We start from the raw sequence: 72,089 nt of genomic DNA, 5'->3' as shown, positions 1-72,089 counted from the left end.
TCCTCCCAGATCCCTTAGAACGAAGAGAACAATAACAAAAGATGAATTGTCCAGCAAAACTAACCAACATGTTAAAAAAAAAAAAGTCCTGATGTTACTTGCTATGTTTGTTCCACACTCAAACTTCCCCGTATCTGCCAACAAATCCGGGGAGGTGTCTTCTCTTATCTTCTATATAATCAGCTAAGTGTAGGAGTGGATAAACTAGACCCAGAGGTGAGAAGACCTGAGTGCAAATGCTCCCTCAGAGACTTACTGGTCATGTAACCCGGGGCAAGTCACCTACTGTCTTTCAGACTCTGTTTTATCATCTATAGAATGGGTATCATAATCTTTATAGACTAATAACACCAGAGGCAGCTGGTCCCGGAGTCAAGAAGACCTGAGTCCATATTCTGACTCATACGTAGACTAGTCGTGTGTCCCTCGTGTGGAACCTCTCTAAGCCTCTGTTTTCTCACCTCTGTAAACTGAGAATAATAATAGCACTTACCTTGAAGAGCTGTAGTGAGGAATAAACAGAATAATATAGGTAAGCACTCGTAGACCTTAGGTATTACTATTATTATTTCATCTTCATTTTATAGATAGAATGAGGCCCAGAAATACATGAGACAACACGCAAACAACTCTGCATGTGAGATATAACTGGTGTCTCAAAAGAGAGTGAAATTTTAAGTTATTAAAACCTTTTCTGTTGGTTTTGGCAAGGCAATGGAGTTAGGTGACTTGTCCAAGGTCACACAGCTAGTAACTATCAAGTGTCCAAGGTCGAATTTGAACTCAGGTCTTCCTGATTCCAGGGCTGGTGGAGTGTGTGCCACCTAGCTGCCCCCAGCCATTAAGTTTTTTTTAATCCTTTTTTTTTAGGTTTTTTGCAAGGCAAATGGGGTTAAGTGGCTTGCCCAAGGCCACACAGCTAGGTAATTATTAAGTGTCTGAGACAAGATTTGAACCCAGGTACTCCTGACTCCAGGGCTGGTGCTTTATCCACTGCGCCACCTAGCCACCCCTTAGCCATTAAGTTTGAATGATAATTTAAAAATAGTATTAGCCATTAAAGCTTAAAATTACTCAGACCTTGAAGATGTCCCTATTTACATTGTAAATAGAAGTTGATATCAGAGGTCTATAAGGCCAGCCTTGGGGGGAAGAGTTTAAAAGAATCAATAAACTGACTTTACATTTTCTTATATCTCCCATTCTTGTCTTTGGTTCCCCCTTAGCAAATCTTTTTTTATTTATGAGTCTTTATTTCTCTGGATCACCAAGACCACAGATTTCAAGTTAGAGGATCACTTAGAAATCTAGTCCTTGTGTAAAAGCCATTTAATTCAAGCCCCTCACCATAAAGACAAGGAACTTGAGACCTAGAGGGGTCAAGAGACTTACTTAAAGTTCCCCAGGGAACAAGTAGTACATCCGAACCCCTATACTTCAAATCCCAATCCAGTGCTCCACCTATTGTACCATATTGTCTCTCTTGCCATGGTGTGTGTGTGTGTGTGTGTGTGTGTGTGTGTGTGTGAGAGAGAGAGAGAGAGAGAGAGAGAGAGAGAGAGAGAGAGAGAGATTCCCAAAAGACCTCTTACAGCATTCATCCTTTACTCTCCTTTGCTTTGTTCACCATAGTTTTTCAGCCTCCCCATGACCCAGGAGGCACCTGGTCTCCTTACCTCCAAACTGTATTTTGCAAATCATAATATACAATTCTCTAAGATTATCTGATTCATATCTGGCCACTGGACCCAGGTGGCTCCTGAGGAGAAAGTGAGATTGTGACTTTGCACAGCCCTCCTCCACTCACTTAAATACAATTCACTTGCTTGTCATGGCATCACCTCCCTGATGTCATAGTCCTCCTTGAGAATGAAGGAAAACCACATCTTCCTAGAGGACCATTCTGATTGTAGCAGAGTGATAACTAGAACAGATTGCCTGGAAAGCCAAAATTTAGAGGACAGTGAGTGACCAGTGAGAACAGATATCATTCTCCAGCCTGGGCACATGACCAATAGACCAAATCTACTCAACTGTCCCTTCTTGAAATCAAAATGAAGCTCAAAGTTATGAAGGCTTTCTTGATTGCTTGTATTGATTTTCTTTATATTTGCTCTGTTTATAATTACATATGAATGTCTTATATCCTTGGAGAGAATAGAAACTCATTGAGACTGGGAGCTATTTCATTTTTGCCTTGGTAATCCTGCCACTCATCAAAGTGCCCTGCCCATAGGAAAGTGCTTCATAAATGTTTGTTAGTTGGTTTGGGATTATTTTTAGTATTTTGGAGTGCCTTCTAGTATAGGGTACAGGTTTCCAGATCACTTCCTATTCAAGCTGCCTCTCTTTGCAACATCCATCACCTCCACTTCTAGCACTGACCTTGGAGTCAGGAGGATGGGAGTTTGAATTCAACCTCAGACACTTGGCGCTTACTAGCTGTGTGACATTGGGCAAGTCACTTAACCCTGACTGCCTCGCATCCAGAAGCATCTCCAGTCAACCGATTCCTATCTGGCCCAGTTGGCTCTGGAGGAGAAAGTGAGACTGGTGACTTAGCACAGCCTCCCCTCACTCAAATCCAATTCAAGTGCTTGTCATGTTATCACCTCTCTGATGCTGAGGTCTTCTTCAAGAATGAGGCACAATCATTATCAGTAAACTGGCCTCTGCCCCATGGTTCTTCACTTCTTATAAATGTCTTCTCAAAGTCAGGTCTCCATAGCCTGTCTTCCATAATATGTCTCAGATTACTCTATCAACCTTTCTTCTTCAATTGCTTAATAAATGTTCTCTGTCTTCATCTCTGTCTGTCTTTTCTGTCTGTCTCCCTCTGCTAGGGGTGAGAAATAACAGGAAAACAATAAAATGGGCCTACCCTCAAAAAACTTACATTCTACAATGGGGGAGGAAAGAACAAATAAATACAAAATATATACAATTATGAATTATAACATCAAACCTTTTTGATATTTGAAATCAGACTTTTTTTAGAAAAATTTTATTTATTTTGAATTTTACAATTTTCCCCCTAATTTTGCTTCCCTCTCCCCACCCCCCACAGAAGACAGTCTGTTAGTCTTTACATTGTTTCCATAGTATACGTTGATCTAAGTTGAATGTGATGAGAGAGAAATCATATCCTTAAGGAAGAAAAAATAAAGTATAAGAGATAGCAAAATTACATAATAAGATAACTTTTTTTTTTGAAATCAGACTTTTTGATAGGAGGTAGCTAGGTGGCACAATAGAGTGTTGAGCCTGGAGTCAGGAAGACTTGACTTCAAATGTAATTGGAAAATATTTAACAAAATAAATAAAAATACAAGAAAATATTACATTTTAAAACTCAGTCAATATACATTCTACAAGAATCGTAATATACAGATTAGTGGCCCTGATTTTTATTTGAATTGAACATGACTGCTTTGGGCAGTTCTTTAAGACTGCATATTAAAAGGAAGATGGCAACCTGCATTGGTGGAGGGACATTCTGAAGCTTGGAAGTTTCTTCTGTCAATGAGGATAACAGATTCCATTCCTATCCCCTCCAAGAGATGATTCTTAGGGGTAGGAGACAGAGATCTGTCTCTTAGGGTAGGGGATGCGTTAGGGGAAAAATACAATGACAACTATATTAAAACTAAAACTATCAATGACAACTTATTTTAAAATTAAAAATAAAATAAATACAGAGTCATTTCAGGATGGGGAGAGAACTAACAGCTGGGGGATCAGATAAGTTCTTGCTGATAACATCCTGCAGCCTCCTTACACCCACCATGTTTCTTTCTGTTTCTGAGTCACCTACAATTTTGATTATTCAGAGATGATGGTTTTCCATGATTCACAGACATGTGGCATCACTGAGAGAATTTAGAGGATTGGTTTTGAGGTCAGGGAGCAGTTTAGGATAATTGGATACCCTAAACAGTTTCCTGAATTTTATCCCCCTCCCTTTCTTCCTCCTCTCCAGCTCAGGGACCAGCCTATGCATGATCTTTCTGTATACTACACCAAAGCTACACCTCCAGGTGGATTAGTTCAACGGACCAATTGCATGCTGTAGTCTGGACAACAGGTATTAATCTTCATCTGTTTATATCTTCTAATGTGGATGGTTCATAGGGTCATACATTTAGAAAGGAAGAGACCTTAGAAGGTACTGAATCCAACCTCTCCTTTTTGCAGTTGAGGAAACTGAGGTTGAGAGAATAAATTGGCCTACCTGGGATTACGCAATTAGCAAAGTGTCTGAGGTAAGATATGAATTTAGGTCTTCCCAATTCCAAATCCAGAATTCTATTCACTACAGTGTGCTTTATGCTGCCTCTCTTTTGAGTGTGCAGTTCTTTGAGTGACCCTATAATCAATCAGTTAGGTAACATGTAGTTATTAGGCTCTTACTGAATTCCAAGCAGGTATTCTGCTAAGTGCTAGGGATGCCAAAAAAAGGAATATGCATGTGTAAATATATATATATATATATATATATATATATATATATATATATTCCCTTGCCTTCAAGGAACTTATATTCTAATGCACGAGACATCATGTATATAACTAGGTACATACAAGATACATACAGAGTAGATGGAAAGAAATCTCAGAAGGAAAGGTACTAGTAGCTGGGGGTGGGTGGGGAGGGAAAGGTTTACTTGTTACAATCAACACATCATCTGAAAAAAAAGAGACAGCAAACCAACCTCACCATCCATGAAAGAATAAAATAATGAAAGAATCCCTCTTTCATTCTGACTGAATATTATCCTGACAGAGTCTGTGATAGAGTTAAACCCTTGGATGAACATCAGTCTCCCAGATTTGTTTCATTTGATATTCCTTACATCCTTAGGGATTATTTCTTTTCTTTTCTTTACTTATATACCTAGGGCCTAATGGAATTCCTGGCACATAGAAGGTGCTTAATCAGTACTCTATTGATTGCTAATCAGTGTGTCATCAATCAACTTATCTCTGTGTTTGTATCTTGTATACTCTTAATACACTTAACAGAACTAACTTGCTGAAGGAAAGCTTTTGAGCTTGCATTTTATTCTTTGCAGCCAAATTTTGTTTTGTTTTATTAATGTTTTATTAGTTTTATTATTATTCTTCATTTCAAAATATAGTTTCCCCTTGTAACAAGGATTAAAGATAAAAGGGGGAAAAGTCTCTGTAAAGTCAACCCTGATTATGCCTGATAGCATATATAATAATCTAAACTCAGTCCTCCAACTCTTCAATGAAACAAGTAGTCAATTTTTAAAAAGATTAATCAGGGGCAGCTAGATGGAGTAGATACCAAAGCACCAGCCCTTGAATAAGGAGGACTGAGGTCAAATTTGACCTTAGATGCTTATTAGTTGTGTGATCCTGGGCAAGTCACTTAATTCCAAATACCATGGAAAGAAAAAAAACATTAACCAACAAATGAGAAACACAACAGAATCTTATCCTCTCTCTTCCTGTGACTGAAAATACAGTCTGACATATAAAACTTGTCTGTTTCTCAAGTGTTCAACGCCTATCCTTGATAAGTGTACAGATTGTTCTGATAACTAAAAGTGATCATTTATGTAGCATTTCCTAAGTGCTAGATTAAGCACTTTACAATCATTACCTTATTTGATTGATATCATAAAGATTTTATAGTGAAAAGAAATCAAGCGAGCAGGTTGGAAGTTACTGGTAACTGGTAACTGGAAGTAACTGCTAATTTTTAGAAGAAATTATATAATAAGTTTTTTGGGAGGAGAGGGGACACAGCTTATATAATATTGGTGTCTTCTACTTTGAAGTTTCTTTTAAAAATTAGTCTTTTGTGGTGGCAAAGAATTGGAAATTAATAGGGGAATGACTTAGCAAACTGTGGTATATGTATGTCATGGAACACTGTTCTATTAGAAACCAGGAGGGACAGGAATTCAGGGAAGTCTGGAGGGAATTGTATGAACTGATGCTGAGTGAGATGAGCAGAACCAGAAAAACACTGTACACCCTAACAGCAACATGGGGGTGATGATCAACCTTGATGGACTTGCTCATTCCATCAGTGCAACAACCAGGGACAATTTGGGACTGTCTGAGATGGAGAATACCATCTGTGTCCAGAGAAAGAATTGTGGAGTTTGAACAAAGACCAAGGACTATTACTTAAATTGAAAAAAAAAACTGATATCTTATTGTCTGATCTTGCCATCTGTTATACTTTATGTTTCTTCTTTAAGGATATGATTTCTCTCATCACACTCAATTTGGATCAATGTACAATATGGAAACAATGTCAAGACTGTCAAATTGCCTTCTGTGGGGGGGGGGGAAGTAAGATTAGGGGAAAAATTGTAAAATTCAAAATAAATAAAATCTTTAATTCAAAAAGATAAATAAAAATTAGTCTTTTAGTTCTTTTCAAAATTATATTTCTTCCTGAACAGATTTGTTCTCAACGCACTTGTCCCAATTTACCCTCTCTTCCTAACTTTTGTATCTTATGTTCTCCTTATACATTAGTTTCTAGGATATTAAAGTTTGAATATGTTATTTCCATTATCACTAATGATAAGGATAGACTTCTATAGAAATATTGGCAATCTGTTCCATTTTTCATTGTCCTCCCTTTTTAGTTTCTCCTTCCAATTTTATCTGAAAATGCTTTTAGTTGGGTCTGATGGCAAGCTTTCCATAGACTTGTCTTGCTTTCTCCATATTTGCATTATTTTATGTGATAATATTCCTTGTAATATTATGTCATTCTCCTCCAAGTTTGCAAGTGGTTTTTAAGTTAAACTAAACTATCTCAATGGCAAAGAGATCAAACATGCTTGCAGGTGTAGGGTTTGGACTCCCTTGTCATTCTTGATGTGTTGATTGCTTTACATTAGTTAACTTCCTAGGAGATACTGACAATCAGGAAATTAGTCTTTCTCTCTTTCCACTTTCCATTTTTCAAAATCAGCAGTTTATTTAACTACTTTGGATTGGAGCTATCATAGTCACGACCAATGTCTCTTCATCTTATTCCTGTCTTCTGATTTGATACCATTCTTAACTATTCAATGGTCTGGCTACACCATTTGGAAATAACTCCCACATCAGTAGCTAGTCATTTCCTGCCTATTATAATGTAGTTGATTTCTTTTCTTCCTGCTGTCCTTTTCTTTTCTTTTTTATTTTATTGTGACATTGCTTGATGCTTATCATGTTCAGTGGCTTCCAACTCTCCTCTTGAAGAAAGAATTCATGAAAAAAGTCAAGAGACTTCTGAGTAATCTATATTTTTGTGCTGTATTTCCTTTAAAAATCCTAAACAATATTATCTTTTAAAAATTTTAATTTATGAACTAAAAAAAATCTTTCCTCAACATAATATAAAAAAGATGATTGCACATGAAACTACAAATCTACTATGCACAACTTGCTATTCCTTTCAAATATATAACAAAATCATCATGTAAATTTCTTTTTTTTCCCTATAAACCATCTTTTTTTCCCTCCCCAATCTGTATCCTCCTGTCTTTGTAATGAAGTTACTAAGTGTGTTTGGTAAGTTTGGAGGATCCTATCAAGTCTTTATAGACTTTGTCTTCTTTTTCATCCTCTGTAACAAATCATAGCTTTTCATCCTCTATAACAAATTAGAGTTGTCAAGGATTTTATAGGATATAGAATCCAATCCTTTCTTTTTTCCAGAAGAGGAAACTAAGGCAGAAAGAGGTTAAGGACTTACGAAGCTAGCAAGTGACTGAGGCAGGAGTCCTTTATTAACTATTAACTCTTATTTTTATATTTAAATCTTTTTTTTCAGCCAACTAAAACCTATTCCTTCCTTCTTGTCTCCCCTTCCCCCCTCCCCTGATCCTTTATTGAGCAAGAAAGAAAAACAAAAATCCTATTACAAACATGTACAGTCAAGAAAAACAAATGTCCACATTGGACATGTCCAGAAAACTATATGTCTCAATCCACCCTCTGAGTTTAGCAGGATTTGACCCCAGGTCCTCCTGGCTCCAAGCCTAGCATTCTATTCCTGGTCCATTCACTGGCCCCAGATGTTGGTGTATAAGTCATAGCCGTCTTCATGGTGGTCTCTTTACTTTGATTCACAGTGAGTAGCCTCTGAGGTTCCTTCTAGCTTCAGACCTTTGATTTCATGATAATATATATTGCAACAAGGCGATCAAGCAAACCATCAAATGACAATTCATGTTGCCCTTGGGTGTGTGATGAAACCAGCTCTGTCTACTCCTGTCCTTGTTTCTCCAAGGAGGGAACCTGTGAGCTATGCTTTCTCACCTGTAAAATTTCCTCATCTGAGGAATCTGACACCACCCCCTCACCAGCTGTTACTACTCTCTCCTTCCTTGGGTTTACCTTTGTAATTACAGTGTGGTACAGAGGAAAACAGGCTGGATCTGACATCAGGAAAGACTTGGGTTGGAATCCCACCTTGAACATTTCCCAGCTGTATGACCCCCCAGCAAATCGCATCACCTCTATTACTTTTGGTTTCCTCATCTGTGAAATGAGAACAATAATATCTCTTTATCTTTGGTCTATTTCACAGGACAATTATGAGGATCAAATGAGAGAATGCATGTAACTCTTAAAGTGCTAAACTAATGCCAATGAACGCATGCTATATTTCTCCAGAATATTATGTAGTTGAGGACCAGGATCGTCCCATGTTTATCCATCTATCACAAGCACCTAGTACAGCTATTTGTACTTTTTCCTCATCTACTCTATATTTCATATGAACTGATTTATACATGCCATCTCCCCCATGGAGTATAAGCTCTTTGAGAATAGGGATTGATTTTTGGTTTTTCTTTATATTTCTAGGGCATATCACCGTGGCTGGCAAATAGGGAATGCTCAATAATATTGATTGATTGATTGATTGATTATAAATGTTGAATTGATCTTCAGTTTTATAGCTTTTTTCTTTTGAAATGAGAATATCCACATAAGTTTTAAATTAATCCCTTTAGGAGTCTTTCAGCTCATTGGCTACTGGACATAATTCTCATATTTACAATACCACCAGGTATTGGTCTTAAAAAATCCAGGACTGTGATTTTATTGATTTAATAAATTCTCTTGAACAATTCTGCAATTTATAACTGGGGAGAACTCTGAGATTAAATGACTTGCCCATGACCACACAGCTAATTTCTTTCAGAGAATCTATAGTTAATTCTCTGTCTTATGCCACACTGTCTCTTTGTTGAGAGATGGTCTTTAAACTGATTCAGAGGAGGCTCTGCCCACCATCCCTTTTTCACTATCTTTGAAGAAAGGAGAGGGTGTTGCACAGGATTAAAGATCATTTGGGGTTTTTCTTATTCATCATCAAATGACCATCCTCTAAGCCTTGGTCAAAAACAATAAATGAAATACACAGAGAGAGAGAGAGAGAGAGTGTTAGACTTGGATCAGGAGAACCTGAATTCAAATCTTAACTCTGAAATTTCTTTGTGATGTGACCCAGGGTAAGTCAAATTCCCTCTCTGTTTCCTTCCCTGCCAAATGAGGGGAACTGGGCTACATGGCCTCAAGGGTCCCTTTTAGATCTAGAATTTATGACCCTGAATAATTATACTAGGCTCCTTTGACTGCAGATACACAGCCTGTTTCTAGGACTGTTATTGAAGCCTATGGAGTTTATGCTCCAGGAAAAGAGCTTATAAGAATTCAGGCAAAAAAAAATTGCATCAAATATCTCTATTAAAGATTTCATAGTATCCAAGATAAATGGACAACTATTAAAGATGTAGGTAGGACCAAAGACATTGCCCAATGGAGTAGTCACATGTTATGAATAAAACATTCTCAAAGGAAGAATGGAATTAACAACTATATGAAAGAATACTCCAAATCACAAATAACAAGAGAAATGAAAGTCAAAACAACTCTGTTTAACCTTTGCCCAGAATAGAAAAGATGAGAAAAAGATGAGAATAATCAATATTGAAGGAACCTATAGAAAGATGAGCACATTGATGCACTTTTGTTTGCTGTTAATTGTTTCAAAGTGTTTCAAAAAGTCATTTGAGATTACGCAAATGAAGTGATTAAAAAGTCCATATCCTTTGGGCTATTCCATAACTAAGAGCATTTCTGAAGGAAATTTTACATAAAAAGAAAGGTTTTATATACATCAAAATATTTATTATAGTAGCACTCTGGTAGCAAAGAGCTGGTAAGAAAGCAGACTGAGGAATAGCTTGACAAAATGAAGTATATATTGGTGTAATGAAATATTACTTTGCTGTGATAAACAATGAATGTGGTGGATGAAGAGAAGTCTGAAACAAACTACATAAATTGATGCAATGTGAAATAAGTGGGATCAGGAAAACAATGTATATATAATGACTGAAACATTGTAAATAGGAAGATCAACAATGACTGAATACTGTGAATTTATAATGACCAAGGGAAGAAATCTAAGACACCTCTCCTTGCTTCTTTGTGGAGATGGAGGGGGTCCATGATTGTGGAATATGATATAGAACATCAGATGTGATCAATGGATTGAGTTTTCTTTTCTTCATATTCAAAAAAATTATTTGTTTTAAGGGATAACTTTTTGAGATGGGAGAGGGACATATAAAGGAGGAATTAGGTGGGGCAAGAACAAAATACAATCAATAAAATATTGTTTAAAAACTTAGATAATAAATGAACCCAGTTTCACCTCTATTTCATGAAAAGGCATTGAAGTGGAGTTTCTGTGGTGGGCTTTGAATATGATGAGTATTTAATCAGTAATCCACAAATATTTACGAAACACCTACTATGTGTCAGGTCCAGAATTAGGCATAAGAATACAAAGAAAGAGAGAAAAAGGCTTAATAAGTATTTAGTGAATAAGATACTCTAAGAATAAGAAAGTTTGCGTGATACTGATTTCCACTTTTCCAAAGAAGAAGATACTGCTTAACGTCATGGGAGTATTGGCAATGAAGAATTGTGAGTTCAATCAAAATCAGAAGCATATTATGTGTTTTGGTAATCATTACGAAAGGCAGTAAGAAGGCCCTATGACAAGTCAGGACGAATAAAGTCATTTTTACTAGTTATCATTATTTTTTTTTTGCAAGGCAATGGAGTTAAGTGACTTGCCCAAGATCACACAGCTAAATAATTATTGTCTTATGTCACATTTGAACCCAGGTCCTCCTGTCTCCGATGCTGGTATTCTATCCACTGTGCCATCTAGCCACCCCTTACCAGTTATTAATACAAAAGAATTTTATATAGGAATTTCCTGTTCAAAAAACTCTTTATTTGCCTTATCAATTTTGATTTTTATAATCCCATGACTCCAGGGAGTAGTACACAGAGAACCAATTTTGGGTCAGGAAACCTGAATTCTGCTTCCAAAACATACTGGTTCTGTTACCTTGGGCATGTTACTGAATTTCTGTTGCCTCAGTTTCCTCAACTGTAAAATGGAAGTGACAGAAGCACCTCCCTTCCAGGGTTATTGTGAGGACAAATGAGATAACATTTATAAAGTGCTTAGCATAGTCGCTGGCTTGTAAAGTTACACAGAAATCAGGACAGGTCTAATTGTTAGGGAGTTGTTTTTTACCTATATTCCCTTCATTTTCCATCCTAACTTACACAGGATAATGATATTATTCAATCAATTGGTCCATCAATAAAGATTTATAAATCTTTATGTTTCTACTGTATTGGTAATAGAAAAAAAAACACAATCCCTACCTCCAAGAAGTTTACATTCTAATTATCTAAGGAAACAATAAGGCCATAGCTCTGGTACTGTCACTTGGAGGTGTTCATTCATTTCATTGGAAGAAGGAAGTTTCTCTGGAGGAATTCCCAAAACCAATAATAACAGAACAGTACTCCCTTACAATAAAACTAACTAAAAAGCACAAAGAAAGAGGGTATTACTAATAGGGTGGTACCATTTTACCAAAAAGAAAATCGAAAGTCTAAGGGAGTTGTTAATTCTTTCAATTTCTCAAGTATCTACAGAAAGGCTATCTTCTGCCATCAAGAACCTTACACTGTAATGGGGGAGCTCCCACAGCTAAGTGGCTGAGTCACACATTCAACCCCAATTATCTGACTCCAGACTCAGAGCTCTGTTCACTAACCCCAGAGCATCCACATCAAGGGAGGTCAATGACCCTTTTGCAAGTAAGTCTGGTACCATGGCTGGAGACCTGAACTTGGAGTCAGGAAAACTTGGGTTCAGCCCTTGTCTCCGATATTAACTAGCCCCATGACCAGTTGCTTCACCTGTTTGTATCTCAGTTTTCCCACTTACATAATGAGGAGGTTAGACTTAATAATCTCTAAATTTCCTTTGTGCTCTGATCTTGTGATCCCTCTTAATGTCTCCAGTAATGGCTGCTCCAATAAGGGGGAAACTTCCCTACAAGAGTTAATAGTAAGCATTATGATAATGCTTTAGGGTTGGGAGATAGGTATCATTATTATCCCCATTTTACATAGAAGGAATCTGAGGCAGATAGGAGTGAAGTGGTTATGCAACTAGTCAATGATTGAGGCAGGATTTGATTAGGCAGCATATTCTAACCACCTTGCCACCTGATTGCCTAATGATGGATATCATTGTCTATGGTGCATAGTGACTTATAGGGCTAATGGTTGCGTAGGCTTTTTTTTTTTATCTAGGGAAGGACTCATTTCTCCAAATAACAAGTAGGTCACAAGGAAAGACAAATATTTCTTTTTTAGTCTAGAAGTATCAAGAAAATAAAAGAAATAGAGAAAATACTTTTCGGATTATTTTAAATCAGACCTGGCAAAATATTGGAAAATTGAGGGGATTCTCAACAATTGATAAGCTGATTCTCATCAATTGAACAAGTTGTGGTATAGGAATATAATGGAATATTATTGTGCAATAAGAAATGATGAGTAGGCAGATTTCTGAAAAACCTGGAAAGACTTGTATGAACTTATACAAAGTGAAACGAACAGAACCAGGAAAACATTGGAACAGAACCAGGAAAACATTGGACACAGTAATAGCAGCATTGTATCATGATCATCTTTGAACGACTTCACTCTTCTCAGCAAAACAATGATTCAAGACAATTAAAAGACTCATGATAGAAAATGTTATTTACATCCAGAGAAAGAACTGACAGGCTCCAAATGCCAATCAAAGCATACTATTGTCACTTTATTTTTTGTGTTTTTTTCTTTTGATCTGTTTCTTCTTTTACATCCATGACTTACATGGAGATATATTTTACATGATTACACATTTAGAATCTATATCAAATTGCTTATCATTTTTAGGAAGGGGAGGAAAGGAGGGAGAAAAATTAATGCTAAAAATTATTTTTACATACAATTGGAAAAAATAAAATAATATCATAAAAAATAAAAAGTAAAAAAAGCAGACCTAGGATCTCTTTGTGGTAAGGAGCTTCCAGTGCAGGACTTCCTCTAACAAGGGAAATAAACATCTTCTCTGCAATTTGCAGTCTTGGAGAGTTTTCTGATGCTGGCTGAATAAGTAATATGATAATAATAAGTCACTGGCATTTATAGAACCCTTTTATTGTTTGCAAAACTGCTTCGCAAAAATTATCTCATTTGATCCTCACGACAATGCTAGGAGGTAGGTGCTATTACTATCTCCATTTTACAGATGGGGAAACTGAAACTGGCAGTGTAACTTGCCCGGAATCACAGGGCTAATAAGGGATTGAGATTTGTCTTGAATTCGTCCTCATGATTCAAAATCCAGAACTCTTATTTGCTGTTTATTCCACCTAGCTTCCTGTAATCCTGTGTTTATAAATTTAATAAAAAATTAGTAGATTGATAGATATCCATTTTAACTCTTATTTCTATGATCTCCTTGTCTGTTTTGGAGGGGAAAAGACTTCTCTCCAAGAGTAATCTATAAAAAGGAAGGCAAAGAAAGCAAAAAATAATTACAAACTTAATGAGTTATGACTGAGGTAATTAAAGGAGGGCCAGTGTACAGTGTGTGGGGAGCCAGCCCTAGAGTCAGGAAGACCTGAGTTCAAATGTGACCTGACACTTACTAGCTGTGTGACTCTAAGCCACTTAACCCTATTGGCCTCAGTTTCCTCACCTGTCAAATGAGTGGGAGAAGGAAATGACAAACCACTCCAGTATCTTTGCCAAGAAAACCCCGAATCAGGTCACAAAGAGTTGGACATAATAGAACAACAAAAATGCAGAGAGGGGGCATCATTTCCTCCTCTCCCTCCACCCTATCTCCTAGTCCCCATTCCTATGCTCACTAGAGAACTTGAAATAAAAAGTCATTGTTTTTAAGTCATTTTTCATTCCTATCTGACTGTTTGTGACCCCATTTGGGGTTTTTTTTTGGCAGAGGTATTAGAATGATTTGCTATTTCCTTCTCCAGTTCATTTTTTGTTTTTGTAAGGCAATGGGGTTAAGCAACTTGCCCAAGGTCACACAAGCTAGGTAATTATTAAGCATTTGAGGCTGGATTTGAATTCAGGTTCTCCTGACTCCAGGACAGTGCTCTATCCACTGAGTTACCTAGCTGCCCCCTCTCCAGCTCATTTTTACAGATAAGGAAACTGAGACAAAGAAGGTAAAGTAACTTGCCAGGGTCATACAGTTAGTCTGAAAACAGATTTGAACTTGGGTCCTTCTGACTCTGGGTCCAGCACTCTATCCTTTGTACCAACCAGATGGCCACTTAGTAGGCTGAAGGTAGAGGGGAATATTTTCCTACTGTGGATTGGCTTAAATGGCTGCCTAGGTCTCTTCCAGGACTGAGTTTGAGTGATTTCCATGACAGCTGTTTCCTGAGCACTGGAGTCCAAGGCAGGATAGCATCATCTAACAGGAGGCTTGGGGTGGGGGGGAAGGTAGTAGACAGGTGACATAGTTACCACCATCTGAGTCACTTTAGGAATGTGGGTGGATGCTCATTTTCAAGGCAATCTATTTGTCTCTGTAATGTACACATAAACCTGTCTCTATTTGTGCCCAAATCTGTGTGTGTGTGTGTGTGTGTGTGTGTGTGTGTGTGTGTGTGTAAGCAATATCTCTTCCTCATAGCAGCCTTACAAAGAATCTAAGACTATTTCAGAGGGGAAATAGAAGCAAAAGAGTTGGCTTGTTTGGTTGGGTTTTTTAACTGGAGCATCCAAGGAGGGATCATGGTTGCATTTGGGTAAGCCCTTTTCCCTGATGGTCCCTGTGGCCTGCCAAGCTTGCTTGGCTCTCAGACTGTGACTTGGCAAGGTGGTCCTGGAAGGATGAGGAGGAGGTCTGTATCCAGGCTCCCCGGATGGCTCAGGAGAGCTGGCTAATTAGCTTTCCTGGAGTCTAGGTGGGAGTCCTTTGCCTACACTCTATTGCAGATGGCATGCTAATTTCCATTATAATTGGCATTCCATGCTGATCAGGCAGCCCAGCTCAGCTGGGGCACCAATGCTACCAAACTAGCTTGCCTAATATTATCGACAAATTAATTAAGAACAAAGGAGACAAGGGAACATGGGCTCAGAGATGCATTAGATTTAGAGCTGGAAAGGCCTAAAATGCAACTAACCTCCTTTGAATCATAGATCTAGGATTGGAAGGAGCCCCTGAAGTCATATATTCCAACTCTCCTTTTGCAGAGAAGGGAACTGAAGCTAGGAGAGACTCATGGGATCATAGATCTAGGCCATGTAGCCCAAATGCCTCATTTTTACAGAGAAGAAAACTGAGGCTGAGAGAGGAAGGGTCTTATCTAAGGTGGCCCAGATAGTAAACTAGAGTCAGAATTTATATCTGGAATCATTTAACTCCAAATCAATCATTCTCTTCACTATACTACACAGTCTTCTACCATGGAGGGGCTCCAGAAAGTGTGAAGTCTTTGAGTAAAGGGCTGAAGTGGTACACTGAATTGCTGTCATAAAATTTATGAATGAGTTTCTATTTATTATGAAGAGCTATTTATTATTATGAGAGCTGTGCTTCTGTTTAAACTGTGTTAACATAGGTTTATCCCAGCCTTAATTAACTCAAAAAACTTGAGTGGCTCGCCATTTTCTCTAAGATAAAATACAAATTCTTCTGTCTGGCATCCAAAGCTTGTGCTTCCAACTAATCTCTCAGACTTATTTCATATTACTTTCCCTCACCTATTCTATGTCACAGTTCAAATGGTCTACTTACAATTCCTATTCCCCCACATCATAACCCTTAGCCTGTCTTTCATTACTTGATTGCTTTGTTGTTCTTCAGTTATTTTTTTTAGTTGTGTCTGCCTCTCTATGACCCCAGTTGAGTTGTCTTGGCAAAGACACTAAAGTGGTTTACCAATTTTTTCTCCAGTTAATTTTACAGAATAGGAAATTGAGGCAAATAGGATGAAGCAACTTGCCCAGGGACACACAATTGATAAGTGTCTGAGTCAGATTTGAACTCAGAAAGAGGCTTCTTCCTGACTCCACATCAGAGCTCTTTCAACTGTGCCATCTGGACCACACATTCCCCTCCTTCAACAGCTTGTATCGCCTCCCTTGAAGATTCATTTCAGTTGACACTCTCCTTACCTGCCCTAGTCTGTATTTTACCTTGTATATGATTTTTGGTATCTACTTGTCAGTGAACGTTCCATTTCACCCCAGTAGAATGGAAGCTCTTTGAGGGCAGGGCCTTTCTTATTTGTAACTCTTTGTATTCTTGCACGTAGCACAAAGTAGGTACTTTTAAGATATGTTTTTGAATCGAATCTCTCCATAGTTCTCTGGTCGCTAAGTATCAGAGGGAATGTGTTGTAGAAACAGGTCATGCAAATCATAAATTAATAATGCTGTGTTGGTAGGAGGACCAGTGCCACTTGGCAATACCAAAATCCATGCAGCTGGATTCATTTTCAGGACAACCCTTGGCAAGTCTTCTGAGTGGATAGAATGCTGTGGAGGTGGCTTTGAGCTGTCACCCAATAGTTCATGTCATCTCTGCTTCCTATTCCCGCCCCCACCCCCGCCCCAGGAAGAAGAGATTAGTACTAGTTAGGATTTGTAACTTGTTGGGGTAAACATTTATATAGTGCCTATAGTGGTCCAAGTGATACAAAAACAGATCAATCTGCCCTGAAGGAGCTTACGATTTACTGGATTTATCGTTAATTTCCGTTATTTCTTATAAAATTATTATATTGATGAAAATGAGACTGTTAACAATGTTGTTGATAGAAATGGGCCATTTCTGAAAAAAAAGGTTTGGGGAAATTGCCATCATTTTTATTTACATGGAGAATCATCAGGATTATGTGTGTCCAATAAAATTAAGTTCATATCCAAGGACTCTCTGTTTTTATTTTAGCCTGGGTTATTCTGGAACTTTATGAAACTGGGCTTTATTATGGGGAGAAAGGTGTATGACTCTACAACTTGTCACCTACCATTGATGATTGGGGGGGGGGGAAACCAACTGTATAGAGCCTAGTAATGGGAAAATAGGATGCCTTGGGAAGTAGTAGGTTCTCTCCTTGGCCGGAGACATTCTAGTTAAAACTGGAGAATCACTTGTTGGGTTTATTGAACAGGAATTTTTCTTTCAGATACAAATTGAACTTATTTGGTTGTTGAGGTCCCTACCAGTTCTGAGATTCAACGTCAATATTCCAAGCTCAACATCCAGTACCCCTGATGACATTTAGAGACTGGCTCCGTTACAAATGGAAATTTTTCCATAAATTACAATTCCCTCAAACATCCAGGGCCCATTTAAGTAGAGAAGCAGATGGATTCTCCAACTTCTGAGTTGGAGTCTGTCTTCATTTCCCAGGAGGTCTGGGTTGTGAAGTTTACCCTGAGTGTCTATCCTTCTAGGGTAGAGTGGGGCCCTTGGTGTTTCCTGTTCTATACAGGGAACCATAAGCTTTCTGAATTATCTCACAGGACATTTCCTGATCTGGGAATCTTGAGACCAGGAGGAACTTGTTCTTCCCTTCATCATCCCCTGATGCTTAATCTCCAAGGAACATGTGTGTATTTCATTATTCTCCATGGCTTCCCAAGCTTCATGGTCAATATGGGGGTTACAGTATATGCATTCCAATGGAAAACCAAAGGTTACCAGTTCAGATTTATGACAGGTTACATCATTTTATTGGAGGGACTGACTCATTAGATCAGTTTATTTAGCAATTAAATAAGGGAACTGTACCAACTTCCACCAGCCCTGGCCTAGCTAGCTATATCTCCTCCTCCCTTTTTTAATCAGCAGTCTGATAACAGATATCTTCTCTCCTAAGGACAGGACTGGAATTAGAGATGTAGCATGAGTTTCTAATATTTAAATAAAAATATTTGCTATATAGTGTGTGACATACTACATTATATTTATGCATAATTAGATTTGCTTCTTATATTTGAACTCATCTTCCTGAGTTCAAATTCAGTCTCACTTACTAGCTATGTGACCTTGGGCAAGTCACTTCACCCTACTTGTCTCAGTTTCCTTACCTAAAGGACATGGTAAACCATTCCAGCATCTCTTCAAAGAAAACCCCAAATGGGGGGGTCACTAAAAGTCAGACATGATTGAAAACAACTGAACAAATATGCACATATACAATGTAATAGAGAGTGCATATTATATATGATATATCTTACTAATGTATGATATATTACATAGTATGTATACAAACATGTATGACTTGACAAAGTTCTTCCCTCACAATGTGATATAACTAATCCCCTTTTGTGAATGGATAATCTAAGGCCCAGAGAAAGTGATTTGTCCCTGCATCATGAATCTGATGTTAGAAAGGACCTCAGAGATTATTTAATTCAATCCTCTCAGGGCATTTACTAAGGGTTTACTAAGGCCAGTTCCCAGGAAGTTAGGCAACTTGAACCTTAGAGGTTATTTTGCCCAACCACTGGTTTTACAGATCAGGAAACCGAGGTAGATGGTGGGACTTTTCCAAGATTACACAGGTATTATCAGAAGTAGGATCTGAAGTCTCTTGATATAGATCCAGGGTTCTTTCTTGGTTCTTTTCTATCTCCTAAGCTAGGAAATAAAACAAACCTTGATTCTGCATGTTGGAAATTATTGTGATTTTCATTAAAATAAAAACTAGAATGAGCATTTATAGAATTGTCACTATTGCTGGAAGCTGCTTCCCTCTGAAATTTTCTGGGGGAAAAAATCTGAGTCATTTTCTCATTTGTCCTTAAAAAAAATCTCTCTCAGGAAAGGCCCTGCAGTGAAGATTGATCCCACCAATAGAATGATCATTTCTCATAGGTGTAAGATCAATGGGGTGTGGGGCATTTTGAAATGAGGGGGTTGAAATGTGAAAGGTAACAGGACAGAACAAAATGGAATCTTTAAGGTGACCAAGGCCATTTTTAACTTAGGGACAGGAAGCATTCCAGGTGCTTGGTAACTTCTATCAAGATGTCAAAGGGAGCATAATTCTACTTTCCTTCATCCCCATATCAATCCAGCCTCCATGTTAGGCGTACACTACACAGTCATAATTGCTAGCTGGGCAAATCACCTAACCTCCACCAAGTCTCATTTTCTTCACTTGTAAAACAAAGGAGCTGGATTACTTGGTCTTTTTCATTTAAAGGTAAACTGAGGCAAATTCAAGTGTTCTGAATTTTGAGGGGGGCATTTTCCTTCTAGGTCCCACTTTCTTGACTTACAATAAAATTTTGAAATGTTAATCATTTAAAAGAAAATTTCTCTCTTAACAGGGACAACTGAAATAGAAGCTACTTTCCCCTGAAAAAACACTTTAAAGAAACATGTTATTAGCCTGTAGAATCTCACTTTGAATAAATTAAAGTACAGTAAATCTTAAAATATCTCCCAAACTGCCGTTGTGGCTTACTAAACAGCAAAATTACTTTAGCAGCTTGGCGCCTGTCTCAGAGGAGCCACATCATGTAGTTTGTCTTATTCCTCCAAAAACATCTTTCCTCACCCCACTCTAAGCACCAGATTTCTTGGAAGTGCTCCCCGGAAATGAGCATCTTGAGCTGAAAATGAATGCAGATCCTGGCCAGTTCTCAAACAGCTGTTCTGTTGGGAGGGTGGCTCGGGAATGATTGATCGTGGTTGGTCATAGCATTTATCTCTGCAGTGGGCAGCAGTACCATGTAACAAACTGTACATTCACACTGGCTTCCCAAGTGCGGGTTGGGCAAGAGCATCTTGGGAGGTGTGTCATTGTTCCTAATACATCCGGCCACCTGAGCCTCCCTCATTTTCTGGGCTAAAGGGAAATGGTGGTTCCCCCCCAGCCCAAGGTCTCACACCCTTATGGCACATAGTAGGTGTTTTGTAAATATTTGTTGATTGATTAAAATATGGAAGGTTGGAGTTTGAAAATATTGCTATATGACTCAGCTTGGCAAAAGAGTGCTCAACTTGAGAATCAGAAAGATGTGGGTTCAAATCTCTCTTTGGAAATTTACTAAGCTGCATGATCTGGGTAAGGCACTTAATGTCCTGAACCTCTGATTCCTCTTCTATGAAATAAGAGAGTTGGACTAGACACGATCTCGAAGTTCCCTTCCAGCTCTAAATCTGTACTTGAATGACTCAGTTGGCAAGGAGGGAGTTGGATGCCCTCTCCACTACTTTTGACTAAGAGAATAACTAAAGGCACAGTTGAAGAGAGTTGGCTTGTCTACCCATGCTTATTATTATATGGTACACCCCCTCACACTCTTTAATCCAACCCAGCTGGCCTGTTAACTGTTCCCTGTATGCATAGACTGCCCCTCTGTCTTTGTACAGGCTTTGTATGTAGGGATGAAGGAGAACATTCCAGAGAAAGGGAGAGATGGAGTATCTTGCTTGTGGAATAGCCAGGAGGCCAGTGTTCCTGGATCAAAGAGTATATATGCTATTATTATCTTCATGTTATAGATGAGGAAACTGAGGCAAACACAGGTGAAATGACCTGCCCAGAATCCCACAACTAGTAAACAGAAATTCTTAGGGATAAGGAAAAGCTTGTTCATAACAGTCATCATTTATAGCTAGATCTTGACATAGCTATAGTAAAAAAAAATTGCCTAGTTAGCCAAGAAGAATCATAGATTTAGGGATGGAAGGAACCTTAGTGTCCATTTAATCTACTCACCCTTATTTTACAGAGGAAAGAAAACTGATATTTACTATTCCAAGCCTAACATTCTTTCCATTATACTACATTAATTCAGGTTTGTTTTTTGACATCTTTGAGCCTCATTTCCTCACTTGTAAAGATGAAGGGATTAGGGGCGGCTAAGTGGCACAGTGGATAGAGCACTGGCCTTGGAGTCAGGAGTACCTGAGTTCAAATCCAGCCTCAGACACTTAATATTTACCTAGCCATGTGGCCTTGGGCAAGTCACTTAACCCCATTGCCTTGAAAAATCTAAAAAAAAAAATAAGATGAAGGGATTGACCTAGATAATATATGAGAACCCTTTTGACTCTAGATCCAAGATCCCATAAGCTCCATTTTCACCTGTTGGAAGTGAGAGCACGTGGGTTTGGTGATGACTTTGCAGGTAATATGGTACTAGCTTCAGTTTTCCTGAGTCTGGTTGAAGAGAATAATTCTAGCAGGCCCATGGGGTTATCATATCAATTCAGGTCTGCTGAGTATCCTGAACTTCTTCGAAATAGATATGTTGTAAGAATAAGAGTCATTTCCCAATTGATAAATGGTCAAAGGTTAAGAACAGGCAGTTTTCTAAGGGGAAAAGCTTAATCTATCAATAACCACATGTAAAAATACTCCAAATCACTATTAATTAAGGAAATGAAAATTAGGGCAACTCTGGGGACCCCTATCAAATTGATAAAGGGAAATATTGGAGGGGCTGTGGAAAATTACACACACAAGTACACTGTTGGAAGAACTGTAGCTTGGTATAGCTATTTTGGAAAGTAATTTGGAACTATGCTCTCTGTTGCTATATTTTTTTACCTCGTGCTAACAGGACAAGACTTATACCCCAAAGAGATCAAAGAGGGAAAGGACCCCTAAGTACAAAAATATTTAATAGCAGCTCTTTTTATGGTAGCAAAGAACTGGAAACCAAGGGGATGTTCAGCAGTAGGAGTATGACTGAAATGAATTTAATGGAATAATATTGTATTTAAGACCAATTAATACATGTTTATTGATTGAGTAATTATGAAGAATGATGAAGGGAATAATTTCAGAGAAATCTGGGAAGATTTGAATGAAATGATACAAAATGAAGTGAGCAAAAATAGTAACAACACTAAAAAGACAAAAAACTTTAAAAGACTTAAGACCCATGTAATGAGCAACCAATGACCAATGACAAAACATGTTCTCTGCTTTGGTACAAATTGAGACATAAAGTTTGGGCATGGCCAATGAGGGAATTTTTTTCTTTTGCTTGACTACGCCTATTTTTACAAGGCCTTGATTTTCATTTTCAAGGAGTAGGTAGAGATGGGAGAGAGAAATAGATTTTTGTTAAATTTTAAAATTCAAATAAAAAGGAAATAAGGTTATGGCATTGGTTTTATTGTTAAATTTACTAAGAACACAACATCAAAACCTCAAGTGGCCTTGGGTAGGAAGATTGTGGGTGTTTGGGAGGATACAGCTGTGGTCTTGGAGAAGAAATGAGTAGTTAGGGAAATGATATGTGACTTCAGCTGCAAAAAGGGGTGGTCAAGAGGTATTGTTGCTATGGCTCTCTTAAAGAAATACGCTAGCTAGATGAGAGAACGGAAGATGTCTACAAATGCATAGCTGATGTATATATACAACAGGGAATTGGGGTCTAGAGCTTTAAAATTTTCACAGGGGCATCATAAAGATTCAGAATTGTAATGGACCTGGGAGATCATCTAGTTTAACCACCGTCTGAGGCAAAAATCTCACCCATGTCATATCCCAATAGGAATCACAGAAGACGTGAGTTAGAAATTGCTACAGTGAATCCAACCACATATCCCGTCTATGTTCCATCCATAAGTTTTTGCTCGAAGAATGAAAAAGGTGGGGCGGCTAGGTGGCACAGTGGATAAAGCACTGGCCCCAGAGTCAGGAGTACCTGGGTTCAAATCCGGTCTCAGACACTTAATAATTACCTTAATAATAACCCCATTGCCTAGCAAAAAAAAAAAACCTAAAAGAAGAATGAAAAAGGAAGCCACCACTCCAATTTCCAATTCTGCACCTTTTGTCCAGTTTTCCCCCATGCCTGAAATATTCTTCCTTCTCACCTTGGCCCCTTCATTTCTTAACTTCTTTCAAGACTCAGATCAAATACCATCTTCTGCAGAAGGCCTTTCCTATTTGCCACAGCTGCTAGAGACATGTTCTTTCATATTACCTAGTCTGTTTATATCTTGTATGTACCTAATTATTGCCATGTTTCTTCCATTAACATGTAAGCTTCTTGAGAACAGGGACAGTGCAGTTTTTGTTTTTAGCCTTTCTTTGTATGACACTTGCTCGTTGCATTACCCTGGGCAGGTCATCCAACATTTCTAGCTTCAGTTTCTTCATCTTTAAAATGCTTCATAAAGGTTGTTGGTTGGCTAAGCCTCAAAAGCAATCTATTGCAGTTTTGGACAACTTTGACTACTGAAGTTTTTTCTGACACCAAGCCTAAATCTGTTTCTCAGCATCTCCCCCTCCATTACCTCATTACACATTTCCACATTACAGATGTCAATGACAATCATTCTGTTTCTTCTTTGCATCATGCTTGTCTTTTTCTGGTGCCCTTATTTTCTCACATGAATATATCGTTTAAATTTTATTATTTAATTTTTCAATTATGTCTTATTCTTTGTGACCCCATTTGGTTAGAGTGGTTTGGCATTTCCTTCTCCAGCTCATTTTACGGATGAGGAAACAGATGAAGTGACTTACCCAAGGTCACACAGCTAGTAAGTATAAGAGGCTGTATTTGAACTCAAGGAGATGAGAGTCTTTCTGACTCCAGGTTAGAGCACCATTTAGCTGCCCCTTATTCTCCTCACTCTCATTTTAAAGATAAAAACAAAACAAAACAAAAACAAAAAATCTAATGCTCAGGACGAAAAAATTGCAACTAGAAGACACCTTGGGGGCCAGTCGATTCACCTGTCACACACTCTGACCCCTTTTATTTTATAGATAAGAAAAAACTAAGATCCAAGAACCTGCAAGGATTTGCTAGGAATCACATACCCATTTGCCAGGAAACACTTATTTTGTGTTGGGGAAGGGAGGAGGGTGGTGAAATCTGAACCCAAGTCCCGTAGCTGCTGAATTGAATTCAATCTAAATTAAGCTTCTTGATGACAGGGATGTTTTCAACTTGACTTTAAATCCTCAGAATGTAGTACAGTGCTTTGTATACAATAGACTCATAGCAAATTCTTGTTGGATTGGAATGAATTAAGAAGGAAGCTTGGTGAGGCAGCTAGGTGGTGCAGTGGATACAGCACCAGCCCTGGAGTCAGGAGGACCTGAGTTCAAATCCAGAATCAGACACTTAATAATTACCTAGTTGTTGTGGCCTTGGGCAAGCCACAAGTAACCCCATTGCCTTGCAAAAAAAACAAACCCAAAAACAAAACCAACAACCTAAAAACAAAAGAAGGAAGCTTGACTTTGTGGAAAGAATACTGAATCTGAAGTTAGAGGATCTATGTTCAAATGTTGCCTCTGTCACTTACTATCAGTGATATTGGGTCTCAATTTCCTCATCTGTAAAATAAGGAAATTAGAGTAGATGGTCCCTCATATTCCTTTTTTTGTCTTGAACTATTTAACCTGTGACTTGGGTATGAAGTTGAAACAGTCACTTTCCAGATTTCTGTTTAGGTTTGAGAGAACTAACTGAATCTGAGGGGGAAGAGAAAGTGATAATTGGTGAGTTCAACATGATCCCAGGTTTTGAACTTAGATGACTGGAAGAATGACAGTACTAGCGATAGGAAGAAGGAAGGTCTGAAGGGTGAAATGGGCAGCCTTTATCTATGACCTGGTCACTCATTAACAAGCCTTAGCTAACTTGCTAACTTGCATCAAGCACTCAACCTTTCAAAATGACATTTTGAAATTTTGGTCTGCAAAAATATGAAACTTTGGTCTGCATTCAAAATGGCAGACTAGTGCCTATGATGGAGTGGTCTACCGATGTCCTTGGTACCATTTACTACTTGGTCAAGTGTCCGCCTTTTGTCGTATTTACTATACCTTGGTATGCGTGTGTCAACATGGAAATGGGCATCTCTGTGGTGGTGGATAAAGGTCACACAACTACGTGCTTAAGATAATTATATTCACCTTGCTGGACTCAGTGACTCACCTTTACCCTGATTAACTCCACCCTGAGTTGCCATTTAAAAAAAAATAACAGAGAAACTCATCCCCTTCACTTTTCAGTTTTTGACCAAAAAAAAGTATCCCAGAGTAAAACTGAATCTAGAGACCTTTTAAACACAACACAAAAGCACAGACCTCAGAATCCCAGGATCTCTCCATCTCTCCAAAGTTGGTATTGGTGAATTCATTTCCAAGGAAGACATTTGAGATTACCTCCACATCAGCAGCCTAGGAAAGGTAAAGGGCAAAGTGTCTGGATGTGGTATGGTTGAGACAGTGAACTTTAACCTCAGGGTTAAAAAAAAGAAGTGGCTAAATTTTTGTTTTCTTAGTCTTAAGGAGAATCAGAATTCCAGCTAGAGAAAGAAGCTCAAACAAGTAGAGATGGGCAGGAGGTGTGGGGGGTGGTGTATAGTAGCCTATTTCAACCCTGAGGGAATTACCTGAGAAGAACAGGTTGGAGGTCTTTCAGAGCTGTCTCTCTGTTCTTTGGGCCAGGTGAGTAATATTTTTCACAAGAAAGTGGCTTGAAATTAAGAGAGAAACACTGGGATCTCTGCCAATCTGCCAGTCTCTAGTCCTCCTAATGGTAGATGTTAGCAGAAGGTCTTCTTAGTATGGATAAACTAAGAAAGAATAAGATAAAAATCCAGGTATAAACTTCACAACAGAATTTACAATTAATCAGTATGCATTCATTTATTAATAAATGTCACTGTCAGGCACTGGAAGCAATAAACAAGCATGATGCCAGACATTTTACCTTATCAATATTATCTCATTTGATCTTCACCACAACCCTTAGAGGCAGATGCAATTATTCTTCTTCCCATTTTGCAGTTTGAGGAAATTGAGGCAAAGAAATGTTAAATGACTTGCCCAGGGCCATACAGCTAAGGAAATGTCTGAGGATGGATTTGAATTGGGTCTTTCTGAATCCAGAATTCTATTCCACCTAGCTGCCTCTAGCCGAACAAGGATACCATGGAGGAGAGGATCCTTAGGCCCAAGGAGTTGACATCCTAATAGAGGAAACAATAAATACATATGTAAGTATGTACAGAGTATATATGGAGAGTAAGAAAAAATAAATACAAAGCAGTTGGAGATAGGGAGAAAGGGCTCTGGCAGCTAGGAGATAATAAAAGGTCACAGGTAGGAGATGTCTGAGCTGAATTGTGAAGAAAGGGTTTTCAAAGAGGATAGGAGAGAGTACAATATATGCCAAAGGGATGGTCAATGTAAGTGGACACTGGGCCCAGGCTGGGAAGGGCTCTCACAGCTAAACAGAAGAATTTATATTTGCTCCTAGAGGCAACACACTGAAGTTTATTGATTAGGACAATGACAGGGCTAGAAGCAACTGAAGACTATAGCCTGTATTTCTTTACTTTCAGGATACATATATGACCAGAATCATAACTAGAGTGAAGATAGCTACTGGCTCTTTTACCAGGCGACCAAAATTGAGAGGATACTAATTTAAGTCCTTCTGCAGCAGAGAAACAACAGAGCACGCGGTTAGCCAAGGCCATGAGTCTTGTTAGAACAAAAAACAACCAGATGGTTCTTCTTGCTCCCAAAGAGAACTCCTCCTCCCCAGTCTCCCTCCCAACTACAACAACCTTGTGTAAATTCTGTACTTGTCCCAGGAGTATTTTGTAAAGTGCAAAAATTTTTAAAAATTAGTTACTGCTGCTTCTGGGTATGTCTCACCAATTTAGCACTGGAATATAGGCTCCTCAAGTCATCAAGTTCTATTGACTTGGTTTCTTCCCAAGAATTTATGGTTTGAAAATATTCTAAATCATCATATAGCAGGAAATCAAAATAATTCTTCCCATTAAACTTTAAGAGAAGCTCAAAAGAAAAGAATGTACAAATTCTAAAAAAGAAAAGAAAGTTTAAAAAAAAGAGAGAAGCCTAAGATTGACTTAGCCTTAAGTTTAAGTAAACTGGTGTGTTTCCTACCAACAACCTGAAGGCAAATTTGGAGTTTTCCTAGGTTTTAGGTTATAAAGCAAATTCTTTCATGGATTGCTTCCATTCTCCATTATGATACAGGGCTAGACAGCAACAAGGGTGTAGAAAGAGAAGCCATTCTTAGGAGAGATTATAATATCCTTAATATTAACTTGGACCAGAAAAGTTTTCTATATGTTACATTAGTCTTCTAATTAATTTTTCCCGACTCCAGTTTCTTTTCTCTTTGTGATTCATCCATACAACTATTAAACTGTGAAATGACAATAACAACCCCCTTCTCTCCTAGTAAAATTTCCCTGGTTCCTTATTACATCTAGAATGAAGTACAAAGCTCTCTCCAGTATATGGAACCCATCCGACTTCCCAATCTTATTTTATATTTATACCCTTTCAAACATTTTCTGACCTTATTAAATTGACCCACTAGCTGCCCCCTAAATGTGAAATTTCATTCTCATACTTCCTTTGCATAAATGGTTTTCTCTCCCCCCACCATCCAAAGTGTCCTCTTTCCTCATTTCTGCCTCCTCCCCTCCATAGCTTCTTCCCAGGCCAAGTCAAGGGCCACCACTTAAAGGAGAGCTTTCCTGATCTCCTAATTTTTACTGCTCTCACCCTTTGGAGAATATCTTGTACATACTTTGAATTTACTTATCTCTGTCTATGTTGTCTCTCCCCCAAACACACATAGTAGAATATAAACTTTTCAAGGGGAGGGAATGTTTTTATTTTTACCTTCTTATCCCCAGTAATTTGCATGGTTCACAGCACACAGGGAACACTAAAAAAAGAAAATATTCATATTTAAAATTCCAAAGCACCCATCCCAAATCTATCTTATAGTTAAAAATAAAAAAACTTTTATGCTGCTCCAATGTTTATGTACCTTTACTATTTTATATTCAAACTATAAAGTTAAAAAGCCCATTGAACATTTATTGGACTTTTGGAACTCCTTCCAATTCTTAAGGGAGGCAGCTAGATGGTGCAGTGGATAAAGCATTAAGTCTGGAGTTACAAAGAACTGAGTTCAAATTCGACCTCAGATACCAACTAACTGTTTGACCCTGGGTAAGTCACTTTACCCTGCTTGACTCAATTTTCCCATCCATAAAATTATCTGGAGAAGGAAATAGCAAATCATTTCAGTATCTTTGCCAAGACAATGCCCAAAATGGAATCATGAAGAGTGGGATATGACTGAACAACCATAACCAACTCGCAAAACTGTGATTCTGTGGATGTAAAATAAAATAGTGGATGAAGAAACAATCTTAGAATCAGATAGCCCAGGGTTCAAGTCCTGCCTTTGACATATACCAGTTAAGTCGATTAATAACTCAGTGTTTCAGGGAGATCTTTAAGGTTATAAATTGCTAAATAGTTGTTAGCATTGAAATTCAGGGAAGAAAGAACATGTTGACTTTAGAAGGAGAGGACAAGGGTTCAAATCTTGTGTGATTTTGATCAGATTATGTTACTTTCCTGGGCCTCAGTTGCCTCATTTATAAAACAGGGGAGATTGGACTAGCTGCTCTCTGAGGCCCATTCTAGATCTAAGATCTTTGGCATTTTCTCACATCAACCAATACTCATTTATTAAATGTTTACTATATGTTCCCATTAGGCATAAAAAATTCCCCCCAAAACCCAAATGTAATCCCTGCTTATACTCTAATGGTGGAAGGAAGAGAGACCACCTGCATATATAAATGCATATTATAAAACACATTTACAAATATGGGATCAGATTTTCCTTCACAGACAGGAACTTTTGAAGCCTACATCTGACCATGTATAATTTGGTGGCTGGATGGGAAAAACTGATGATATGGACATACAATGGAAGCCCCTGGATAATGGTCTGTCTTGGACAAAGTCCTCTAGGAGACAAGATATGATGGTCCTTCGTCACCAGACATGATTTCAAGTCGGTACCTGGGCTTCCAGCTACCTTTGCCTCTCTGATGCCTTTCCTCCTTTTGTGTTAACTTAAGCATCAAAAGATCAGTAGCAATGAAGATTGATACAATAGCCCGAGGGAGAAGAGATTGTGGTAGAGTTATATAATTGGAGAGGGTCACCCAAAAGAGGTCAGACTAGACTATTTGATGGTTCATTGCGTACAGAGATGAATACTTAGCAGTGCTGCAAAAGCTATTTAATGTCCTAAAGAGACTTCAATATTATTTAGCCTCCCAGCTGATTGGGTCAATAGCAATAACATGCTGAATCTTCTTTAAATCATTTTAATACACATTTATTTTCTCTTATGTTTATCATTAGTTCCCATGTAAGAATAAATAGCTCTCCTATAATTGATCCATATTGTACACTAGACATATTTTTAACTTTCCCTTTTTTTAGAGAAACTCAATATTAGAGCCAAGAATAGGATTGCCCACAGAGTAGCAGGGGTAAGGGTGATGAGTCAATGAATGTAAGAATGAGAACCTAATTCCCTCATTGAGAAATTTTTTGGAAAGAAGGCTTTTCCAAAGTTGAATCCAAGCTAACCACAACAGCTTTTTTACAACAAGTTGCCAGTTCCTGTGGAATTGTCTAAGAGACTTTTCTGGCTTCTAAGTTAGAAAGATACAAACTAAGCACTTACCCATTTAAAATCACAGATCCAATACAAATAAAATAAAATAAAATTTATCTTTGTCTCACTATACTACAGGTATAAATCAATAAGGACTAAAGCAGATAGATTGATAGATTGATGAATGGATAGACCAATGGATGGGTAGATGATAGATGGATGGATAGATAAATAGAGCAACTAGATGGCACAGAGTAGAGAACTGACTCTGAAGTCAGGAGGATCTGAGATCAAATCATGCCTCAGATACCAATTGTATGACCTTGTTCAAGTCATTTAATCCCAACTGTCTCACATCCAGGGCCATCTCCAGACCTTCTGATTCATTTCTGGCCCCTGGACACAGATGACTCTGGAAAAGAAACTGAAGCTAGTGACTTAATATAGCATCCTATCACTCAAATCCAATTCATGTGTATGCCGTGGCATCACCTCCCTGATGTCATGGTCTTCTTCTAGAACAAAGGAAAAAAATCACAGATGGATGGATGATAGCTGAATGAATGGATTGATAGGTACACAGATGTTAAAGGTTTAAAAAATAATCTATGTGACACATACTGTGCTAAATGCTGATTTACAAATAAAAGCAAATAATAGAATTCTTTCTCTTAGATAGTTTACATTTTCTTGGGGAGATGATAATATACAAAGAGGATCTGGAAAGAGGGTAGTGAGCATCCCTACAAAGGACCTGACTGTTGTTGAGAAGTAGAGAGGGAGTAGAGTTAGGAACAGTCAGTGATTGAAATCTTTTACAATTTGCTGTTACTCATTTCTTGGACATAAGATTGGACTTCCATTAGCTTTAGGGCCTAGAATAGAACAATATTATGCTGTCCTTGACCTAGAGAAAATTCTATTCCATGTTTTCCAATCTACCACAAGCAATTTGAACTAACCAACCACCAATGGTAGCTATCTTCTTTTGAGTTTTATGCCTCTAAAATATCTATAGGGTTGAATGTCAGGGTCAATGCTTCCTGGATCAAATTACTACTCAAACCAGATGGTCTCTTTTCAAGTTGGTGACTCATTATTTTTTGGAGTAAGACCCAGGCATATGCACACACACACACACACACGCACACACACTCACACACGTTTCTGCTTAGAGAGGAGATTTGGACTGCATACTCGTCTCCTAGTTAGACCTCACTGTTTATATTCCTATTTCTCCAGGCATAGATTTTTAGCATAATTGGTCCAGCTACAGTGAACATTAAATTTTTGGGGATGATTCATCTCACAGTGACTTGGAGCTGCATCTGGCTTTTAAACAAAGATTTCCAAGAACAAGATTTTGGAAGGGGAAAGAAACCCACACACAATAAAACCGTGCTTATTATGATAGGTTATTTTAAATGAATGAGTAAGTATGTTAATGAGCAACAGAGACTTTAGGATCTATTCTGGTTGAATCCCAGGAAGAAGACTCAGAATCTGGGCGATTTCTTTGATGATTCATCTTTTTTTTTTTCAGTCTGAAGAGTGGTACATGAATCACTGGTGAATGGTTCTATTGCCTACATTTCCTTAGGAAAGAGTTTGCTTATCTGTTGACTCTGAAACTCAAGCCAGAGAATCCCAAACTGTCCTTTTGGTCTTCCTCCTGGAGATAATCAAAATTATTAAAAAATAATTAAAAATTATTCTGAAAAAAAGAGAATTTGTGAAAAAAAGAGGAAAAAGATTCATGTGAACAAAAATATTTATAAACAAGCATTTATTAAACAACTGTTATGCAACCAGGTACTATGATGAGCACTTAATAATAACTATATTATCTCATTTGATCCTCACCACAATTACACAAGGTAAGTGCTATTATGAGTTTTGTTTTACAGTTGGGAAAGTCAGAGTTACACAGTGAGTGAATATCTGAGGCTGGATTTGAACTCAGGTTTAGCACTCTATCCATACACCATTGACTGCCTTTTTAAAGTAAGGCAAAAAATACTGACCTTGTTCCCAAGGAGCTCACAAACTAAAAGAGGAGACAACATGCAAACAGCTAAGTATAAACAGACTTAGAGGGATAAAATGGAGATAGTCCACATAGGGAAGGAATTAACATTTCTCAGAATGGAAACGAATGGAATACCCACTTATTGAGGAATGACTAAACAAATCATGTTTCTTGATATTTCTTTTTGGGGGGGGAGGGGGGTTGTGTTTACTCTTACAACATGACTCTTGTGGTGATGTTTTTCATGACTACACATTTTTAACCTGCATCAGATGACTAGCTCGCTCAATGAGGGGGAGTAGGGAAGAGGGGTGAGAATTTGGAAGTCAGGGTTTTATTGTCTTTGCATGTAAGTGGGGGGAAATAAAATGAAATACAAAAATAAACAACTCATGGGCTATGAATGCAATGGAATATTTCTGTTCCATAAGAAATAATGAAGTTGGGGGGCGGCTAGGTGGCACAGTGGATAGAGCACTGGCCCTGGAGTCAGGAGTACCTGAGTTCAAATCCAGCCTCAGACGCTTAATAATTACCTAGCTGTGTGGCCCTGGGCAAGCCACTTAACCCTATTTGCCTTGCAAAAACAAAAAAAAAAAAATAATGAAGTGTACCATTTCCAATGAAGAAATGCTCCAGATGCTGATGCAGAGGGAAATATGCAGAATGAGGAAGACCAGTTTACCCAAGGACTATTACATTGCAAAATCAAATAACTTCAAAAGACTTTAGAACTCTAATCAATACCATGATAAAACATAAGTGAGAGAAATGAAGATGAATCATGCCATGAGGAGCTGATAGATTTACATGCACAATGAGACATTTTGGGACATTGTGGACAATTCACATTTGTTCTGAAAGTTTTATTAATTTTTGAGTTGTTCAGTGAAGTGCAGAGAAGTAAAAGAGAGAAGAAATAAATCTTTGTAAAACAAGTAAATTTGAAAAATAAACATGGTTCATTCAATTTATAAATAAAAAGAATGTTAAATGATAAATACTAATTACAATTGGGGGGTGGGTGGGAATAGTGGCAAAGAACTGGAAACCAAGAATATGTCCATCTATTGGGAAATGACTGAACAAGTTATGGTGTTTGAATATAACAGAGTATATTGCATCATAAGAGAAATTTTGCACTGGTTCAGAATGAGGTAAACAGGACCAGGAGTACAATTTTTACAATAATATCAAGGAGACAAACAACTCTGAAAGACTTAAGAACTCTAATCAATACAGTGATCCATCACATTTCCAGAAGGATGATGATGCTGATGAAGCATATCATCATTGCCTGACAGGTGCAGCCCATATAACTTGAGTATTATCCACAAATAAATTTTGGGTCACAGAGAAAGGGTCCAATTCCCTTTTAGAATTCAAGGATAAGTCAGGGTCCAAGTGAATGAATATCAAGTTGCCTTTGGTTCTTGATGAAGACATTCCTGCCAGCTTCTCCCATTCCATGGAGACAACTATAGGGTGCTTATCAGATAGAAAGGCCCAATTTCTTCAGGCCCTTCAGAGCTTGCAGGTTCCTCCTTGCAGAATAAGGGAGATAGAACTAGATCAAAGCCAGAGGGAAGAGCTTGCTTTTTCCTCCAAGCAAGATTAGTTGTAAAATCAGGGAGGTTAGTTGAAAAGTCACACTTCTTCCAGTTTGGGGACTGCCTAAAATTCTAACTAGCTTGACAATAAATGATCAAGTTTCCTTGGTGTCTTGGAAAACCATTCCTGTGCAAAGCTTCTGCAATTTACTCCAGTCAAATGGATTTTCCACAATTATTCTAAAACCTGGGACTGATTGAGCATCTTGTCACTTTAATTGGGTTGGGGCAACTTTATTGATTTATTTTTCTCTTACAGAGGTTATATATTCAAGATACTGAATGAGACCTTCATTTTCAGAGATCAAATTGTTTTTCTTAAATATGCATATTTATTACAAGAGGGTATTTTTTCTTTTTTTTCCCATTAGGGGTTGGGGAGGTGAGAAGCAGAGGAGGGATAATATTGGGTTTGCTAACAGAGAAAGAAAAAGAAAAAAAGGGTCATAGATTCATTTTTACACAGAAGAAAGGCAAGAGGGATTAGTAGAATAGCCTTGAAACTTCCACAGTGAATTTATTACATATTTAAAAGTTTTTCATACTAGAGTCACAATTTCATATATATTATTTGTTGTTTTGATTCTGCTTCACATTTGGAAATGCTCAATTTATTTGGACTTTGCTAAGTTCAAAAGAAAACAGAAAAAAAGTTCTCATTGAATTTAACCCTTTCTTCAGGAAAACCTTCAGACAAGAAAGTTTAGGAATAACTCCATTGATAAAATGTAAATTTCTCAAGGGCAAGAATAATTTCCATTTTTTCCCCTTTTTTGTACCTTGCCCCACCTAGGGTGCCACATAAAGAGTCACATTGATTAAATAAGGAAAGAAATGACCATATCCTAGTTTTGTCATAGGGTCAGAGAGGTCAGAGTTGAAATGAAGTTTGGGAACCATAGACCTAGGACTGGAAGGAACCAGAGTTCATCTAACCCAACCCTCTCATTTTACAGACAAGGAAACTGAGGCCTGATGGACATTAAGCACCTAGCACAAAGTCACATAGGCAGCACTTGTCGAGGAGAGAATTTGAACCCAGATCTATTAATTTTGTTGGCACTTGAAAGAAACAGAAAGCCGTGTAAAAATAACTGTTTCTGTTTCAAGTTCAGATTTTTATGGATTCCTTTATTTTAGTCATTTTCTTGCTCATGAGCTCAATGGATTTGAGATATCTTTGGGGTTAGGGTGTAGGGAATAGGGGAAGGAAATAAGTATTTAATAAATGCCTACTATGCACAAGGCTTTACTCAGTACTAAACATAATTTGGATTAGTTTGGTGTAGGGGTACCTTTTCCTAGTCAAGAAAGAGTAACATGGATCAAATATTCTCCTTTTGCAAAAAAAGAAATTTAGTGAAATTCTCTAGAGGACAGATTCCCAACCTGAGAGCTGCAGCTAAAGGAAGGGGTTTGGGAAGAGATTGAGGAATTCTTGCAAGACTTCATCCATGTGCTCCCCCCACCCCAATATCTCCATTTTGATCTCCAACAAAATATGTAGGTTACAGGCCCAAGGAGATTCCAATTTCTGGCAGTCCAGGAAGAAGACACAGAGCAAAAGTACTTTTCCTGGTTTGTTTACTACTTTTGAACTCCCTTACTGCTTAAAGTCCGAGGTCTGAGGCATATGCTGTGAGTGTTTATTTACTTGACAAGTATTAAATGTGCATTTAACAATTAAAACATGCAGCATGACTCAGTACCATAAATACACAAACCTACCTTCTGGTAGACTGAAGGTCTTGTATGTGTCTACTCATGAGCCTGTGTTTGCGTGTTGTTTCAGGATTGTGATCTCATTAGTGTTGGGAACCCATAGTATGAAATCTGATCAGCATCTTATAAGGAATTAGTACCCTGGGTACAATGGTACAATTCAATGGTACAAAGAATGGCTTGCCCAATCAATCAATCAGCAAGTATTTGTTAAGCTTCTACTAAGTTTTTATTGTTGAGTTGGCTCAGTCTTGCCTGAATCTTCATGACCCCATTTGGGGTTTTATTAGCAAAGGTATTGGAGTGGTTTGGCCTTTCCTTCTCCAGCTCATTTTACAAATGAGGAAATTGAGGCAAACAGGGTGAAGTGACTTGTCCAGGGTCACATAGCTAGTAAGTATCTTTGGCTGGATTTGAACTCATAAAGATCAGTCTTCCTGATTCCAAGTTCGCAGTTGTCCAAGTACCAGGTTATAAACATTAGGACTATAAAGAAAGGCAAAAACAGTTCTCACCCTCAAGGACCTTGCATGCTAATGGGGGGAGGCAATGTGTAAATTCTTAGGTAACTATGAGATAAATAAACTGAGAAATAGAAGTAAAACAGCAGAACATTCCAGGCATTCCAAACAGCAAAGATTCAAAGGTGGAGCCCCATGTTAGAGGATGAGCAAATAGAACAGTTTAGAGGGTCATAAAGTGTATGAAGACTAGAATGATTGGAAAGGGTCAAGTGATTAAGAGGCTGGGCCACCTCCTACTTTTCTAGTTAGTCTTCTTCCACCTTATTGCCTCACACAGACTCTTCCATCCAGTCACACTGGCCTCTTGGCTGTTTAACAAACAGGACCCTCTATCTTTGGGCTCTGGGCATTTCTCTGACTGTCTAGCATTCCTAGAACACTCTCCTTTCTCTACTCCAACTATTAACCTCTCTGATTTCCTTTGAATTTCAAGGGAAGTCCACTCGCCCCCCCCATCTATAGGAAGCTTTTCCTCATTCCTCCTAATTTCAATGCCTTTCCTTTGTTAATTACCTCCTATTTATCCAGTATATAGTTTATCTGTACATATTTATTTGCATTGGACTGTAAGCTCATTGAGGGTAAAAACTGTTTTTTGCCTCTTTTTGTAATGCCACTGCTTAGCACATCTGGCTTAAAAAATGCTTTTTGAATTGAATTTATTTTTATATAATTGTGTAGAGCATTGATGGCAAATAACCTGTCCAGAGTAGAAATGACATAGGAGAGTTGGACTTGACTGTGACTAGCAACCAAGATGGTGACTGGGTCGTGTTAAGTAAGAATCTATCAAAGCAATGGTATATGTTTTTAGTCTGGAAAAGAAAAGAAAAGACTCAAGGAGTCTTGGGAGACCTGAGAACTGTCTTCACATCTTTGAAGAACTGTCATGTGGAATAGACTTCTCACTTCTTCTGTTCAACCCCAAAATGCAGGATCAGAAATAAAGAGTTCAGGAGAAACACACACACAGACACACACACAGACACATACACCCCTTCCTAATAACCTTATGAATTCTATTCATAAATGGAATGAGTTTCTTTGAGAGGTGAAGGGAAAGGAAGAAAAGGGTCCCTTCCTTAGAAGTCTTTCAACAGAGGGAAAACAACCCCTTGCTTGCAAGATGGTATAAGTCTCTGCCAACTCTTAGAGTCTATGATTCTTTTTTTTTTTTTTTAGGTTTGGGGTTTTTTTTTGGCAAGGCAGTGGGGTTAAGTAGCTTGCCCAAGGCCACACAGCTAGGTAATTATTAAGTGTCTGAGGCCGGATTTGAACTCAGGTACTCCTGACTCCAGGGCCAGTGCTCTATCCACTACACCACCTAGCTGCCCCGAGTCTATGATTCTTAACTCCTCTATCCATAATGGGATACTTCCTCTCTCCAAATATTGTAATCTATATTCTTCCTCTGATATACTCAGTAATAATAATAATCATAAATAATAATAATGATAACTAGTATTTTTATAGCACTTTAAGATTTGCAAAGCACTTTACATTTATCATCTCCTCTGGTCTTCACAGCTCTGGGAGGTAATTAGCACCAATTTACAGATGAGGAAACTGAGACTAAGGGAGGTTAAGTCATCTGTATAGAATCATGATGGAAATTCTTGCAATAAAAAAATTTAAAAAGAAATTCTATCAAAATCATTACTCAATTCAAATTGACTTTTAGTATCATGTCTTTTTATGACATAAATGATTCCTGTTACTTAAAAAACGGAAGGAAGAAAACAAGCCTATATGCCAGACACTGTGTGAAGCACTCTGTCATTAGTATCTCATTTGATCCTCACAAGGACCTTTGGAGGCAGGTGCTATCATCACCCATATTTCACAAATGAAGAAACTGAGACAGACGGAGGTGAAATGACTTGTCTAGGGTCACATGGTTAGTAAGTGACAGATCTGATCTCAGATCTACCAATTAGTGTTCTATTCACTGGATTATGCTAGAAAAGACTGGGAATCAGTTCTCCAGGGAATGGGTTTCCTGTTGAAGATTGTATAGAAGGGCACTTCAGATCCAAAACTGTCTCTTTTTCTTGGTTTTTTAATTTTAATCTTGTGATTCCTTCTCTTTGATCAAGAAATCAGATCCTTATAAGGAAAGGTTCATTCTGGGACACAGGTGGGGCTCCTTCGATGTCTATTTTTCAGTCCATATTAGGCAATAAGAACTGCCTGAAAGGCATTTATTTTTCATTCTGTGTCATTCAATTGTAAGTGAGTCAGTGTTAATGTTATTTACCAAGCTCTGGTTGAGCCCCAGAAGCACACGTCTCAGTTTACCAGTGAGTCCCAGCAAGGCAAGCAGGGTGGAAGGGGGCCATCTAAGGTTATTGGAGGTGGTTTTATAGTCTTTTGAATACCTTAGTACAGTCAGAAGGGGAATAAGGTGGGGACAGACTTGGATGAGGATGTAAGGAAAGCTAGGGCTTGAGGGTAGCTTGTCTGCGTAATGATGAGCAAGTCACTTAATGTATCTGGTCTCTGGTTCCTCATCTGTAATATGATGGGGTCAGACTAGATGCCTCAGTTTCCTTTTAATTTAAAAAATATTTAATATGGAGAAATTAATAACATCTTCCTCACAAGACTGTTATAGGGATCAAATGATAATATGATCATAACCATAGTGTTTACATATGTTAACCATATGGTTTAACACAGTTTCTACCACAGAGTAGAATTTTGGGGTTTTCTGGCAAGATAATCAAGGTTAAGGGACTTGCCTAGGGTTGCCCAGTTAATAAGTGTCAAGTGTCTAAGGTTTGATATGAACTCAGATCCTTCTGATTCCAAGGGCTGAATAGTCTATCCACTATAATACCTAATGGCTCCTATGAGATATTATATAAATTCTTATTCCTTCCTTCTGTCCTTCCTTCCCTCTGTCCTTCCTTCCTTCATTCTTTTCTTCCCTCTTTCCTTCTCTTTCTTCTTCCTTTCCCTCCTTTCCTTTCTTTCCTTCCTTTCCCCTCCTTCTCTCCTTTCCCTTCTCCCTTGTCTTCTTTTCCTTCTTCCTTCCATCCTTCTTTTCCCCCTTCTTTCTTTCCTTTCTGCCTGTCTCTCTTCCTTTCTTCTTTCTTTCCTCCTTTCGATTTCTACACTTGATCCTAAACTACAAAAAAATCTAAAATGCTAACGTTAGGCAACCATCAGCAGTGGCTCTGAGTGTTTGCTATTATTAAATCTCCATCCAACTCTCTGGTTTTCCCAAAGCCTTAAATATATCTTTAATTGAAAATTGAATTATAACTACTAGGAATTAAAATCCATTTTCTTTTAGTCAGGAAAAGAATCAAAGTACAGTCATATTAAAAAGCTAAAATTATCTATTCTTTAGAAACCATTACTATGCACAGTAATTTTTTTTTTCTCCTTTTCTTGGTGCTAGGTCAGGATTAGGGTTAGGTTTCATTTTTTCTTCAAAATCATGAATAGTTTGCTTATTAATAGCAAAACCTCATACATTCATATCCCATTGATTAAGAATTTAAGATCATTTGGACCAGACAGAAATTTCTCTCCAAACTGCCTATGAAAAGAATTGCTATGATGAGAGCAAGAAAGGAGAAAAAATCTAATGGAAAATAGTTAATCACTCAGCAGACATCTATTAAATATCAACTATGGTAGGCAGTATGCTGTCTGGACATATGGCACCTCATATCTCCAGCTGTCATCTCCCATTTCCTCTTTGCTAAAATATGATTAGAAACCAGGAAAGAAATTGACAAGCTGTCACGTTACTTAGGCCTTCGAATTCTTGCACTTTAGTCCCAGGAAGGGCGCTGACTCAGAGTTCCATTTTTATTTACTTTTCTATCTAGCCTATCTTTCCAGGCTGATTACACATTACTCCCTTTCACGCCCCCTTCTCTTCAACCAAGCTGGTCCACTTGCTGTTCCCCCTGTACACAGCCCATCTCTCATCTCCATATCTTTGCAAATGTGTAAAATGTTTTCCCTCTTCTCCTCTGCCTCCTGAGAGAACTCCAGCTCCCTCCATAACCCAATCATCATCTCCTTCAAGAGGCCCTTCTGGATTCTCCCAGCTTTTGTTACCTCTTAGACCCACAAATTGCTTTGTATCTATCTATCTATCTATCTATCTATCTATCTATCTATCTATCTATCTATTTATCTTTATCTATCTATTTGTTCATTTATTTGTTTTGCAAGGCAATAGGGTTAAGTGACTTGCCCAAGGTCACACAGCTAGGTAATGATTAAGTGTCTGAGGTTGAATTTGAACTCAGGTACTCCTGATTCCAGGGCCGGTGTTCTATCCACTGCACCACCTAGTTACCCTATTTATTTTTTAATTAACCCATACTTACTGTACCCGTGAATGGTGCTGAATCTGTCAAGGTAAATCAACTAACATTTTTTAAGCAACTGCTACATACACCCCCCACACACACACACACACTCCTCAGCAAACTTCTTGAGGTAAGACATGATTTCATTTTTGTATCCTGTTCTCAGTTTTAAGCACAGCTTTAAAAAATACTTACCAAGTGATTTAATTTATATATAAACCCAATAAGCCTAGTTCTTGGGTTTCCAAACCCAGAGAAGATTAGAAACAGCATCTCGGAAGGGAGGCAAGGGTCTGGTAATACCTAAGCAAATGGAAATAAAGGACAGGTTGACAGTCTGGTATTAGGGAGGAGACAGATAATACTGAGGAAAGAATGTAGAAAAATTACCACTTAGGATAAGAAAAAGAACTCTAGACATCTTAGTAGATTCTAAGGGCCTGGCTCTATTACAACATAATGCAATAATTGATGTTCATGAGAACCTCAGAAAAGGTTAAATTAGGTTTAGGAAAGGAGAAAAGTAAGAAATTTTAGAAAGATTTCTAATCAAAAAGACAGGTAGGGGTGAAGAGTGGAGAAGAGGGTGGGGATAGGTGTAACACAGATCTATATATGGGAATTTGATATTAACTTGTCAGTTTTTTCCCATCTTTTTGCTTTTCTGGTAACCTGGATCTTTTCAGATGCCAATCTGTTCCTTCTCACTTTACTCGGTTCTGGTTGCCTTTTCACATACTCTGTCTCTATCTCTGTTGCTATCTGTCTGTCTGTCTGTCTGTCTGTCTCTGTCTCTTGATTTCAGGACAATTTCATTTGCCACCTTTTTTTCCCCTTAAAGACATTTTATTCAAAAGCTTGCAAAAGGATGGATTGTAGAAAACTACCTTTGCATGTAATCGAGAAAAAATTTTTAAAAGGACACTTTTAATGTAAAATTTCTGCAACTGAACTTCAAACATAATTTCATTTTTCTTCCACTTGCCCCTATTTAAAAGCAAAAAGATTTAGAATTCCCAAATTCATTTTGCACGGAATTTTCAGTGAAAGCAAATCAAAGTTTCACAAAGACTACTTACTGACCTTTCTTGAGTCTACTTTTATTTAATTGATTTGAAAACAATATAGGCCTATTCCATGCTCACTGTTTCAGGTAACAATTTTGCATTTCATCTAATTTCTTTATTGGCAGTGTGGTAAAATTTGCTGGTTAAATAAAAAAATACTGAAAAATCTTAGCCAAATTAAAGGACTGAGAAAATAGTTGAATTATCTTAATCTGAGCATTTGTCATTTGCCTCCTTTGCATAGTTATCTCTTCTTTGTAGTTTACTCCCTTCTATATTTATATTCCCAGGACCTGATAATTTCCTAGTATTTAAAAGTTCAGGACCTGGCTCATTACCTTCCTCTTTATTCAAACTACTTTTCTCATTGTTAAGGGATTCAATAAATCAGTGTAAGGGATTCAGTAAATTCAGCAAAGTTCCCCTTGAACTCCTGATGTTATCAACCTTCCCAACTCCCACAATCTACAGCTGTCTTCCTCTTCAGTCCCATTCAAAGATAGTTCTCCTAAAATCTCACTTGGTGGTGGCCCCTCCATGATCTTGACTGATATTAGTCTCCAATGCTAATCTCCTGCCTTTCCTTGTCTCCCTTGGCTTCATTTCTCCTGAGCCAATTCTTTTCCCCTCTTACCTCACTTTCCAGTTTCTAGCCCCTTTTCTGCTCTCCCAGACGGGCTCCATGTGCTGGTCTGACCTACCTCCAATTACAGATTTGATCATAGAGACAACCAATTCAAGTCCTCCAGTCTTCCTTCTTGTCTCCCAGACCCCCTTGTCCTTCTGCACCTAAAACCCTTTCAGTCTTTGACCATGAGTCCTTGCCTACTTCTGTTCTTGGGGTATGGAAGGAAGTTGTTAGTCAACTGAGTTAGTCAGGTCCACATTTGTCCTTTATATTTTCAGTTGGGCTTCTTGGCTGTTGTGATGAAATCTTTTTGGTCTTCCTAGAATGACTTTCTATGTTGCACCCCCAACCCAACATCTCATCATACTCTGTTCTTCTGAAGGGTCTATATCTCAGGAGACGATTCATTATTTTAATTGAAAATACTGAGCCCATCTATCCTCTTCATCCCTAAAACACAGACAATCCGCTATGATCCTCTCTCTTTATTCCAGTCTCCAAGAAAGAGGAGACCCTTTACCTGGCTCTTGATCCCACACTCCTTCTCTTTCAATATCCCCTCAACACACACACACACACACACACACACACACACACAAATACATCCCTACCCAGAGATGGCTAAAAGATAGGTTGATAGAATTCCCATTTCCATTCAATTCTCTCCATATCTATTACTCATTCCTCTAGATTACAAACACATTCAGTTCTACCCTATCCTTTATAAAGAAACACATATTTACAATTTACACATTTTCGCTTGACCACACCATTCTCTATTTCTTATCCTTTCACTGACAAATTCCAATAAATTTCCACATTCACCTGATGCCTCTATTTTCTCTCCTCCCACCCTTTCTCAGCCCTTTGCTTCTGATACCATCACTTCACTGAAACTGCCATCATTATCAAAAATCGCTTAACTGCTAAACCAATGGCATTTCCTCTGCCCTTCTTGACCTTGACTTTTTGGTTGCCTAGCCTAGATTTTCTTTCACGATCTCCAGAATACTCTCCCCTCCCTTGACTTTTGTGACTCTTCTTGGGCATGATTCTCTTCCAACCTGTCAGACCACTCCTTATGAGTTTCCTTTGGTGAATCATTCATTCGTTTCCTCCCCCTAGAGCATGGGTATTTCCAAAAACTCAACCCTAGTCCTCTTTTCCTCTATTTATAAACTCTCTCCCTAGGTGATCTCATTAGCTTGAAGGAGTTCAAGTATCACTACACAGATGACTCCTTATTTTACCTGTTAGAATTCTGCATACTAGAATATTTTTAATTTCTCTTTTGGATTCCAATCCCAAGTTAGCAACTTCCATATCTTGTAATGTCTGTAGGGCTTGCAAACTCAACATACTCCAAATAGAAGTGATTCTATCCATTACCTTACAACTACCTCTTCTCCAAACATCCCTGATGATTTAATATGCTCACAGTTGAACTGATCTTGATTCCTTCCTTTCTCTCAGCTGCCATATCTACTCAGTGGCCAAGTTTTGGGCAGCCTACTTACATAATATTTCTTACATCTATCACCTTTTCTCTACCCACATGAGTTAGCAACTCTGGCTCAGTCTCTCACCACCCCTCCCCTGGACAATCGTCTTAGCCTTCTAATTGTTCTTTTAGACTTTTAGAATCTTCTCCCTTCCCAAAGTTCTGAAATAATCTTCCTAAGGTATGGGTTGGACCATAGTATGTTGCATGATTAGTGGAGTCAGAGTATTTGAAGCTTGGCTTTGATTCTTACAACATCTTAATCTTTGAACAAGCCTATTAAATGTTCTGGACTCCTTAATGACAAAATGAGAGTTTTTGACCAGATCAAAATCAAAGAATGATAGATTATATTTGGAAGGGATCTTAGAGGCTACTAAGTCTATTTAGCATTTAAGAAAACTGAGGCAGAGAGAAGTTAAGTGACTTGGTCAGGGTGGGTCATATAGCTAATAACTATCTGAGGTAAGAATTGAATGTAGAACTATTGACCTAGCAGCTTCTAATTCTATGATCGTATGACACTCTCCTGTTCAGAAGTCAACTAGAATTCATATATTAATTTATTTAATTTATTTTTATTTATTTAATTTATTTTGCTATCTATCCAATTTTTTATTTATTTCATTCAATATTTCCCAATTTTATGTAAAGTTTTTAAACATTTGTGGTTTTTTTTTTTCATTTTGAGTTTAAGGGGTGGCTAGGTAGCACAGTGGATAGAGCACCAACTGGAGGACCTGAGTTCAAATCCAACCTCAGACACTTAATAATTACCTAGTTGTGTGACCTTTGGCAAGCCACTTAACCCCATTGCCTTGCAAAAACAAAAACAAATTTTGAGTTTATAATTCTGTCCCTCTCTCCTTTCCTCCTTGAGTAGTCAAAGCATTTGATATTTTTGTGCAATCTTGCAAAACATATTTCTATATTAGCCATATTGCTAAAGAAAATGCAGACCCCCCCCCAAAAAAAAAGAAAGTCAAGAAAAATAACATTTAAAAAAGTATGCAGTAAGCCTCCATCAGGGCAATAAAACAGATCATACCTTTTGAACCGGCAATACAACTACTAGGTCTGTATCCCAAAGAGATTACAAAATAGTGGGGGGGAATCCACTTATGGCAACTCTTTTTTGCAGAGGCAAAGAATTTGGAACTGAGAGGAGGCCCATCAGTTGGGAAATGACTGAACAAATTGTGGTATGTGAATGTGATGGCGTACTATATTTCTGTAAGAAATCATGAGTGGGACAGCTAGGAGGGCTGAGTTCAAATCCAACCTCAGATACTTAATAATTGTCTAGCTGTGTGATCTTGGGCATTGCCTTAAATAAATTTAAATTTTAAAATAAATTTAATAAATTTTTAAAAAAAGAAATCATGAGCGGGTGGACTTCAGAAAAGCTTGGAATGACTTGCATAAACTGATGCTGAATGAAATGAGTAGACCCAGAGAACATTGTACACTTTAACAGCAGCATTATAAGATGATCAATTATGATGAACTCAGCTACTCTCAGTTCAGTGATCAGCTGTGTGGCCTTAGGCAAGTCACTTAACCCCATTTGCCTTGCAAAAACCTAAAAAAAAAAAAAGAAGTTCAGTGGTCAAGGACAATCCTAAGAAATTTATGATGGAAAATATCATCCATATCCCAGAGAAAAAAGCTTTGACTTCTGAATGCAGACCAAAGTATACTGTGTTCATTTTAAAAAAATTCTTTTATGGTTTTTTCTCTCTTTTCCATATTTCCCCCCTTTAGTTGTAATTCTTATTTCACATCATGACTATTATGAAAAGATGTTAAGCATGACTGTACAACTTATATCATTAGATTGTTCCCTGTCTTGGGAAGGGAGGAGGAAAGTGAGGTAGAAAAATGTGGAACTCTATCTATATAATTAGAAAATATCAAATAAAATAGCATTAAGGGCGGGAAAATCTCCATCATTTCTTTTTCTAGAGATGGTTAGCACTTTTCATCATGAGTACTTTGGAATTATTTTAGATTGCTGAGAATAGCTAAATGCAATATTGTGCTTACTGTGTACAGTGTTCTTCAAATTCTACACCATTTTGCATCAATTCATTTAAGTCTTTGCAGGGTTTTTTTGAAATTTACCAGTTCATCATTTCTTATAGCAAAATAATATTCCATCACAATCATGTACTACAGCTTATTCAACCATTCCCCCATTGATGGGCATCCTCCCCACTTCCAATTATTTGCCACCACAAAAAAAAGAAAGGGAGGGAGGGAGGGGGAGAGAGAGAGAGAGAGAGAGAGAGAGAGAGAGAGAGAGAGAGAGAGAGAGAGAGAGAGAGAGCTGCTATAAGTGAGATATACATACATACATACATATATATATATATATACATATCCTTTTGTTTTTTTTTTCTTTGTTCACTTTGGGATTCAGACCTCATTCAACTAGAATTTTTTTTGAATTCTGTTCTATTTTTTTCCAATTACATGCAAAGATAGTTTTCAACATTCATCTTTTTTTGTAAACTTTTGAGTTCCACATTTTTCTGCCACCCTCTCTTCCTTTCACTCTCTGCATGGAAGTGAACAATCTGATATAGGTCATACATGTACAATCATATTTAACATATTTCCATTTTAGTCACATTGTGAAAGAAGCAACAGAATTAGAGATGAAAAACCATAGGAAAGAAAAACAAAACATAACAAATTTTAAAAAGTGAACACAGTAGGCTTTACTCTGCATTCACACTTCATAGTTCTTTCTCTGACTATAGATGCCATTTTCCAAACCAAGTCTTTTAGAATCGTCCTTGATCACTGAACTTCTGAGAGGAGCTGAATCCATCACATCAACTCGAATTTTGAAGAAGACATTCTCTACCCCTCAAGGAACTTATGTTCATATGAATGGGGAAGATAGCACATAAAATCAAGTTGAAAATGATTGGGGGGGAAGAGTCAGGAGAAAATCAAAGAAAATCAAAGGACTGAACAGGGATCTGACCTGTTGGTTTTCTCAAGAGGAAAATAGTACTGTGTGTAGTGCTTGGACTTAGGATGAACTGAGTTCAGATTTGACCTTGGACACCAACTATGTGACCCTGGGTAAGACAACTTCACCCTATTTGTCTCATTTCCTTAACTGTAAAATAAGCTGCCAAACACGCCAGAATCTTTGTCAAGAAAACCTCAAATGGGTATGAAATGACTGAACAAAAAACATACATAATAAAGAGAGACCCAACTTTTAGCACCTTTTCTCTGGTCGAATTACCTTTCTTTGCTTATCTGAGTTTATGGTGTATTCTGCAAGGAAAATGGAACTTCCTTAAGCAAATTTACTCTCATAGGCTCATAGAGGAGTCTTTAACAAGTGACTCCAAGAGCAGTAGAGACTTGCCCAAAGTCACCCTGGTAATAAATTCCAGAGAGAGGATTCGAATCCTAAACCTTGAACTCATCTTTGCCATTCCTAATGCAGGACCTTCCTTGGATATTGTGTTTGTTGAGTTGAATTCACAATGTTCCAACCTAGAGGCATGACTTGACTGTCCCTAGAGTGACAACTCCTTTCCTTCTTCCCCAGGGCATTTTCACAACTTCCTTGCTCCCCTTGCCGCTTTCCTGTAATGCATTCCTTCCTCTCCTAATCCTTTACTGCCTTCAAGGCTCAGCCTCAGTGGTGCTTTCTCTGGGAAACTTTCCCAGAATTCCCTCCCTCTCCCTGTTTTTAATGCTTCCTCAAATTACCTTGAATTAACAAGGGGGTGCTGGTAAATATTTAACAACTGATTCTTGGAGGTGGGAGTACAAGCAACCCATTTTTAAGTTAAGTCTGCATTATTTGCCGTTTTCTCCATCACTTTCTTAAATTTAGGCAATCCACAAAACAATAAATCAAGCCTGATCTGGAGTGTTTGAGGATTTGTGTAAATGTTGAAAATTTAACAATTGGTTGAGGGAGTTTTCTACCTCTAGGCAAATTACTAACTTCTGTCTGCCTCCTTAATTGTAAAGTAGGGATATAATATCTCTTACTTCCCAGTTGTTATGAGGATCAAATGAAACAGTATTTGTAAAAGGCTTAGACAACCTTAAAGCATTCTATAAATCTAGATATTATTACAAAGATATTCTTTTTTTTTTATTGGAGTGGCACAGTGGGTAGAATTGAGCCTATAGTCAGGAAGACGAGTTCAAATCCAGTCTCAGGTGCTTCCTTGCTGTGTGTGACCCTGGGCGAGTTATTTCATCTCTGTCTGCCTCAATTTCCTCAACTATAAAATGGGAACAATAATAGCACTCACCTCCTGGGGTTGTTATGAGTATCAAATAAGAGAAATATGTAAAGTGCATCCTAGCATAGTGTCTGGCACATAATAGGGATTTAATAAATACCTGACATAGACTTTAATGTATACAAAGCCCTGTACCAACATTGTTTTATGATTCCCTTATGAGATAGAACCCATTGTTGCTCCCATTCTACAGATGAGGAAACTGAGGTTGACATGTCAGGAGACTTGCTTAGGTTCACATAATGATTATCCTTCATTTTCTTTTTTTTTTAGTGAGTGTGTGTGTGTGTGTGTGTGTGTGTGTGTGTAAGGCAATGGGGCTAAGTGACTTGTCCAAGGTCACAGAGCTAGGCAATTATTATATGTTTGAGGCCAGATTTGAATTCAGGTCCTCCTGACTCAAGGGCCAGTGCTCTATCCATTGCACCACCTAGCTGTCCCTGTCCTTCGTTTTCAAAGAAGACCACTACATCAAGAGAGGTGATGCCTTGACAAGCACATGAATTGGATTTGAGAGAGGAGGTGCTGTGCTAAGTCACCTTTCTCCTCCAGAGGCAACTGGGTCCAGGAGCCAAATATGAATCAGGATGACTGGAGACGACCCTGGATGCAGGGCAATTGGTGTTACGTGACTTGACCAAAGTCACACAGCTAGTGCTTGGCAAGTGACTGGATTCAAACTCTTGTCCTCCTGAATTCACTGCTCTATCCACTGTACCACTTAGCTGCTCTGCATGCTTACATAATTAGAATTTTTTTTTAGGTTTTTGCCAGGCAAATGGGGTTAAGTGGCTTGCCCAAGGCCACACAGCTAGGTAATTAATAAGTGTCTGAGACTGGACTTGAACCCAGGTACTCCTGACTCCAGGGCCGGTGCTTTATCCACTGCGCCACCATAGTTAGAATTTGAGGAAGGATTTGAAGTGAAGTCTTCCCAATTCTTTTTCTATCACTCTACACTTGGTGCAATTTGTCTGAAAACGATCTGAAGGTCTTATCAGACTTCAAGCACAATATGAATCAAAATCAATATGGCAGCCAGGAAAGTTAATCTGATCTTGAACGGCATTTAGAAAGACAGGATTTCCAGAAATAAAAAAGTCCCTCTGTCATCTGCCTAGTTCAGGCTATATCTCTTGTTTGTCCTTCTTGCACTTAGCACAGTATCTGGGACACACTGATTTTAATTCTGAGCAGCACATTTTAGGAAGGACATTGATAAACTAGAGAGTTCCCAGGAGAGCCCAATAAAGGACTCTGAATTCATATGACATGGAAATAAATGTAAGGAAATAGGGATGTTTAGCTTGGAGAAAACTCATGAGAGACATGATAGCCTGCCTTCAAAGATCTGAAAGAATGTCATATGGAAAAGGGGTTAGATTTGTTGTGATTATTTCCAGAGGAGAGAACTAGGAGCAAAGCATTAGAGCTTCAAAGTGGTAAATTTAGGCCTGCCAAAAGGTAGAACTTTGTAGCGCATTGGACCTGGAGTTAGAAAGATCGGTTCAAACCCAGTTTCAGACACATTCTAGCCATGTGATCCTTTAACCTTTGTCTGCTTCAGTTTCCTCAACTATAAAATGAGGGTAATAATGGCACCTATTTTCGGGTTGTTAAGAAAGTCATAAGAGATAATATTTGAAAAGTGCTTAACAGTTTCTGACACATAGTGGGAGCTTTAGAAATCCTAGTTTCCTTCTCCCCTCTCTTCCTCTCTAATCTATACTCCCTGAGGAGGTGGTACGTATTTTTATCTCCCTTGAAAAATCTTTGATGGGGGGCGGCTAGGTGGCACAGTGAATAAGAGCACTGGTCCTGGAGTCAGGAGTACCTGAGTTCAAATTCGACCTCGGACACTTAATAATTACCTAGCTGTGTGGCCTTGGGCAAGCCACTTAACCCCATTGCCTTGCAAAAAAAAAAAAAAAAGTCTTTGATGGTTGAATTCCCAGGGATTTCCCTTCAGATGTTATGATTTGGACCAAAGGGACTGGGAGATCCTTTTTCCTTCTGAAATTCTTTTCCTCCTCTTTGGGACTGTCCATTCATCCAGTTCCTGTCAGCTGGTCCATATCTCTCATCTAGTCTATGAAAACAGCAGGAGAGATTTTGTCACATGCTTTGCTAATATCCAGTTAACCTTGGTTGCAGTATTCTTCTGACCTGCTTGTTTAATCAGTCTCTCAATAAAGGAAATGAGGTTAATCTTGCAGGGCCTGTTTTTAATGAAATCAGTCAGGCTCTTACTGATCACTGATGACCTTCCTAAATGTTCCCATCTAGTCCCTTAATAACATGTTCTAAGGGGCGACTGGGTGGTGCGGTGGATAGAGCTCCGGCCCTGGAATCAGGAGGACCTGGGTTCAAATCCGACCTCAGACACTCAATAATGACCTAGCTGTGTGACCTTGGGCAAGCCACTTAACCCCATTGCCTTGCAAAAAAATAAAAATAATATGTTCTAAAATTTTGCTGAAAACTGAAGTCAAACTCATTGACCTTTAGCTCTAGTCTTTTTCCCTGAAAGAAAAATCAAGACATTTGTCCTTCCCCTGTCCTGTAACACCTCTTTTTTGACCATTTTCCAGCTTCCAGAGGCAACTACTCAAAACGAAAGCTAACAAGTGGATAATGATTTAAAATTTGCAAAGCACTTTCAGTAAATCTCTTATGAGCTCTGTAGCAAATCTGGGAGGTATTATTATTATCGTCATTTCACAGATGAGGATATGGAGACTGAGAGGTGAAGTGACTTGCCAGCTTCATATAACTAGTAAGTGTCTGGGGTTGGATTTGAACTTGGATTTTTCTGATTTTAAGTTCCCTTCATTATCCCCTGCTGCCTTAAGATATAGTTTTTCTGCATCTGATGACTTGAACTCAGGTGATACCTCAGGTATCATTACTAGGTGATCTCTTAAGACCTTCTAACTTTTCTTGGACTTTGATTCCCTAAGAGCCATTTTTGTTCTGTCTTCTCTAGTCCACATACTGTCCTCATTGGCAGAGAGGGAAGCAACATTAAAGTTGGTCATCCCTTATCATTATTTTATCTGCTCAGGGGGTAGTCCTCTATTTCTGATTCTATATCAGCCCCCACCAAATTTAATTTGTTGTGAAAGAAGAATCAAAACAAAAGGGGGGGAAAAAAACTATGAGAAAGAAAAAACAAGAAATAAATATTTAAAAGTGAAAATGGTATGCTTTGATTTGCATTCAGACTCTAGAGTCCTTTCTCTGGATATGGGTGGTATTTTCCATCACAAGTCTTTTGAATTGCTTTTGATCACTGCAATACTGAGAAGAACTCAGTTTATCATAGTTGATCATCATACAACGTTACTGTTATTGTGTACAATGTTCTCCTGCTTCTGTTTGTTTCACTTAGCATCAGATGGGATTGTTTTATTAAAATTAAAATTTACATTTTTATTTAGTATTTTTAATATTTTCAAATTTTTTGAGTTTAAATTTCTCTCCTTCACTCCCTCTCCATTCCCCTCATTGAGAAAGCAAGCAATTCGATATAGGTTATACATATGTAGTCAAGCGAAACATTTCTATATAAAAAATAAATAAATAAAAATAAAGTCTTAAAAAAAGTATGTTTCAATCTTTATTCAGATTCCATCAGTTCTTTCTCTGGGAATGGATACCATCTTTTATTGTAGGTCCTTCAAAGTTATCTTGAGTCATTGCATTGCTGAGAAAAGCTAAGTCACGGGGTGTCTAGGTGGCACAGTGGATACAGCACCGGCCCTGGTGTCAGGAACTCACCTGAGTTCAAATGCGGCCTTGGACATTTGATAATTACCTAGCTGTGAGGCCTTGAGCAAGCCACTTAACCCCACTGCCTTGCAAAAACTAAAATAATAATAATAATAATAATACTAAGTCACTCACGACTGATCATTCCACAATATTGTTGTGACTTTGTACTCAGTACATCTCATTTTACATTCTGATGGAATTCTTACAGTCATCATCCACTCCAATTCCAGGGAGCAATCACTGTTTCCTCTTAATTTGTCTCTATGCTTTCCTCTTCTCCAATCTATCCTCCACATAGCTACCAAATCAATTATTCTAAAGCAAAAGAAATGATCACGTCATTCCTTGGTCTCCTCTGAGGGGTTAGTTTCACTTGTGTTTCTGTTTCTTCAGTATCTATCCCAGTGTCTGATCTGACCTCAGGCTTGAGCTCAATAAATGTTCATTGAATGAATACAGCACCCCCCCCCCCAACTTGTGGATGACCTAAAAATGTTGCATAATGAGCAACCTGAGTGTCCACCTCAACTTCTTTGGACCTCTCTCCCCCTTTCCTTTCCTGGGAATTGTTTCTCTGCATCTTTACAATTTCCCAATTTTATCTTTTCTCTTCTAGGCTGAATTCCCTGGTAGAAATTTTAGCCCATGGGATTCTGCCTCCTATTGCTAGTCATTCAATTGCTCTCTGAAAACTGAGGCTGCATTTTCAGTTTTTTGCTGACTTTTCTCTCCTTAACCTCTGATTTGAAAATGGGAAGCCTTCTCCTAAGTATCTCTCTTGGTTGATAAAAACTTCTCTTGCCCCCACCTTCAAAAGGATAAAATTACCATTAAAGTGAACCAAGAAATTCTTAAATGTCCTGCTTTTGATGAAGGGAGAGTTCTATTTGATATTGGATCATGGAAGCCCCCATCTATGCCTCCATGCTAGCCAGATTGAGAGGTATTTTGGAAAATGTAAATATAGTTTTCTCTTAAAAGGGACCCCTTATTCTTCAAACCTTCTTGAAGTCAAATGGACAAGGACTATGTTTTTGCCCTTATTTATGTCTTCAAAGTAGACACTAAATAAAATGCTTGTGACTGACAAATCATTTGTCTTCTTTATTAAATGTTATATGGGGGGGGGGGGGCAGCTAGGTGATACAGTGCCTGGACTGGAGACAGGAAGACCTGAATTCAAATCTAGTCTCAGACACTAGCTGGAGGACCCTAAGCAAGTAATTTTGCCTCCTTTTTCCTCAAATGGGGCATAATGGGGATAATAAAAGCACCTACTTCCTAGGGATGTAGTGAGGCTCGAGATAACTATAAAGTAAATCCTATACATCTATTATTATCCTCATGCTTAACTGTCTATATATAAACATAAATATTTGTGAAAATGATCTGTCTCAGGCGGCTAGGTGGCGCAGTGGATAAAGCACGGGCCCTGGAGTCAGGAGTGCCTGGGTTCAAATCCGACCTCAGACACTTAATAATGACCTAGCTGTGTGGCCTTGGGCAAGCCACTTTAACACCATTTGCCTTGCAAAAACCTAAAAAAAATGATTTGTCTCCTGCACTCATGTTTATCTTCCTTCTGTTTAGGGGGTCTTGTCTACTCCACTGAAAATTTTGCTGATGCTTCTCCCTCCTTTGTCTTTCACCCCAATGCCCTCCACTATTCTTTATCTTTCTCATATTCCTGGACTTCCATATTTCTTAATGTCCAATGCTACTTTACTACCTCTTTATCGTTTATGATCTTTTAAAAGAGAATATAGTTTTTCAGGGTCATATTTCTTTCAGTCTCATTGATGCTAATGGAATCAATTTGCCACTTTGCATTGGAGTCTCGAGCTCATACCCTGCTGTTACATTTATTATATTATAGGTTTCATGGGTTGTTCCTACACCTATGAAGGAATACAAACAGGAAATAAACCCACTCCAGATATCTTCTTGCTCAGGAGACCAATGATTCATTTCCCCAATCTGATGCAGGAAGCTCTCCAAGGGCAGAAGCTCAATTTGTCTCACTTAGTGATAATCTAGTAAATATTTAACAACCTTCTATCAAAAAAAAAATTACACACATTTAAAGTTTAAAATGCATCATTAACATTTTCTCCATTGCTTTCTTAAGTCTAAACAATAAAAAAAAATCATCTTGATTGGCAGTTTGCCAATTTCCAAGGTATTAACATTCACCCCGAAAATTTAGCAAGCAGACTTCTGTATACCCCAAAACCAACACAGAGGAAGGTTTAAGAAGCAGTTTGTTCATTTAGTATCTTCAAGGTCAGTGGCTAATTAATAGTATCTTTAAGGCAGATAAGGAAACAATATGAGGATAGCTTATCTACTCAGAGGCTGAGACCAAGGGAATGGCCCCTCCACCATCCATCCCCTAAGGGAGACCCTTACTCACTTGTCAGGATTATTCTGACTTTTAAATGTATGTATGTACATATATACATTTTAATGTATGGATAGTGTACAGAAAGTGCTTTGTAAACTTTAAAAGTCCATGAAAAATGAGTTCCTCTCAATCTGGATAAAAGGCAGAACTTAGAGATCAGAGTTCAAATCCTACTTGAGGCAAATGAGAGAAGGTGATTTAAATAGTAGGGAGTGCTTCCTTCCTCCTTTCCATACCTTTATTCCACCCTCCAACCTTTTGTTATAGGTGAGAATTTTCCTTTTTTACTCTTTTATCCTTTCCCTTTCTAGTTTCCTTCTTCAATCCCTTCTAGTCTTATCAAAACTACTTTATCCCCTGTCATAATCTGTAGAGCTGAAATGCATTTCTTCAGTCTAATTATTTCCTTCCCAAAGAGTAGAGATCCAAGGCAGTAAATTTGCACCTATTTCACCTATCAAGCTGCTGGAGGCATTCTGGGAAGTAGAAATCTAGCCCGTTCTTCGCAGGTCACTGAAAAATCTTTCCCCTTCAGACTTGAGTAAAATCAAATTCTTAGACAGTTGCCTTCTTTTTTTTGGGGGGGGGGGGTCTTCTAGCTAAGCCTCATGGCTAATTTCTAGGGTAAACATCTTGTTTGTGACTAGGAGAAGCAAATTTGGGAAAGGTAGTATGTCCAATAGATGATGCACTGGACTTAAAGAGGACCAAGTCTCAGTCCCTACTTGGGGCATTTACTCCCTGTATGACCTTGAGACACAATGTTTTCTGGGTTTCAGTTTCTCAATTGTAAAATGAGGAGATTGCATATGGCTTCTAAGGGTCCTTCTGTCTCTGAATTTAAGATCCAGCATCCCATGGAATCCACATCATTCTTAACTTGCCACTGATATTGATCTCCAGATTCTTCCCTGGACACTAAGTTCTCTGCACCCCCCCCCCCGTTTCTATGTGTGTGTGTGTGTGTGTGTGTGTGTGTGTGTGTGTGTGTGTGTGTGACAGAGGGAGACAGGCAGAGAGGGAGAGACAGAGAGAAAGAGAGAGAGAGAGAGAGAGAGAGAGAGAGAGAGAGAGAATAGTGTTAAATTAAATGAATAACTATGATATGTCAAAATTAAATTATATAATGAAATCTACCCACTTTGCTCAGGTAAATCCCACCTTCTAAAGGAAGCCTCTTCCCATCACTCTTAATTCTCATACCATCCATCTGGTTATTATTAATTAGCCTGTCTATAGATGGTTGGAATATATTTGTTTACATGTTGTCTCCCCTATCAGATGGTAAGCTCTTTGAGGGGAGGGACTGTCTTTAGCCTCTTTTTTTATTATGATATTTTATTTATTCATTTTCCCATCTATATGCATCAGTAGTTTTCAACAGTCATGTTTTTTTTGCAAGGTTTGGAATTTCACATTTTTCTCCCTCCCTGCTCCCCTGACAGAGAGCAATCTAATAAAGTTTAACCTCTTTTTGTACCCCCCCCATGCCTGACTCATAGTAGGTGCTTAATAAATTTATATTGACTGATTGCCCTCCGGACATAACAGCTTTTGCTCCTTTTTCTGGGTTTCTGGTTGGGTTGGGTTTTTACTGGTAGGCAGTAAGTAATCCTGTGGCTTTTCCTTTCACCACTCTCAAGTACTGACTTGGCTTTCCATCAGCATAAATCCCCTGAGGTCAATCAATTGTCGATCCAAGCCCTGGACCAGTCAAGTAATGATTTTAATTGTTTGTTATCCTGTCACTTCTGGTAGAAGTTGATTAATAGCTCCGGACACAGGAACAATGGAGGATGTTGGCTAATGAGCCTCATGTTCTTTCTTTCTCTCCCTCTTCTGAGCTGTTTGGATTTATCTCGAGCCAACAAACATTAATTAAATGCCTCTTGTTCACTGTGGCTGGCTCAGGGAAATGAAGACCCCAAAAGGAAACATGGCTACTCCCAAGGACATGTCCCCAAGGAAGTAGGGGGATGAATAGAGAGGAAAAATTGGAAGAGCAGAAGACTGGAGTTCAAATCTGGCCTCAAACACCAGCAGTATGAACCTTGGGGTTACCTCATCTATAAATTGGAGAAAACAATGGCATTTACTTCCCAAGATTATTGAGAGGCTCAAAAATAATAGCTAGCAAGTGCATCATCTATGATATTTCTGGTACTGTCCAAAGAGTTTCAAAAATATTACCTCATTTCATCATTACAATGACCCTGGGAGGTAGGTGTTGTTCTAATCCCCATCTAACAGATGAGGAACCAAGGCAGCCAAAAGTTAAGTGACTTGTTCAAGGTCATAGTGCTGGCAAATGTCTGGAGTTGAATTTGAACTCAGGTCTTCCTGACCCAGAAGCAATGCTCTATCCCTGTCAATGATATTAATATCAATAATAATTGAGACTAACTACCTCCAAATAAAGTGATGAACCACCTCTCTCTTCTCTTTTATCTCCCTTCCTCTCTCCTCTCCTCTCCTCTCCTTTCTTCCTTCCTTCCTTCCTTTCTTTCCTTCCTTCCTTCCTTCCTTCCTTCCTTCTTTTTCTTTCTTTCTTTCTTTCTTTCTTTCTTTCTTTCTTTCTTTTACTCCTTCTTTCTCTCTTTTCTTCCTTCCAACCTTTTTTCTTTCTTTCTTCTTTCCTTCTTTCTTGTCTTCCTCCTTCCTTCCTTTTCATGGCCAATTTGAACATTTTTTTTCCATAGCTATATTCATGTGTGTGTTTGTGTGTGTGTGTGTAATGGATTTTGTTTTTCTTGCTTTCTCAATGGATGTGAGAGAAGAAAAGAGAGGGAGAAAATTTGAAACTGAAAATAAAGCAATTTTAAAAATAATAATGGTATTAAATGAGAAAATATATGTAAAATATTTTGCAAATCTTAAATGTTATATAATAGCTATTATTAAGAGAAGATAATATTTCAAAGTAATTTAAGAACAAAAACTTTCATGATACTATTAAGTTGTTGTTTAGTCATTTCAGTCATTTCTGATTCTGTGATTCCATTTGGGATTTTCTTGGCAAAGATACTAGTGTGGTAAAGCCATTTTCTTCTCCAGTTCATTTTACAGATGAGGAAACTGAGGCAAGCAGGGTTAAATGACTGTTCTAGGATCACTCAGATAGTAAGAACCTTCTCTCTCAGGAGTCTTCTGCCTCCAGACCCAGCAACTGCCCTACCTAGCTGCCCACGAGGAAACTGGGGATCAGGCAGCTGGAGCACCCCACATGAGGTCATACAAGTAGTAAGAGACAAGAGTTAAGATTCAAACTCAGCCCTTCTCACCCAAATCCAGTGTCCCTTCCACTACACCTTTAATTCTAACATCCTCTCATGAATAATTTTCCAACTGAGCTAGCTATCTCATAGTGATGGATTCTTTGTGTTGTGTGTTGGGCTGCCAATTCTCCAGTAGACCTCTAATAAATCGAGGGTTCAAGCAACCCATCAGTACACATTTATCGAGCACCTTCTAATGTCAGATACTGTGCTATGAGTTCAGGATGATAATAACAGCTAATTTTTTTAGGGCTTGGTATGAGACAGACAGTCTTAAGCATTACATATATATATATATATATATATATATATACATACATATTATCTCATTTGATTCTCACGACAATCTTAGGAGTTAGGTGCAGTTTTATAGATGTGTAAACAGAGGCAATTAGAAGTGAAGTGACTTGTCCAAATTCACACATCTAATGAGCATCTGAGGTTGGATTTGAATTAAATGAAATATTAAATTAAATAGTAGCTTCCCTCAAGCCCTTAGCATTGGCACCAGAAGGGACTTAATAAACATTTATTGACTGACTGAATAAATGAGTTTGCATTCTATGGGGAGGAACATTATATACCTAGATAAATTGTATACAAATACATATAAAGTAAATACAAATTAATTTGGGATGAGGTGGAAGACATTAGCATCTGGGGCTGGTCAGAAAACATTATATGTGTAGGGACTTGGGGCAGAGACCAGAAACAGGAAGTTGGTTCCATACCCCAGGCAAGAGGGCACTACCTTAGGTTAATGGTCATGTCAAATCAATTATCATTTATTAAACAGCTATTTGCAGACTCTGGGCTAAGTGCTGCAGATGGAAAGAAAGGTAAAATACATAGTCCCTTCTTTCAAGGACCTTTTAATCTAACTATACACAAACAACTATGTTCAAAGAATGTGCATATATATGTGTCTATATTTGTATATATGGGAGAAACACATGCATGATGAATTGGAGATAGTCTTAAAGCACTAAAATTAAGGAGGACTTTCTTGCAGAAAGAAGGTGAGACTGAAGTTGAAACTTGATGGTGTGGTTGATGGTGTAGAATGGCTAAGTTGATCTTTCATTCAGCAAGCATTCAATAATTGATTCTTCTGATACAAACATAAAATGGCCCCTGCCTTCTAGAAGTTTCCTTTCTTCTGGAGAAGTTTTCATGCTTTTTTGGAAATGTCTGAATAACATTAGACTAGATACTTTGTGAACTGGTGGTCTTGGAAGTAGCTCCAAGGTTGGGCTGAGGTTGGGGGTGGGAGCCATTTACCTGAATTTCATGGAATGGGCCAGTGCTACCCTCCCCCATGGATACAGCCCTGGGCAGACCCTGGGAGAACTGATTGACTCACCATGATGACTCATTCTGGAAGGGTTCTCAATAGCTCAGGGTTTTGTTTTGCTTTAGTATTATAAAAACCACTGCCAAACGACAGTCACTAATAAATGATGATATGTCAATGGGATAACAAGTTTTAATTTTCAATCTGTTGACTTTAGACCCAAGGTTTTGAGATTTCATTTGTCAAGCATGGAGGTTTTTTTGTGCTTATTATGTCCTTAGGAGAAAAAAGTTAGTCATTAAGGACCTGGGACCCCAATTCAACACATAGAGACTTGTCTCTGGGATAGTCAGCAGTCTTGCCGGAGCTGGGAACCCCAGGAGTCACTTGGCGCTCCTTGCGCACCTTGATATTTGAATTGCCAGCAAAGGAGATTAAATAAATTCTTGCAGACTAAAAGTAAACAGTTTTTAAAAAAAGTTAACCCAGGTTTCATTCCATTGGCTTTGCTTTTTTGTCCCTTTATTTATGATAATTTAAATATATCATGATATTTATTACAATATATTTCATGTTAAGTTAATTATTTCATATTATCATAACTTATACTGTCATGTTATATTGACATTATGCAATATTATTATATGCCACTTTAATTATATTGTTATATTTTATTATATGATATTTCATTAATTATATTGTATCCTGTTAATTATGCTGTTATATATTGCTGTTCATTAATGTCCAATTCTTAATGACTACATTTGGAGTGGTTAAGCAAAGGTGTTGGAGTAATTTGCCATGTCTGTCTCCAACTCTTTTTATAGATGAGGAAACTGAGGCAAATAGGATTAAGTAACTTGCCTAGAATCATATGGCTAGTAATTGTCTGAGGCTGAATTTAAACTCAGATCTTCCTGGCTCTTGGTCCAGCATTCTATCCACTGCATCATCTTCCTGCCCCATAATTTTTATCATGTTATATCATATCATATCATACATTATGTTATATTATGTCTTGTCAAACTATTGTTATATTATACAAGTCATATCATGCCACATCACATCATATCATACCATATCACATACCATATCACCATATCACATATTAAGTCATGACATGTTATATCATGATAGGTCATGACATATCATTCTATGTTAAATTAATTATATTATTATGTTTTATATATTAAATTATTTGATATATAAGTGACATATTACATGTTGTTATGCTATGTTAATATATGTAGATATATATTATATATATATACACACTAAAAGTTCTTCACTCATTTTGTTGAAACCCAGTAGTCAGTCAGTCCACAAGCATTTATTAAGTGCTAACTGTGTACTTGGTCCTATGCTAAATTCTGAAGGTACAAAAAAGGGGAAAATAGTCTCTGAACTCTTTTTTTAAATTTTTTTTGCAAGGCAATGGGATTAAATGACTTGCTCAAGGTCACACAGTTAGGTAATTATTAAGTGTCTGAGGTTGGGTTTGAATTTAAAACCTCCTGACTTCAGGACTGGTCTTCTATCCACTGCATCACCTAGATGTCCTCTAGTCACAATCTAGTGGGAAGGAGATTCACACCACAGACACAAGGTAAGATGGAAAGTCTTGTCAGAGGGAACAATAAATTTTGCACTCTTTGAGGGTAGGGGTTATCTTAATGTTGTCTTTGTATTCCCAAGACCCAACACCAGAGGCCTAGTCTTAGTCCAGGACTTACTTCTGAGGCCTGCTCCCTCTGTGATCCTGGATTATTATCATCCCCATTTTACAGATGAAGAAATTAAGGCTAAGTGACAGATAGCTCTCTAACACTAAGAACAGTTGCTCCTCTGATGTGTTCACTGGAAGTTCCCTAAATCATTTCTGGTTTTAGGAAAAAATCTCAAAGACCTAACCCAAAATAGAAGTTTTATAATTGCTTATTCAACTAAATCCTGGAAATTGGAGTGAGACTAGGAGAGTTGTTTTCTTAGAAATCATTTTTGACCCCCAGAATGAAGCCTTCTGCCTGTTCTGGTGGGTTAATCACAGACATTAATAGTATGATGAGAATTTCTCTTGGTCTGTCTAGCCTTCCTTTGGATTACTTGAATTGCCGAGACTGTTGAGTAAAAACAATTAAGAATTCCAGTTTGAATTGATGGCTACCTATAACCATTCCAAGACCTAAACTCCTCAATTGCTCCTAACAAAGAAATAACTTTGTTTGAGGTCTCTAGTGTTGAGAAAATAGGTGGTGGAGATACTTCTCTCAATCCTTTGTTGTGTGTGGTTGGTGACAAATATATGGCTATCATCTCCCCGTGATTTCAGCAGGTTGAGCCTTTAATCTCTGTTTGTAAAATTCTTGTTTTCTTCTGTCTTTGAGTATTGAATAATCTAAAAAACAAAAGCAACACCCATCATAAGGGACATTTCCACAGTGCTTACAGGTTTGTAAAGCTCTTTGCAAACAAAACAACCCCTCCAGGTTAGGCAGCTTTCTCACATACATGAGGAAAGTGGATGCTACAAAAAGATTTTAGTCCAGAATTCAGGACCTTTTCTTTTGCTTTCTTCAATCTAATATTCTGCAGCTTCCATAAATTAGCTATCATGTGTCCTTAATGATCTAATGCTACTCACTCATCAGCAGTTCACATACTTGGCAACAGGGACTAATTACATATTGTACCAGATGAGACGAGAAAACCATAATCTGTAGTTACTACTTTAAAGTGATTAGGTCCCAAGGGTGATGATTGCTGTTGTACCATGTAGACTGAGTACCTGGGTTTGCTAGGTACTAATTATGGTCCTTAAATTGAAGCACAGGGTGGAGAAACAACACGACTAGAGACAATGCCCCTTAAAATCTCATGCCGATGGGAATAAACCTCAGGAATATTTCTTGAGGCCTTGGGAGTGGAAGAAAAGTAGAAGATAACCTTAGTATCATCCCTCATAACCACCCTCTCCTCTCCTCTGACTCTGCCACCACTTAAGTACAAGCCCTCATCATTTCACACCTGACCTGTTGCAATAGCTACTGGTGGGTCTGACTGCCTCCAGTCTTTCCCCACTCCAGTCCATCCTCCACTCAGCTGTCAAATGACCTTCCTAAAGCACTGATCTAACTAACCATGTCATTTCCTCTCCACCCATGACTCCCTATTGCCTTCAGAATTGAGTTTAAAATCCTGTTTGGCATTTAAAGTCCATCATAACCTGGCCACTTCCTGCCTTTCAAGTCTTCTTATCCCTTAATCCCCTTCAGTGGCACTTACTTCCTTGCTACTCATTCCTGTCAGAAGACAATCCATCTCCAGATTCTGAGCTTTAGATCTGGTCATCCCTGATGCCTGGAACTTTCTCCTTCCTTATCTCCTACTCCTGACTCCCATGGTCTTCTTCAAGTCTTAGCTTAAATCCCCTCATTCATTCATCCATCCATCCATCCATCCATTCATTTATCTATTCATTCAATTATTTATTTTTTATTCATTTGTTTGTTTTTTAAAAACAAATTGTTGTTCAGTTATTTTTCAGTCGTATCCAACTCTATGTGACGCCATTTCAAATTTCATATCTTCCTTTTTCCAGTCTAGGTTGAGGTATTAAGTTTTTTTTCTGAATGATGGTTCATATTAAATGAAATTATATAAGTTGTGTAACTTGGAGTGAGACAACTGCTGAACAAAAAGGAATCTGGGAATTGCCTAGAACTTGTGAGATGTTTTCAGTTTTGTTATGAGATAGAATTGTCACACAGTAAAGCATTCATCCCTTCAGTCCGTTTTTGCATATAAATTTGGTCTGGTTTCATGATCAGCACCATCAACACCAAAGTATTTCTGGTAGATAGGATATTAGTATTTCTGATTTCTCTTATTTTAGAGGTTCTTTACTCTTTGTTTGTTTGCAGTATTTTTGACAGGGTGACTTGCCCAAGGTCACATAGCTAAGTAAGTATTAAGTGTCTGAGTCTGGATTTGAACTCAGGTCCTCCTGACTCGAGCGTCAGTACTCTATCCTCTGCACCACCTAGCTGCCCCGGTTCTTTATTTTGGGGGGGATGTCATGAACCCCTTTGGAAGTCTGTTGGAATTATAAAGCTAATTAAGGTAGTGGATAGAATGCAGTGCTCAAGAGTTCAAATCCTGCCTCAGACAATAATAGTTCACATTACCTGGGTCATATAATTTAATCTCTCCTAGCCTCAGTTTCCTTGTCCGTAAAGTGGAAATAATATATGTGAAGTGTTTTACAAATTATAGAGTGCTATATAAATGTTAGTTATCATTTTAGTATTCTATAATTACTAGTTACTATTAATGTTTAAAAATGTTTAAAGTAAACTACATGGAATTAAAAAGGAAAGTAATTATATTGAAATATGGTTATGATATCTTCAAAAAAAGAGTAAGTTCACAGACACCCCCATGAAGAACCCCTGTTCTAAGGTATTACCAGATACCAGAATGTGACAAAATGATTTCCATGTCAAGAGGAGAATCACACCAGTGTAAAGAAGTACTGGCCTGATAAGAAGAAAGTTCTCATATGACCCCCCCCAATATTATAACAGCAATTTCTGATAGCAAAGAATTGAAAACAAAAGTAGACACTCATCAATTGGGGAGTGGCTAAACAAATTATGCTACACAGATAGAATAGAATATGACTGTTTTGTAAGAAATGATGCATGTAAAAATAACAAAGAAATCTGGGAAGTGATGCAGAGGGAAGTAAGGAAAACCAAGGAAACAATGCAGACAATGACTACAGCAATAGCACACATGTTGTTCAGTTATGAGCAATTCTTCATGGCACCGACTAGAATTTTCTTGGCAAAGATACTGAAGTAGTTTGCTGTTTCCTTCTCCAGTTCATTTTTTGCAGTTGAGAAAACAGAGGCAAATACCAGGTTCACATGGCTAGTATGTGTCTGAGGCTGGATTTGAACTCAGGTCTTCCTGATTACAGGTCCAGCACTCTATCCACTGTGCCACACAACTAACTGCTCATCATACACACACACACACACACACACACACACACACACACACACACACACACACACACACGAGAGAGAGAGAGAGAGAGAGAGAGAGAGAGAGAGAGAGAGAGAGAGGAGAGGCAAGAAGATACTCCCACCCCACAAGTGTGAATGCTGCACATATTTTCAGATTTTTTTTAGTATCCTGATTAGTTATACTGTGTTTTTCCTTTTCTTTCCCTTTTCTCTCTTTTCCCTTTAAAAAAATCTTTTTTATTATATGGAATAACTCCCTGAGAGGGAGAGATGGAGGGATACTGGGGAAAACTATAAAGATAGAAAAAAAAGACATTAAATAAAAACTTTGAAAAGAGAATCACCCTGAAACCCTATGGCTCCCTCTATTTCTGATATTTATGGGAGTGGGTTTTTTTTAATCACATTGGCCAGATCACTGACCCAAACAGTGGTATCATTAGTACCTAATTGCTTAGCATTTCAAAGAGCAATCCTTGGAAGTGTCAGGAGACACAAAGTCCCTTTCCTCCCACCCCATACCTACCCCCCATGCTCCCCCTAGCTGTCCTCCCCTTTGCTATTATCTCCCTTCATAATATTGATGACTGGTTAGAGTTTGGGGGGACAATTCTTAAACTCATAATAAGATGTCCTGATGCAGAGGGAAGCAAGCAAGCAAAGCCAAGAAGAATACATTAGAACTACAACAGTGTGGCTATCTTGGTAGTTCCCATCTACATCTTCCATGTAGCTCAGATAATAATAACAGATAACAGTAACAATAAAAATAGCTGATATTTTAATGGCGTCTACTATATGCTAGACACTGAGCTAAGCACTTTATAAATATTATCTCAATTATCTCAATCCTGAAGGGTAGGTGCTGCTATTATCCTCATTTCGGAGATGAGGAAACTGAGGTAGTGTTACAACAGGATAAACAGTTATTAAGCTCCTCCAGCATGACAGGCTCTGTGGCAAACCCTGGACATACAAAGAAAGGCAAAAGACAGTCCCTGCCCTCGGGGAGCTTACAATCCAATGTGGGGAGAATGATATGCAAACAACTATTTACAAAGAAACTGTTGGCAGGATAAATAGGAAATAAGCAACAGAGGGAAGATACTGGAATTCAGAGAATAGAAGGAAGAAAGGAAGAAATTCAATAAATTTTTTTTTAATCCAATAAATTCTTTTTGACTACCACTATTGACAAGGTCCGTTGTCATTGAACAGAAATATTATTTTATTGGTGTTATTATTCTTTAGTGGGGACAAAACATATATTTTGATGGGTAAATGAAATGGACAGTGTTTCCAGTGACATAATACTTTGCTTGATATAATAATTGCCTCGACCAGTCTGATTCTTGTCCTTGTTGAATCTAGGATGGATAAAAGAGTATGTTCCTCCCCCCCCAGCCACAATGAAGAAGTCAACATATAATTTCCAGTAACAATAAACTGTACACACACACACACACACACATACACACACACACACACACACACACACACACACACACACCAAAAAGGGGTCTCTTTTTTAAAGATTCTTCAAAGTTGACTCAGAAATCCAGATCCAATTTCTGGAGAGAGCTGGTCTGTTGAAATATTTATAAAAACTTGCAAGGTTTTTTTCCTCCCACCTGCAGCTGAAAAATGAGCCTGTCAGTTGTCCTGTGGGCAGTGTGTTAAGTGAAGCTGGCCCTCCCTGCCCTGTTTATTCTGGAAATAAACCCTGGAAAATGCCTTACTCTGTTCTCCAGAGACCTGGATGAAGGTTTGATTCAGAGCATGACGAGTGAAAACAAACCATCCTTTTGCAAAGTTGAGTCAAATCCATTTTAAAAGAAGGAAAAAAAAAGTCTTTTTAGAGTTCATACCCAAGCCTGAAGATAAAAGTATGGGGAAAGCAAATTACTAAGTGGGTAGGACCAGACAAAAATAATCTTTAAACCATTTTCTAAATTACTCGGAAGATGGAGATTTCCCATAATCATAAGATTCTCCTCTTAAGAGCTTCCCTGTTTTCAAAAAAATTCTCAATTTCCTGGACAAAGTCACTGATTGGGAAGAGTAACAAAAGATAATAGTTCTTTTTTTTTTTTTTGCTTTATCCACTACACCACCTAGCCACCCTTAAGATAATGGTTCTTTAAAGAATATATATGCCTTAGGAAAAAAAAAACAGATATCTTATTGTCTGATCTTGCTATCTCTTATACTTTTTGTTTCCTCCTTAAGGATATGATTTCTCTCTCATCACTCAATTTGAATCAATGTACGACATGGAAACAAAGTAAAGATGGACAAATTGCTTTCTGTGGGGGAGTGGGGGGAGGGAAGTAAGATTAGGGAAAAAATTGTAAAATTCAAAATAAATAAAATCTTTGAAAAAAAAGAATATATATATGCCCAACAAATTGCCTTCTGTGGGGGGTGGGGGGAGGGAAGCAAGATTAAGGGGAAAATTTGCAAAACTCAAAATAAATAAAATCTTTAAAGGAAAAAAAAAGACTATATATGCCCAAGATAACCTTATTTATTTTGCCAACCATATGCATTCTTTTCTTCTCAACTCCCTGGGCTTTAAGCCTGTAAGCAGATGCAACCAAAGACCTTGAGAACCTCCAGTGTCACCTGGGTGCATATTGGGTAAGCAATTGGAAAATTCTTTGTAGACTGAAAAAAGAAATGAGTAGTTAACATTGGAAAAATATTATTCAAAATAAGGCCTTTATTGATTCAGTTCCAGGTATTCTCCTTTCCTTCTTAAAATTATTCTGTTTTTCCTGTATTTTTCCATTGCTTAACAGTATACCAGGTGCTTGTTGACTTGACTTGCACTGCTTTATAAATAATTTGTTTATTTGTGTAACTGTTATATCTTCCAGTAGAGTGTAAACCCCTTGAAGACAGGAACCTTTTGGGGGGGGGGGGCGGTATCCTTGGTGTCTAAAGTTCTAGAGTCTACTATTAAGTAGATAGTAGACACTGGTCTTGGTTGTACTGAATCAAATGATTTGCTCAAGGCTGCTAATAATGAAGTTGGCATCTGGGTAGTACAGTGAATAGAGTATAGGACTTGGTGACAGAAAGACTCAACTTTGGGACTTCAAGTCCATCCTCAGACACTTCCTGATGATCTGATTCTAGGCGAGTCACTTGGCTCCATTTGCTTCAGTTCCTCATTTGTAAAATGAACTAGAGAAGGAAAGGGCAAACCACTTCAGTATCCTTGCCAAGAAAACCTCAATTAGGGTCACAAAGAATTGGCCATGACTAAAATGACTCAATAATAAAGCTAATAATAAAAATAGCCAAAATTTATCTATGCTTTGAGATTTATGAGACAAATATCTGATTTGACTCTGACAAGTACCTGCTGGAGTAAATATTTTCATTATGTTGATTTTACAGTTGAGGAAACTGAGGTTCAGTGAATTTCCAAAGATCATACAGTTCATAAATGCAGGAGATATGATTCAAACATAGTTCATATTTGACTGCAAGGCCAGATCTTTTGACATTATAATCACCTTTTCCCCTCTCTCTTAATTGCAACCAAACCAAACCAAAAAAAACAACAAAAAAAACCAAACAAACCTCACCCTGTTTTTGAGGATTGATTGATTGATCAGATTGATCAGTCATTGATTCATGAATGGGCTCTGTTTAAATCTACTGAACTGCTTATCCATAAGTTACCTATCAGATAATTCGGCTATAATATAGTAAATTTCTATATTGGAAGGTTGTCTTGAAAAGAAATTGAATTGTTTTCTCTATTAGATTTTAACTTCTTCCAGCTTTGTCCCTCCCCATTCCAGAGCCCAATGTGTTCCCCTAATAACTTTACCTTTTTTTCTACCTAAAACTAACTCTTTGATGGATTTTAGAAAGGCAGGATAATGATCTGGTTTTGAGCAGTGACTGTGAAATGGGGTGGGGAGAGCAGTGGAATTTCCTCCCTCCACATTCCCTGTCCTTCACAGTCAGTCATTATTTATCTGCCTAGAATTTGATAGGTGTGGAACTTAAACCATTTTGCTCAGATAAGAGATAACTAAGATTTTTTTTTCACTCTTTTCCCAAAGTGTAGCAAAACTTTTTAAAATCACCTTTGTTTTTAACTAGTCTGTTTAACCAGTCTGGGAAATCAGAGGCAAAATCAACCCTTGTCTTCAAGAAAGGCTCTCCCAGACTAATTGGGAGGGTGAGATGGGGGGAACAATAATGTGCAAACAACTGTTTCTTTAGTTCTGTCCAACCTTTGTGATCCAACAGATCCTGGTTTGTTTTTTTGGCAAAGATACTGGAGTGGTTTGCCATTTCTTTCTCCAGTTCATTTTGCAGATAAGGAAAATCTGTAAGGCAAAGAGATTAAGTGACTTGCCTAGGATCACACAGCTAGTAAGTGTCTGAGGCTATATTTAAACTTCTCTTCCAGACTCCAAACCCAGAACTCTGTTCACTGAGTTATCTAGCTTCAGAAAACTTCTAAACTTACAAATAGTCTGCAGGATAAATAAGAAATACTCAATAGAGGGAAGGCACCAGAATTAAGAGGGATTGGGAAGGCTTCCTAGAAGGTAGAATTTTAGCTGGGACTTGAAGGAAACCAGGGAAGCCATGATTGGGAGATAAAGTAAGAGCATTCTTGACATAGGAGAAGTCAGTGAAAATATCAGTGATTTTCTACAGGAGACTTTTCATAATCCTTCCCTGTCCCAGGACATTTGAGGCAGGAAGACCAATTCAAAAACTAATCCAATAAGCCCAGATATGATGAAGATCTGCCCCAGAGTGGCAATTGTGGAGAAGGTAGAAATGATAAAATTTGACAAGAATTGGATATGTAGGTTGAGTGCAAGAGAGGCGTCACGGATAATATCTTGATTACAAGGAGGGTGACTGGAGGAATGGTAATGTCCTTGACAGGAAAACTGGGAAGAGGGAAGGGTTTGAGAGAAAGATAATGAATTCTGTTTTGGATGGAGAGTGTGAGGTGTCTCTGGGAATTTAGTTCAAAATGTCCAAAAGGCAATTGATGATGCAATACTGAAGCTCAGGAGAAAGATTAGAGCTAGATATATCCTTCTGGAAATCATCTGTGTAGAGGTGAAGATAGAATCTCTGAGAACCAATGAGATCTCAAGAAAGATAATATAGGGAGAAAAGTGAAGAGGTCCCGAGAAAGAGCCTTGAGGGCATCTATCATTAAAGGCTATGACATAGGTTGAGGAGTGGTCAGAGAGATAGGGGAAGAACTAGGGAAAAGCTAGATGAAGAGGCCATGGGGAGATGATCAGCAGTCAAATTATGTAACTAGTGAAAAAAAAGACAACCCCCCCATGACACATTAATTAAAATAACTAACTTTATGTAGGACTTTAAGGTTTGCAAAACTTTTTACAAGTATCTTATTTGATTCTCATCTCCCATTTTATAGATTAAAAAAACCTACAAAAAATCAAAAGCAGACAGAGGTTAAGTGACTGTGTCACGCAGGTCTGAGGCCATATTTGAACTACAATCATATATATAAAGGAAATTGAAGAAGGAACAGAGAATCCAAAAACCATTGAAACTCCCTAGGTCTCAATTTCCTCATCTGTATAAAGAGGACATTCAACTAGATGGTCTTTGAGGTCCCTTCCAACTCTAGAGCTAAGATTCTATGAACTTTATTGGAGATCCAGAAGGAATGTAGGAAAGATTGTCAGGATACTTCAAGCACTGAAAATGAATTTATTCCAATGTCGTTATTAAGCAAGTTTAGTTGGTTGTATTGATGTTCAGTTTTAAACTTTGAATAAAACATGTAGCATGGGACTAAAGGAAGATTGTTGAGTGTTTGGTCTGAGGATTTGGGTTTAAACTTCAGTTCAGTCTTTTAACATGATAACTTTGGGCAAAGTCCCCAGGTTTCTTTTGGTGCCTATTTCCTCATCTGCACAGCAAGGGTCTAAATGAACTCAAAAATTCCTTATTATCTCTATATCACTGAGCTTAATGTTCCTTTGATCTTTAAAATACCCTCTTAAACTATGATTAATATGGATTGATGATGATGATTTTGCTCTTCATTCTTCATTTTTGTTTGTTTTTTGTTTTTTGCAAAGCAATGGAGTTAAGTGACTTACCCAAGGTCCCACAGCTAGGTAAGTATTATGTGTCTTGAGTTAAATCTGAACTCAGGTCTTCCTGACTCCAGGACCAGTGTGTTACCTAGCTACCCCCATCCTTCTTTCTTGAAGAAGACATTGACATCAAAAAAGTGTTGCCATAACATGTATGTGAATTGAATGGGGGGGGGGGGCTGTGCTAAGTAATCAATCTCACTTTCTCCTCCAGAGTCATTTGGGTCCGATATGAATTAGGATCACTGGAGATGGTCCTGGATGGGAGGCAATCAGGATTAAGTGACTTGTCCAAGGTCACACAACTAATAAGAGTCCTATTTTCTAGGCTGGTGCTCTAGACATCCAGCTATAAAAACAGAGATGGATGGGATTCATTAGCCATCGAGCTTAAATCTCTCATTTTACAAAAAAAAGAAAAAAAAGAGGGGCTAGGAGAGTTAGTGACTTGCCCAAGGTCCTACAGGTATTACTTTTATTCAGGAGTCAGTAAATAAAAAAAAATAGGAAGAAAGGGAGGGAGGGAGGAGGGAGGAGGGAGGAAGGAAGGAAGGAAAGGGAGAGACAGAAGGGAGGGAGGAAGGAAGGAAGGGAAGGATGAATGAAAGAAAGGAAGAAGAAAGGAGGAAAGATGAGGACAAAAGACTTAAGAACTCTGATCATCTTAGTATCAGTCATGATTCCAGATGTTAGATGAAGAATGCTACCAATCTCCTGTCAGAGAAGAGATGAACAAATACGTAGAGTGAGACATATTGTTGGATATCGACAATATAGGGATTTTTTTCTTTGCTTAACTGTTCTTAATTGTTACAAGAAATTTATTTTCCTTTTTCTTCCCCCACATGGAGGGATGTGGAAGATCGAAATAATTTAATGCTTGATTATTGGAGGGAAATTGAAAAAGAAAAAAGTGAAAGGGGAAAAAAGAAAAAAGGAGGAAGGAACAACAATAATTAATAATAATAGGAATAGTAGGAGCTAACATATAGTGCCTATGAAAGCGAGTGAGTGTGTGTGGGGGGGTATTTGAATTTTTCCAAAGCTCCTTCATTTTCAAAATTCCTGCAGCATTTTTCAAGTTACTAGAGGGCTGACCAAGGTCCACTCCTCTCACATTCCTCAGGAAATTGTCATATAATTGAGACAATTCCAGGATCTTAAAACACAGAACTCAAAGATTTCATCTGAGTGCTCATTTCCTATCTGAAGCTATTGACTCCAGAAGGCGACTAGAAACACCACCTAGTCTTTTGCTCCAGTCTTGGCCTGAGGGGAAAAGATGAATGAACCATCTTTTCTCTGCCCTGGGCCTCTCAGATTGCTGACTTCCTGTTGGGTTGTGAAATAGAAAGGTAAACATTTAATTGAATGTGGCTTGCAAGTAACAATCAGCCTTATTGTGGAATGAATTCTGGTTTCCTTTTTTTTTTTTTTTTTGGTCTCTCTCTTATCAACCTTTTTTTTTTTTGGTCTCTCTCTTATCAACCTTTTTTTTTTTTGGTCTCTCTCTTATCAACCTTTTTTTTTGGGGGGGGGGGGGATGAAAACAAGGGACCAGAAAAGAAAGTCTTGACCAACCCCAGGTATCTTTGTCAGAGGTCAAAGTCAGAACCACCAAGGGAACTATGCATTCTGCATCCCAAACCCAGGGGCTGGGTCAGTTGTGTTCTTTGTGGAGTGCCCACACCTCTCTGTTAGTCTGAAGTGCTCTCAAGGGAAGTAATGGCATGCCCTGAAGGGAAGCCACTCGAAGACCTTCAAAGACTCCTGAGTGGGGTTACTCTAGAATTTGAGTGGGGAATTAAGGATTTACACAACTTGGTGTAATTCTAAAATTCTAGGATCAAGGACTGAGAGTTAGAAGGGCCTTTGGGTTTTCTTGACATAGTTACTGGTTCACCATTTCCTTCTCCAGCTCTTTTTACAGATAAGAAAACTGAGGCAAAGGGAGTTAAGTGATTGTCCAGAGTCACACAGGAAGTGTCTGGAGTCAGATTTGAACTCCAGAAGATGAGTCTTCTGACTTTAGACCTAGAGCTATCCATATACAATTATAAAGGAAAATATTAAAATCCAGGGACTCTAATTGGAGAATCCTTGGTCCATGGATTCAAAATAGTTCACTCTATAGGGAATTCATGATTTGTTTTTCCTTGGTGCTTAGCTCTAACTTTCATTGTCTACATTTCTGATTTTTACACAAATACACACACACACACACGTGTGTGTGTGTGTGTGTGTGTATGTATGTAAAATACACCGAATGAAAATTCATATATAGCATATTAGCAGGAATGGTATTGCTTACTTGGCAGAATATATTATTGCCTAAAAATGTTTCTGTAGGGCAAGTTTTATCCCAATTTCACAATGACTTTAATTATAAAACTGGATTGGTGTTCTAATCACAGTACTGGCACATAGGAAAAACAATAATTTTTTTTCATTCATTCATTTATTTGTTCATTTCTCTGGAGAAAATATTGGCCTTAAAACTTTAGATAATACTTAAAAGTTAATCAGAGCTTTTTTTTTTATTTAAGGGAAATACGATATCTAAATAATACAATTTTAGAGCTGAAAGAGAC

At 38.0% G+C, this 72,089-nt stretch overlaps 1 long non-coding RNA gene across 1 annotated transcript; it reads right to left on the bottom strand.

Annotated features, from left to right (window-relative positions):
- Window positions 1–31,309: 31,309 nt before the first annotated feature.
- Window positions 31,310–43,357, bottom strand: LOC141491361 (uncharacterized). The gene is made up of 3 exons (XR_012469573.1): window positions 43,193–43,357; window positions 40,304–40,411; window positions 31,310–31,561 (listed from the first exon to the last, which is right to left on the bottom strand). It is a non-coding gene; the product is annotated as an uncharacterized LOC141491361 (long non-coding RNA).
- Between the last annotated feature and the right edge of the window lie 28,732 nt (window positions 43,358–72,089).

This window comes from Macrotis lagotis, chromosome 1 (genome assembly GCF_037893015.1).
Source record: "Macrotis lagotis isolate mMagLag1 chromosome 1, bilby.v1.9.chrom.fasta, whole genome shotgun sequence".
NCBI classification, from domain to species: domain Eukaryota; kingdom Metazoa; phylum Chordata; class Mammalia; order Peramelemorphia; family Peramelidae; genus Macrotis; species Macrotis lagotis.
This window is presented reverse-complemented; position numbering and strand designations above follow the sequence as displayed.